Source organism: Diceros bicornis, unplaced genomic scaffold (genome assembly GCF_020826845.1).
Source record: "Diceros bicornis minor isolate mBicDic1 unplaced genomic scaffold, mDicBic1.mat.cur scaffold_77_ctg1, whole genome shotgun sequence".
NCBI classification, from domain to species: Eukaryota; Metazoa; Chordata; class Mammalia; order Perissodactyla; family Rhinocerotidae; genus Diceros; species Diceros bicornis.
In genome coordinates, this window is record NW_026691656.1 from 526,231 (window position 1) to 598,319 (window position 72,089).

Here is a 72,089-nt window from a genome sequence, read left to right on the forward strand (position 1 = left end):
CATCCCTGCATACCTGGAAGAAATCCCACTTCATGATGGTGTATAATCTTTTAACGTATTGTTGTACGCGATTTGCTAGTATTTTGTTGAGGATTTTTGCATCGATGTTCATCAGTGATATTGGCCTGTAATTTACTTTTTTTGTGTTGTCCTCATCTGGTTTTGGTATCAGGGTAATGTCGGCTTCGTAGAATAAGTTAGGGAGCTTCCCCCCTCCATCAAAGTTTTGGAAGAGTTTGAGAAGGATAGGTATTAAGTCTTCTTTAAATGTTTGGTAGAATTCACCAGGGAAACCATCTGGTCCTGGACTTTTATTTTTGGGGAGGTTTGTGATTACTGTTTCGATCTCCTTACTGGTGATAGGTCTATTCAAATTCTCTACTTCTTCTTGATTCAGTTTTGGAAGGTTGTATGATTCTAAGAATTTATCTATTTCTTCCAGATTGTCGAATTGGTTGGCATATAGCTTTTCATAGTATTCTCTTATAATCTTTGGTATTTCTGAGGTGTCTTTTGTAATTTCTCCTCTTTCATTTCTGATTTTACTTATTTGTGCCTTCTCTCCTTTTTTCTTGGTGAGTTTAGCTAAAGATTTGTCAATTTTGTTTATCTTTTCAAAGAACCAACTCTTGGTTTTATTAATTTTTTCTATTATTTTTATTTTTGGTCTCTACTTCATTTATTTCTGCTCTGATTTTTATTTCCTTTCTTCTACTGATTTTGGGCTGTGTTTGTTCTTCTTTTTCCAGTTCCTTTAGGTGCATTGTTAGATTGTTTATTTGAGATTTTTCTTGTTTGTTGAGATAGGCCTGTATTGCTATAAACATCCCTTTCAGAACCGCTTTTGCTGTATACCATAAATTCTGGTATGTCATATTTTGATTTTCATTTGTCTCCAGGTATTTTTTGATTTCTTTTTTGATTTCTTTGTTGACTCAGTCGTTGTTCAGTAGCATTTTGTTTAATCTCCACATATTTGTGGCTTTTCTGTGTTTCTTCCTATAGTTGATTTCTAGTTTCATACCGTTGTGGTCAGAAAAGATGCTTGGTATTATTTCAATCTTCTTAAATTTATGGAGACTTGTTTTGTGGCCTAATATGTGATCAATCCTGGAGAATGTTCCATGTGCCTTTGAAAAGAACGTGTATTCTTCTGTTTTTGGATGGAATGCTTTGTATATATATACTAGGTCCATCTGTTCTAGTGTATCATTAAGGCCAATGTTTCCTTACTGATCTTCTGTTTGGATGATCTATCCGTTGGTATAAGTGGAGTGTTAAAGTCCCCTACAAATATTGTGTTACTGTCTATTTCTCCCTTTATGTCTGTTAATAATTGCTTTATATATTTAGGTGTACCTACATTGGGAGCATAAATATTTACAATTGTTATATCCTCTTGTTGGATTGTTCCCTTGATCATTATGTAATGCCTTTCTTTGTCTCTTTTTACAGTTTTTGTTTTAAAGTCTATTTTGTGTGATATGAGTACTGCTACCCCAGCTTTCTTTTCATTGCCATTTGCATGGAATATCTTTTTCCATCCATTCACTTTCACTTTGTGAGTGTCTTTAGGTCTGAAGTGTGTCTCTTGTATGCAGCATATATATGGGTCTTGTTTTTTTATCCAGTCAGCCACCCTAAGCCTTTTAATTGGAGCATTTAGTCCATTGACGTTTAGAGTCGCTATTGATAAGTATGTACTTACTGCCATTTTTTAAATTTTTTTCTCAGTGTTTTAGTAGTCATTCTCTGTTCCTTTCTTCTTCTATACAGAATTGATAGTCTCTTTAGTTTGACCTCTGTCTGAAAGCTCTACTCTTTAACTTCCCTCCTCCCTCCTTTTATGTTTATGATATCATATCTAACCTCTTTTTCTGCATTTGTATCCATTACCCTCTTATGATGGAAATAAATAATTTTTCCTATTTGTTTTCTTCACTTTTCCCCTTAAATCAGTCCCTTTAACTTTTCATGTAGCACTGGTTTCTTGGTGATAAACTCCTTTAATTTTTGCTTGTCTGGGAAATTTTTTATCTCTCCTTCCATTTTGAATGATAACCTTGCTGGGTAGGGTATTCTTGGCTGTAAATTTTTTCATTTTTAGCACTTTAAATATCATACCATTCTCTTCTAGCCTGTAAGGTTTTTGCTGAGAATTCAGCTGATAGCCTTATGGAGTTTCCTTTGTATGTAAGTTATCTTTCTCTTGAAGCTTTTAGAATTCTCTCTTTATCTTTAATTCTGGACATTTTGATTATGATGTGTCTTGGTGTGGGCCTCTTTGGGTTTATCTTGTTTGGAGCTCTCTGTGCTTCCTGTACTTGGATGTCTGTTTTGTCCCTTAGGTTAGGGAAGTTTTCATCTATTATTTCTTGAAATAGATTCTCTGCCCCTTTTTCTCGCTCTTCTCCTTCCAAGATACCTATCACACAGATGTTGGTGTGCTTGATGTTATCCCAGTGGTCACTTAGACTGTGTTCACTCTTTTTAACTCTTTTCTTTTTTACCTGTTCAGATTCGGTAATGTCTTCTAGTCTTTCATCCATCTCACATATCCGTTCTTCTGTATTCTCTACTCTGCTTTTGAGTCCCTCTAGTGAATTTTTCATTTCCAGTATTGTATTCTTCATTTCTGATTGGTTCTTTTTATATCTTCCATTACTTAGTTGGAATTCTCACTGAGATCATCTATTCTCCCCGGATCTGTGAGCATCCTTAACACTCTTTGTTTGAACTCTCTGTCAGGTAGGTTGCTCATTTCCGTTTCACTTATTTCCTTTTCTGGGGTTTTGTCCTGTTCCCTTACTTGGAATGTATTCCTTTGCCTCCTCATTTTGCCTCTTTCCCTGTGCTTGTGTCTACATATTACGTAGGTCAACTACATCTTCTGCTCTTGGATAGGTGACCTTATGTAAGTGATGGCTTAGGAGGCCTGCAGTGTGCTTCCGTAAGTTCTCAATTTTCCAGTGGTGACCACTATGCGGGCTACGCGTGTCCTTCTGTTGTGGCCAGTTTGCTCTCCCTGTAGGCGCCCAGGGAGGCTGAGTTATGCTCCTGGCCAGCTGTTGTAATGCTCAGCTGCTTGTAGTTGTTGTGGGCCCTTCAGTCTATTTATCAGGTGTGGGGAGCCCCAGCACAGTTGGCTGCAAGTTCTAACACCACATTTGTGTTGCAGTATTTCTTTTAAGTGAGTAGGCGCCCAGCGTGGCAGGTTGTTAGGCTCAGGGCCTTACAATTGCTATAAGCCTACAGCCTTTAGGTCTCTTGTCAGCTCTCTGAGGATTGCAGCTGGGTGGGGCTGGCCTCAGGCATGGGAGCACCCAATTGTTTCAGGCTTTGGAAGGTGTGGCAAACACCATCTGTGGGTTTTTGAGAAGCACAAGTCTTCTGCAGCTGACAAGCCTTGCCGCCCACAGGTCCACACACACTGTCAACACAGTCCTGCCCCGTGTGCATGCCCCAACCTCCTGAAGTGGACCCAGTCTCTCCATGGCGGGAACCCCACACACTCCACCACCGCCCCACACACTCCACCTGCTCCTTGTGCACGCCCTGTCCCAATGAAGTTGTCTCAGTTGCCAGGCTGCAGAGAATACAGTCACCAATCTATGCAGGCCCACAAGTTGCCTGAGGGCTTGTTGTTGGGTGGGGCCAGTCTCTAGGATGGGCTGCCCACCCTGGCTGAGCTGGATTAAATTGGTGCTCTAGCGGGTGGGACAGACCCTGGGCTAGCAGACCTCAGGGAGAACTCCAATGGCGTCTATGTCAGCACACCCACACCAGGCCACAACAATATTCACCACCAATGTCCCAGTACCTGGAGAGGTCTCACCTCTCACCGAGATGCACACAAGGCCTATTAGGTGAGTCTCTTTTCACCAAAATACTGTATACCTTTCTTTTTGGTGATTTTAGGTTGCTTTCTGAAACGGGTGACTTTGTGCATGGGCCCTTTAAGAGCCGGTTTCTAATTTGTTTGTGAACCAGCTTTTCTGGTGGTACTCCCTAACGTTTTAGTAACAGGCAAAGTCAGTTATTCTGCCACTCATCTCGATTGTGATGGGTCCACAACATGCCCACAGCGGGAGTGCTTCCCGGCTCAGGGCCCCGCTGCTCCAGGGAGGGCTGCCTACCTTTGGGCGACTCCTGGGCGGCCGTGAGGCACTGCGGCTTGGGAAGGTGGCATTTTTCCTCTCCAGAAGGGAGTTTCTTCCTCTTCTACCTCAGTTAGGATTGTCCGTTGTTGCAGGAGTTCCTCTTATCCAGTTTTCAGTTCTGTCTCAGCGGTAATTTTTCCACGAGTAGTTGTAAATTGGCCGTGTCTGCGGGAGGAGGTGAGTTCAGAGTCTGCCTGTGCTGCCATCTTGACTTCCTCCTCCTGATGGTGTTTGAGGGAATTCTCACGTGAGTCTTGGCATAGAAAAGTTTAAAGAGTAAAGCAACATTGGTCAGATTAAAAGTGTTGGATGAACATAATTCTGAAGGAATAATGATGGAGACATAAAAACAAGAAGCCACTTGAATTGCATTGGACGGTATTAGAGACATCAAAGGACTATGAAAAACTCTAAGGTGAAAAGTAATATGAATTTACATGATAATTATAAACCACTAAACAACAATTCACAAGACAAGTAAACAACTAAAATAGAAACCAGAATAGGAAAAATAGAAGTTAAAGGAGAGATGGAGAGTGATGGTTGGGGTCAGAAAACATAGCTTAGTCATCCTTGAAGTCTCCTTCAGACTCTGATCATTCTTACTGCTCAGTAAACACTTTGAGCCCATCAGCCTGGGGAGGGGCAAAGTGAGAGGTGGTTGGAGGGGAGACAATGCAAGGATACCCTTGTGGAGGCACTGACATTGAAAATCAGTGACATTTTTGCAAAGGTGTTTACCATAATATATTAAGGATTATTCTGGAAATTTAAGGATTTTTCTGGAATGTACATTTTCATTTTATGGAAACTCCAACTAGCCCAGAGAATTATTTAGACATTTCAGCTTTAGAAATAAAGAGAGGGGCCACCCCTGTGGCACAACAGTTAAGTGCGCACGCTCCACTGCGGCAGCCCAGGGTTGACAGGTTTGGATCCTGGTGCGCACCGACATACCGTTTGTCAAACCATGCTGTGGTAGCATCCCATATAAAGTAGAGGAAGATGGGCACAGATGTTAATCCAAGGCCAATCTTCCTCAGCAAAAAGAAGAAGATTGGCATCAGAAGTTAGCTCAGGGCTGATCTTCCTCAAAAAAATAAAATAATAAAAAAAAATAAGTTGATGGTCCAGGAGTTTATTTGAGCTGTTTTAAGGTCTTGAGACTAGAGGCTTTGAAGGATACCGGTACATTTCCTAGGTGGAGAAAAACCTAGGGGGAATTTCCTAGGCCAAGGGACCTTAGGGGAAGCTTGGAGTAAACTGAGTTGGTTGTCCTTTTAATTTGGCTTTAAAATTGGAAAGAATTATGTTTATAAGGTATGAACAAAACTGCTTGATAAAGAAATGAGAGTCTGAACTTGTTCAACTATGAAGAAAAGAGACATGGCTCCTCCCGGCTGAAAAGGCGTTTTACAGGTGACGGAAAATCCTCTGTAGGAGTGTCAGAGGTGAACCTCACGACGTATAGCGGTCCTATAGGGCGTTCCATTATCATTCACATTAATTAATTATAGCTTCGTACGGGGACTGGCACGTGAGGGTTTGTCACCCGCACTCCGAACCCCCTCGGTGGTCCTAGACTGTTAGCGGGAGAAATCGAGACAGGTAAGAGAGTGGTTACAACATTCCTTTAGGGAATAACACTCAAAGCAGCACACTTGTGACCCACTACACAGTTCCTAGAAGGTGTTCAGTCTTTATAAAAAAACAAACAAAAAAACAGAACTAAAAATGGGAAACCATGCTGCAAAAGCCTGCTGGCTTCCAGATGGACAACCCCCCACGGGGACTCCTGCTGGTTTCACGTATACTGCATATGGAAACAATCTTTGCAAGTATTTAACTAAATGGGAAAGCTTAACTAAGGATGACTTAGGTCGTAAATGGCCAAATTTGGGAACGTTTGACTTCTGAAAACTACTGTATTTGCACACACAAGTTGAAAAAGCCTGCAATAAAACCAAAACAAAAGAAGAGGAAGCTTATTATGATTGGCATTTAGAGGCTTCAAAGAATAATAATGATAAAATGACTTCTTTACAGGAGACTAACCATAAACTGACTGAGACCATTTCTGAATTAAAGAGAGAGAAGTCACAAGCTGTCCACCCCCCTCACCTCCTCTACCTTCTCCACCGCCTCCGCTTTCAGCACCTCAGAGCTCATCTCCTTCTCCCTCAGCACCCGTGTATCTTTCCTTTCTGACCTTCCATGCCCTGACCTATCCACTTCACCTCCTCCTCCCTCACATCCTCCTCCCTCACCTCCTACTCCTCCCTCACCTCCTCCTCCTCCTTCACCTTCTCGTCCTCCTTAACATTGCCTCCTCCTCCACTCCTAGAGAAAACAAGGAGTAACTCTCAGGGAACAGATACTGAAAGTCCTAAAGTTGTAGTGGTTGCCTTTAAGCAGAAACCTGTTACTGGGTGAGGTGAGCCTGCTCTTGTGTATACTCCTTGGATTAGAAGTGAATATAAGATTTTGACGAAGGACTTCCCAGACCCTTTGCAAGATCCTTTAGGGTTTGCACAAGAATTTGATTTTATTGTTAGAACATATGCACAGGATATTCAGATTTATATCAGCTTGTGCATTTGCTGGTGTCTGAGAACAAAGCAAATGAATGGATAAAAGAGGCAGATTGGAGAAACCCCCTGGAAGATTTCCATAGGCATGAGCCTCATGACCTTAAATAGTGTAGGGATATAACTCAAAACCTACACAAAGCCATTCCAGTAGTTTTTCCCAGGAAGCTAGATTGGGCTAAAGTCCATCAATGTAAGCATAGACCCGAGGAATCTATCTTTGATTATTTTGAAAGGCTTGAGAGAACCTTCAAACAGCACTCTGGGCTGGCTCCTGAATGTTTTGAGGATCATTAAAATGATTCAAATTTCAATTCAATTTCCTTAGAAGGATTAGATGAGGAATTAGCAAAGTTAGTTAAGAGACATGAACTGGATTGGACTTTAATGCACACTAGTGCTCTTGTCACTATTACAGATAACCTATCTAAAACCTTCCAGAAAAAAAAAGGCCACTAAGGTTATGAGCATACAGCTACAACAGCTTCGTGGCCCAACAAGGGGTATCCTTGAGGGTATAATGCAAAGTGAAATAAGTCAGAGGGAGAAGGTCACATACCGTATGATTTCCTTCATTAAGTAGTAGATAATAACAACAATAAACAAACATATAGAGACAGAGATTGGATTGGTGGTTACCAGAGGGGAAGGTGGGAGGGAGGAGGGTGAAAGAGATAATTCGGTACATGTGTGTGGTGATGGGTTGTAATTAGTATTTTGGTGGTGAACATGATGGAATCTATGCAGAAATAGAAGTACAATGATGTACACCTGAAATTTTTACAATGTCATAAATCAATGTTACCGCAATAAACAAAAAATTAAAAAAAAAATCTAACCAGAAACGAAATCACCGTTTCTGTTACTATTGCAAAAAGCCTGGTCGTTTCAAACAAGACTGCCATAAACTCAAATGGGATTTAGGGGGTGACAACAATAAACAAGAATAGGGCTGCTCCGAAGATTATGAGAGGGCACTTCCCCTCCTCCTTACAAATGCCGTAGGGGAAATTGAGATAACTATTGGAGGGGAAACTTTAAAGGTCCTTGTAGATACCATGGCTACCTTATCTGTCCTCAACCCTACCCTTATTCATTGCCCTCTCCCTCGGAGTAAACAGACAGTTCAAATGGTAAGGGTTTCGAATTTTCCAATGCAGGTTTTTAAATCAGAACCAGTAATTTTTCAATTAAGAACCATCACAGGAAAAAATGTGTTCCTCCTGGTTAAATGTGCTCCAATTCATTTGATTGGACGAGATCTTCTAGAAGCATACAACGTCCTTTTCACAAAAGGGTGAAATGTTTCTAGATTCAGAAAATCGGGATGCTGACCAGACTGTAATTGCTGAAAGGTTGATGATTGTGAAATCAATGACTCAAATAGAAGAGAAAACTGATGACCTGTTATTACAAGTGCCTAGAGAATTATGGTCATCATCCTCTTCAGATATTGGGAAAATTAAATCAGCCACTCCTATTAAGGTGACTTTGACAACTCTAAGCCTCTATCTAACATTCGGCAACATCCACTTAGACCAGAGGTATTAAATGGGATAAGCCCTATCATTCAGGAATTTCTTGAAAAGAGACTTATAATTCCTTGTACTAGTCCCTGTAATACACCTATCTTGCCTGTAAAAAAGCCGAATGAGAAAGGCTGGAGATTTTTTCAAGATTCAAGACCTATAAAGAACATCGTGATTCCCCGACATCCTGTGGTTCCTAACCCACACACTTTGCTCTCGGCCATTCCAACTAAAAGCTGCTATTTCTCAGTCACTGATTTGGGTAGTGCCTTCTTCAGCATTCCCGAGGAAAAGAATAGTCAATATCTTTTTGCCTTGACGTGGGAAGATCGCCAGTATACCTGGACAGTGATGCGACAGGGCTATATTGAGACGCCCACATATTTTTCCCAGATACTCAAGGCTGACTTAGTGAATATAGAATTCCCTAATGACTGCACTTTAATTCAATATGTGGATGATTTCTCTTGCATTCAAACACTAAGTTGGATTCTCAGAAGGACACAATTTATCTGTTGCAACAGCTAGCATCTAAGGGGCATAAATTGTCCAAGGACAAATTACATTTTTGCCTGCCTGTTGTAAAATATCTAGGACACTTGATATCTAAGGATGGACTGTTGATTGATTCTGAAATGATTAAAGGAATCCTGGTTTTTTCTCTCCCTAAGACAAAGAAACAGTTAAGATGAATCCTAGGACTAACTGGATATTGCAGGAACTGGATACCTAACTTTTCACTTATTGCCCAGCCCTTATATACATTACTAAAGTCTGACCAGCCTGATTTCATTGTATGGACACCAGAAGGAGAGAAGGCAGCAACTACCTTAAAGTCTGTTTTGGCCCAAGCACAAGCCTTAGGACATCCTAATTACAGCTTGCCATTTTTCCTCTTCACACATGAAGATAAAGGAAATCCCTTAGGTATCTTAACTCAAAAACATGAAGGTCGACATCGACCTATAGGTTATTATAGTCAGCAGTTAGACTCAGTGGCAAAAGGGCTTCCACCTTGTATGAGACCCATTTCAGTAGCAGCGCTCTTATGCAAGACCAGTGAAGAAATGCTGATGGGGTCTCCTTTGACTATCTATGTTCCTGACTCAGTCAAATCTCTCTTAAATTCTCATCACACTCAGCATTACTCTGTCAGCCGACTAGGCTCCTATGAAGTTCTGTTGCTCTCTGCTCCTAATATTACCTTAGCCCTATGTAATAATCTTACCCCTGCAACTTTACTTCTAGCATCCCAAGAAGAAGATGGCCACGACTACATTTATTAACCAATTACCTACTTACTCCTAGGAATGATTTGCAAGAAACTCCCATTGATAATGCTGATCTAATTTGGTTTACAGGTGGATCTTACTCAAAGGATGAACAAGGATGTTATCAAGCTGGATATGCAGTAAGGTCCTCAGTAGATGTAATCGAGAGTTTTTACTTAGCAGAGATAAAGTCAGCACAGCAAGCCGAGTTAATTGCTTTAACTTGAGCTTGTCAATTGGCCAGAGATCAGGTAGCAAATATCGACACTGACGGTCGTTATCCTTTTGGAGCAACACATGACTTTGGAATGCTGTGGAAACAACGAGGGTTTTTAACATCTTCGGATCAGCCTATAAAGCAGGGGAAACAGGTTGCAGAATTATTATATTCTATAGAGCTACCGAGACAACTAGCGATTATTAAAATGCCAGGGCATCCAAAATTTGATACTTTGGAAGCTAAAGGAAACCAGCTTGCTGATGCAGCTGCTAAACAAGCAGCCTTGAAGGCTCGCCCTACCCAGCCTCGAGAATGCCTGCTGCTTCCTATTAACTCTGCTAACCCAGTAAAAGACTTTCTTCTACAAGCCCAAGAAGTGGCCATGGAAGAAGAAAAACACATATGGCAGTCAAAAGGGGGAATTTTTGACACCCTCTCACAGATGTAGTTTGGACCCCATAGGAAACCCATGATACTTGTTGGAGCGCAATTGCCCCTGCTCCAGCATATACACCAACTAACCCACTGGGCACCTGAAAAGGTTATTTTATGGGGAAAACAATACTATTGGAAACTTTTTCCCACAGTGGCCCATAAAACTTATACTCGTTGTGTTATATGCCCAAAGTATAATCCAGGGAAACCACTTCATGGGTCACAAGGCCACTTTCCCCTTCCTAAGGGACCCTTTGAGGGCAATTGAACTTTGTCTAAATGCCACCATCTCAAGGATATAAATATATCTTGGTAATAATCTGTGTGTTCTCACATTGGGTTGAGGCCCTTCCTTGCAGAAGAGCAACGGCTCTAACAGTAGGTAAATTACTATTAGAGAGAATAATTCCTGCTTGGGGAATTCCTACCGAGTTACATAGTGACCAGGAAACTCATTTCACCGGACAAATAATTAAATCCATTGGTAATATTTGGCCAATAATGCAGAATTTCCACTGCGCTTACCATCCCCAATCCTCAGGATCGGTGGAAAGAACTAATAGCTCGATCAAAATTCAGTTGGCAAAGCTTTCAGAAGCATTTAATCTCTCATGGCCAAAAGCTCTTCCACTAGTGCTCCTCAGTCTTAGATCTACATCCTTTGGTAATCATCGACTGTCTCCTTTTGATATAATAACTGGACGACCTATGCAATTAGATGAAGAAATGTAGGAACCAACTTTACTTATTGTCAAGGTCTCATTGAGGCTCTTAAGAGAAATGAGAAATTGGTAGCTAATTCTTTTCCCAGTAAGCTCCCAGGAGACGAAGACCTTAAGGATCATGGATTACAACCTGGAGATTTTGTTTATTGGAAAAGACACCTGATAAAGGGCTCTTTGCAACCCCATTGGAAAGGACCATATCAGGTGTTTTTAACCAATCTGTGTGCTGCAAAATTAAAAGGCGTAAACTCATGAATTCACATTTCTCATTTAAAAAAGCCTTCTCCACCTGAATGGACTTCAACTCCAGTCTCTGACACCCAACTTCGACAGACCAAGACGAATATCTCCAAATCAGGATGAGAAGAAGACGACATCTGTTGTAGGCATCTGTCCTGAGACTCTGGACCAGGCCTGTATTCCTAACCTTATATCACCTCATTTAAACCTTTGTAGTGTTTAAGCTTTATGTAATTGCTAAAATAATCAATTTCTAGATTGTCTTACAATTTTCCTACACCAATGCTTTACCCTTCAACTTTATAAGATAGATTAGAATCTAATTACAAAACCATTTGTTGATTACAAAATATAAATTCCATTTAAGGTTCCCCTAATGCTATGTTTGTTTTTCCAATCTACATCTGAATGGACCTCTGATGGCAATGTTTTTCTGCAATGGGCACATTCCTTTGCTACACATAAAAATCTGTCTACTTGTTGGCTATGTGGCCAACTTCCACTTTCTAAGACCCTTGGTGGGTCTTTCCCTTTCGAGGCACAGATTGGAAAGCTCTAAAGCAATTTAGTGTGATACAAAGATCTAGTTCTAATGTTCACAGTTCGTCTGATATTACTAATTATGATCCTGAAACATGGTCAATAGCCCATACTATTAGTAATACAGGACACGGTTATTCTTTTCTATTACTCAAACCATCCAATTATCCCAAGAAATTGCAGATAAACAAAAGAAATCAGACATTACAGTAAAAACCATGGAAGGTTTCACACAAATTTTGGATAGATATGTTTGGCTTACTCCTAGTCATGGATCTTTAAACATACCAGCACCTTTATGTTGGGAACAGAGAAATCATTCCAAACAAAATCTACCAAATTACACTCTAAAGATGGGCTGGATACCCACCGAGTCATGTCAGAATACTATTATACGTAAAAAAGTGATTGGTTTGGAACAGACTGGTCTCGAAGACCAGGTGTCTATTGGATGGCTCCTAATGGAACTCACTGGTTATGTCGAACAAACCTCTGGCCTTGGCTGTCACCAGGATGGCTATGGCGCTACACTCTGGGCTTCTCTTGCATACAGGGAAAGATTCGTCCAGAGCTAACATCTGTGGCCAATCTGCCTCTCCTTAAGGCCAGATGGGCTCATTCAGTGTTATACTTGTATGACCACCTAGTAGCTATATTTGCTCCTTCCTTGGGGCTGGAAGATGTCATATCACATATAGAGTCTCTGACAAAATTTACTCAACAAGCCCTTAACGATAGTCAGGAAAGAATAGCTTTTTTAAATACTGAAATATCTTTAATGAGAAAAGCTGTCCTTCAAAATAGAATGGCCTGAGATATTCTTACAGCAACCCAAGGTGGTACATGTGCGATCAAACTGAATGCTGTGTGTTTATACCTGACGAGTCTTCCAATGTGTCACCTCTACTAAAGCACATGGAAAAACAGGTGAATGCCTTAAGTGATCCTACACCCAGCCTTGATTTGTTTGGTTGGCTCCCTTCTGGTATTGGTTCCCTTTTTCGATCTGGATTGCAATTCCTATTTCTATTACTTTTTGGAATTCTTGTACTAATCATTATGTTCAAACTGTTGTTTTCTTTACCTAGTGTTGTAAGACTGGCATGCAAACTAGAGTAATGGTGGCTCGGTGATTTGAGATGGCTGATCAATCTTATAACCCTGGACAAATTTCCTTTTCTGATAAGGACTATGCCTAAAAACTCATTTTAAACTAATCTTTAAAAAAATGTTTAATTATTATCATTGTTACTGTACTTGTTTTACAATTGTGCACAATGTAGCATAAGGGGCTATATATATTAAAAAAAAGCACATATAAAATATTTGTGCAACAACCTAAAATTAATCCAAAATCCATGAAATGCTTCCTCCGTTTATATATATATACCTCTTTGCTTGTCCACAATATCCGACTAATTCCACCCAAAGTGAACAACTGAGCAAATAGATGAGATAAAAGCCTGGCACCGAGGGACATGATAGAATCAGGGCATGCAGCAACCACCCTGACTCTGAGGGAAAATATTTTGATCATCAATGTTTTCTATCAAAAGATTATACATCAAAAGGGGGAAAATGATAAATAAATGGTAAGCAATAGGATATATTGGAGCACATGAGGAAACCATTTGGTGTAAAACTAGTTGGGCTTGACCTAGATTTTTTTTTTCCAAAAGGGGCCTGTAGCCTCTGTTCATCCATTATATATCTATTTTAAGCAATTAACATGTCCCAAAGACAAGAACAATACCCTTAAGATGTAAATGCAACTTCCCCCACATTGGCATTTCCTTAAGGATAAGCATTTCTCCCTAAGCTAGGATTTGGTTGCTGTGCCCATCCTGTGACCACCCAACTCAAGACAGCAACCATGCCCATGGAAACAGCAGAACTGATACCCACTGTATCCAACAATTGACGTGCTGACAGGTCAATGTCGTGGCTATTGTAAAAAGGACATTGCAATCACATGTGGTACACGCTCTTTGATGATATATAACCACTCTGTACACCCCACATCTTTTTTTTTAATAATTTTATTTATTTACTTATTTTTCCCCCAAAGCCACAGTAGATAGTTGCATGTCATAGCTGCACATCCTTCCAGTTGCTGCATGTGGGACGTGGCCTCAGCATGGCCAGAGAAGCGGTGCGTCGGTGCACGCCCAGGATCCAAACCTGAGCATGTGCACTTAACCGCTAAGTCATGGGGCTGACCCTGTACACCTCACTTCTTTGGAGTGTTCCATTTCTTCATGAAAGGATTCTCTCGGGCTATATGGTCCTCAAAGGTTGATTCATAATAAACTCACCCCAATTTTGATTTATAGATTGGTTACGGATTATTTGCGTCGACATTCTATTTGTCCCTCCAGTATCTAAACACAGTACTTGACACCTTTGGTGCACTCAGAAAATGTTTGATGAGTGAATAAGTATGTGGGACACCACACTGACTGGAGCAGAAGGGGTTTTTCGGGGAGTGGTAGAAATTTCGCTGACATTCCTACCATTAGTAGTTGAAGCTCTGGGCTTTGGACCAGTTTGTCTGGGCACCAATCCCAGTTATTCCACTTTTAACTGGGGAATCTGTGCAAATTATTTACTCTCTGAGCCTTAGTTTCCACATCTATAAAATGGGGTTACTGAGAACTCCTGTCTCATAGGGTTTTAGTGAAATTTAAATGCATTAACTAATGTAAAGTGCTTAAAAGAGCTCCTGGCACATAGTAGGCACTAAAATGTTAGCTGTTATGTTATCATTATTGCTCTTATTTCTGAGCAATACTCTGGTTTTGAAAAGATGCTTTCATAATATAGTTGATCCTCATTATTTGTGGAGTCCGTGGTTGCACGCTTGCCTACTAGCTAAAATGTACTGGCAGCCCCCAAATCAACACTCTCAGGGCTTTCATGTCCATTTGAAGATATGCACAAAGTGGTGAGACATTTGATTCTCTTGACGTGCATGTTCCCAACTGAGGGGGAACCAGGTGACGCTCTGCCCTCTTGTTTCAGTCTATACTGTAAACAAGTGTCCTTCTTGCAGTCTATTTAGTGCCCCATTTCTCATCTTCTTGTGCCTTGTGTTGGTGACTTTGCTGTTTAATATGTCCCCCATGTGTAGTGTTGCAATGCTGCCTAATGTTCCTCAGGGCAAGAGTCTGTGACGTGCCTTTACAAAGAAAGTATGCATGTTCGACAAGCTTCTTTCAGACACGATTTACAGTGCTGTTGGTGTGAATTCAATGTTAATATATCAACAATATATAATAAATAAGGTGACTTTAAAGACAAACACAGAGAACAAGGTTATGTATTGATCAGTTGAAGAAAATGTGACTAAGGCTTGCAGGAACCTAACACTGCATTTCCCGTAGGAGCAGTGGGTCATATTCACTGATTCAGTGTTCACAGTGACTTTATAGACTGTCATACTGTGCATAATTAGAACTGCCTGTATCTTATGTAATCCTCACATACTCCTTTATAGTGGGTAGGGTAGGGAACAGGGTTCCATATTTTGCTATTAAAGTAAGGCTATTACAGACCTTATGAACCAAGTAGAGAATTTAAAATGTCTTGTGCTCAGCATAGGAGCCATGATTTTTTTTTTTTGTGAGGAAGATCAGAGCTGAACTAACATCTATGGCCAATCCCCCTCTTTTTGCTGAAGAAGACTGGCCCTGGGCTATCATCTGTGCCTATCTTCCTAAATTTTATATGGGACGCCACCACAGCATGGCCTGACAAGCGGTGCATCGGTGCGCGCCTGGGATCCGAACCTGGGCTACCAGCAGCAGAGCATGAGCGCTTAACTGGTACGCCACGGGGCTGGCCCGTAGCCATGAGTTTTTGAGCAAGGAAGATCTATGATGAACTCATGTTTAAGGAACAATTACCTGACAAGAGAATGCGGTATTGAGAGGAAGAGGGAGAACTGAGCCGGAAATGAGGACCAGCTGTGAAACTCTCCAAGAATTCTCATGGTTATGTGAGGAGATTCAAAGCTAAGGTGCTGATGTGATAAAGGAAAAGTAGCAGCCAACGGATGAAATAATGGGTTTTGTAATCATATATAGGGTATAAATCAGGCTGTGGTTCTCAAAGTGGGCTCCCTGAACCAGCAGCATCAGCAGCACCTGGGAACTGGGTTAGAAATACAAATTCTCTGGTGCTGCTGCAGACCTGCTGAACTGGAAACTCTGTGGTGGGGCCTGGCCATCTGGGTTTCAACAAGGCCCCCAGGTGCTTCTCGTGCTTCTGGTGCTCATCAAGTTTAAGACTAATGAATTAGAAAAATGATTCCAACCTGTCACCATGTCCAGGTAAGCTGCAAGGCAGGGAGGTGGTATTTGTTTGGAGGATATGATGCATTTTAAATTTTAGGAAAAAATAGTCAGCATCTGTTTACTCGTAAGGTTTCCAGAGATGCCATCTTAGCTGTCTACCTGTGAAGCTCTTTTTTCCACAAAATGTTCTCCTTTAGAGAGCCCTTGGTAAGTTATTTACCACTTACCACATGTTCTGAGAATCCCTTCTTCCTTGAAATCCCCTTTCAAACTTGAATACGTACTTTATTTTTGTGCACAATCTCCTCTATTTAAAATCTGGATTTCTCTTCCTATAGGATCATGTATGGCACATGCAAATTTACTGTCAATTTGGAATGCCATTGGTTTGTTCCAAACCCTTAGAAAGTTTTAGAATTTGGAACCTGATGAATAGAGAATGTATAAGCTTTTGTGTAGGACTCATATTTTTCATATGTCTAGAGATATTCCCAACTTGCCAGTAATGTGGCCTTAGATTTAGCAGAACTTGAAAATCTGAATATAGTAGAAAATGACTTATATAACTCATACTAACATTTACAAAATAAATGATCAGAATGTTAACTTACCAATAAGCACTTTCCATATTCTAGGCTCTGAAAGTATCTTACTTACATAATAAACATGATAAAGTTTCAAAGATGAGCCAATTAACTTTTGAGCAAAAGTTTGACTTGAGTGTATCTGGGCTTCCTTTTTGACAGTTGTAGCCTTAATGTTACATTAACCTTTTCCTTTTCTGGAAATCAGATGATCTTGTATTTGGTGAACATTTTAATTTTTAATGGCCACTTGTATTTTGTGATATGCACGTCTTCAAACAATCTATAAGAACTAACCATTACCACCCACATATAAGATTATACAGGAATGGAGGAATTTTGTCTGACTTGTATTTAATTGTTCAGCCAAAGCAGATGACAGACTCTACCACATCCAATGATTTAAGAGTTTGAAGCAGTATTTTTAAATACAAATAATCTCAAAATTGATAATATAGACAATATATTACTTACTGTGTTAACTAACCAAAACAGTTAAATTTGCTATCTTTCCTCCATTTTTTAAGGATGCACCCATTATATAGATTCTGTACAAAATTGCAAAGATCACTTTTTCCATTTTCAAAATTTATTTATTTTAATTTTTAATAGTGATAACCTTACTGTTGGGTAAATTGCTGCACAATTACTGGAAATGCTGAAAGTCTTTTGGAAAAGTGTAGAAGTCTAAAGATAATGAAAAGTACATTTTTCCAATGTCAAGTCCTTTGAGCTTCTCTCTAGTTGTACTCTGAAGAGATGGAAGATTAAGTACCAGCACAGGACACAAGGGAACAGGCTGCCAACTTGAGGGCTTCCCACAGACCACAGAGTGCCTGGCAGACACTTGGAGATTAAATCTGGGCTTTGTCCATGGGTGGGCCCTGAGAGGAGTATTTTGCTTAAATGACCAGAGAATAGACAACCTTTTTTCTTGATAATAAGCAATATTTATCATGTAAATTTCTTTATAAATCTCTGAATAAAATACAAAAAAGTAGCCCGTATAGCAATCAACTCTTACTGACAAGCCCCACAGCCTTCTCTAGAGAGCTCAACAGAAAATGTCTCCACTGACTGTGAATTGCTCTTCTCTGAAAGCCAGCCAGCCCTTCACTGATAGCCCTGGATAAGGAAGGTCAGATACAATTCTTTGAAGATGTTTAGCTGAATTCAGAACCAAAAATCCTACCTCCAGTTGTCTCCTTTGTGAGAATGGATGGCCGGCCTTATTTCATAGGCTGGGCAGTTGAGGTTTCAGATGAGCTTAATTGCTCTCTTCCCCAAGTATGGAAAAGGAGGCTTAGAGATGAGATTTTGCAGGTAAAGATAGGGTCATAGAGGGGAATAAATATTTCAGCAAATTGGTTTTTTGTTCTCTATAGTAGAAATAATTTAAGAAGCAGATAGTCTCTTTCTCCAACATCTCTTCCCTTTTCTCTATTTGTAATATCGCTGTAAAAATTCTCTCTATAAAAATTTCAGTATTTTTTCTTTGCAGTCTGTTTATTATCATCTTTATGAATTCTTTGACTTTACCACCTTCTTGGCACCACAACGCTAGCCACTGAGATATTATTATAGATTCAGTTTTGCAATTTCATCCTCTTATCTCTATTTCCTCTGCCATTTCTTAGTTTTAGTTCATTTTTTTTTAATTTTTTGTTTATTGCAGTAACATTGGTTTATAACATTCTATAAATTTCAGATGTACATCATTATACTTTTATTTCTGCGTAGATTGCATCATGTTCACCACCCAAATAGTAATTACAACCCATCACCACACACATGTGCCGAATTATCCCTTTCGCCCTCCTCTCCCCCCTTCCCAACTGTTAGTTTTAGTTCTTATTTTATCTTATGCTTCAAAACATTTGAAGTTTACAGAGTATATCAGTTCTTTATTTTCTCAACTTTTTATTATCTAAGTGTCCTCAACTATCACTTTTTTTAAAAAAGAAGTGAAATACATAACAGAACAATACACTGTAATAAATTGACCACTTATAAAATTAAGTTCAACCAGAAATCCCTCCCCACTTAACAGAGACAATTTTTTATAATTCACCATGATTTAGTTCAGGCAGGATCAGTTTATCAAAGATTTTTGGATGCATTAAACCACATGAGATAAGTACAGTGTAAAGTAAAATGGTTAATCTTGCAGAATTTGTAGAATTTCTTGATGGTTAAGGAAGTTGATGGTGGATAGCCTGAATCATATGAAAAGTAGTTGATTAATTAGCACCTGACAGAGTTTGTTAATTTGGTAAACACATATATGTTGAAAAGTTAAGCTTGCATATCAGAGTATTGTCAGATGCCACTGGGAAAATTCATAATGTTCTCAAATACTACAAAAAAATGACCATTTTTTCATAAAAGATGTCATACATAATGGCATCATATACCTCTGTCAGAAAATTTGCAAGAAGAAAATTAACACGAGGCATTTTAATTCTAACAATTTGTTTATGCTTACTATTAGGTTAAAAAAATTTTCTAGAAATAAAGTGATAAGTGATATACTTGCTTAATTTTTAATTTTTTTAGGAAAAAACATTTTCACATTTTAAAAAAATATTTATTTTTATTTATTTTATGCTGAATTTATTCCTGGGCCCAAAGACTTTTTTTAATTAACAAACACCAATTCTTTTTAAACGCTTTCCAAAAGTTGAAGAGGAGAGAATACTTCTAACGTCATCCTATGGGGTTAGCACTACCCTGATATCAAAGCCAAATCGATTAAAAGAAAAGAAAACCTGAGGTCAATATCTTTGATGAAGAGTGATACAAAAATCCTCAATAAAATAATAACAAACCAAATTAAGCAGCATATTAAAAGGATTACGCATCATTTTTCTAAAATAATTTTATTTATTTACTTAATTTTTCCACCCAAATCCCCAGTAGATAGTTGTATGTCATAGCTGCACATTCTTCTAGTTGCTGTATGTGAGACGTGGCCTCAGCATGGCCAGAGAAGCGGTGCGTCAGTGTGCGCCCGGTATCCAAACCCAGGCCGCCAGCACTGGAGCACGTGCACTTAACCGCTAAGCCATGGAGCCGGCCCATTTTAAGTGGGATTTATTCCTGGAATTCAACATGTTTCAATATATGAAAATGAATCAATGTAATAAACCACATTAACAGGATGAAGGAAAAAAACATGATCATCTCAATGGATGCAAAAAAGTGATTGACAAAAGTAAACATGCTTTAATGTTAAAAACACCAAAAAACCCTCATAGTAAAAGGAAACAACTTCAACATAATAAAAGTCATATATAGAAATCCACAGAGAACAATGTATTCAAGTGTGAAAGAGTGAAAGTATTTCCTCTAAGATCAGGAACAAAGCAAGAAGATCCACTTTCACCACTTCTATTCAACATGGTATTAGAAGATCTAGCCAAAGCAATTAGGCAAGAAAAAGAAAGAAATAGCATCCAAATTGGAAAGGAAGAAATAACATTGTATTTTTTCACAAATAATATCTTATATGTTGAAACCCTTAAAAATTCCACAAAGAAATTCTTAGAACTAATAAATTCTGCAGAGTAGTGGGACACAAAATAGATATGCAAAAATTAGTTGTTCTTCTATACATTAATAATAAGTAATCTGAAAAAGAAATTTAAAAACATTACATTTTTATTTACAGTAGCATCAAAAAGAGTAAAATACTTAAGAACAAACTTACTCAAGGAGCTAAAAATTCCAATGATGTTTTTTGCAAAAATAGAAAAATATATTCTAAAATTCATATGAACTCTCAAGGGACTCTGAATAGCCAAAACAATCTAGAAAAAGAAGAACAAAGCTAGAGAACTCACACTTTCTGATTTCAAAACATACTACAAAGTAAACAAAACAGTGTGGTACTGGCATAAATACACACAATATACTAATGAAATAGCATAGAAAGCCCTGAAATAAACCTTTGCATATATGGTCAAATGAATTCTGACAAGGGTGCAAAGACCATTCATTGAAGAATGGATAAGTTTTTCTAAATATGGTGCTGGGAAAACTGGATAACCACTTGCAAAAGAATGAGGTTGGACTCTTACATTACACCACATACAAAAATTAACTCAAAATGGATCAAAGATCTAAATGTTAGAGTTGAAGCTATAAAATCTTTAGAAGAAAACACAGGGTAAAAGCAGCATGTCATTGGGTCCAAAAGACATTGCCAACAATGATTTCTTTCATCTGACACCAAAGCCATAAGCAACAAGAACAACAAAATAATAAATTGGACTTCATTAAAATGCAAAAGTTTTCTGTATCACAAGATACTATCAACAGAGTAAAAAGGTCACCCACAGAACAGTTGAAAATATTTGCAAATCACATATCTGATAAGGGATTAATAGCTAGAATATATAAAGAACTCCTACAACACAACAATTAAAAAAACCACAATTTAAAAATGCAAAAAGGACTTGAATAGACATTTCTCCAAAGAAGATATAAAATGGCCAGTACACACATGAAAAGATGCTCAACATCACTAAGTATCAGGAAAATGCAAAATAAAACCACAATGAGATACCTCTTCACACCCATTAGGATAGTTACTATCACAAAATCAGAAAATAACAAGGATTGGCAAGGATGTTGAGAAACTGGAACCGTTGTGCTCTGATGGTGAGAACATAAAACCGTGGAAAACAGTATGACAGTTCCTTCAAAAATTAAAAATAGAATTACCATATGAGCTAGCAATTCCACTTATGGGTTCTGAAATAATAGAAAATATATTTATTGGTCTCTGCCTCCAATTCCTGGCACAGAGCTACTAAAACCCTTATACTTTCCTAAACAATAAGGACACTAGGAGCATCTCTTGTTCTAATATTTGTCTTTGACTCCATCCCTGACACAGAGCTCCTAAAACACTTGTAATTTCCTAAGTGATAAGAACACTAGGAGAATCATTTGTTCTATTGAGACAACTCTGTGTGGGCTCCTGGATGGCTCCTGGATGGGGGCTGGTAACTAGAAAGACCAAGCCCTGATTAAAAGGTTGAAATTTTTAGCCCTACCCCTTATCCATCACAGAGGAGAGAGGGGTTAGAAACTGAGTTAATAATTGATCATGCCTATATGAGGGAGCCTTCATAAAAATCCCAATAGAAGGAAGTTCATAGAGCTTCCAGGTTGGCCATGACAGGGAGTGCTTGGAGAGTGGTAAACCTGGAGATGGCATGAAAGTTCTGTGCCCCTTCTCACATATCTTTCCCTATGCACCACTTCCATCAGGCTGTTCTTGAGTTATATCCTTTTATAATAAACTGATGATCTAGTAAATGTTTCTCTGAGTTTTGTGGGCCACTCTAACAGATTAATCAAGCCCAAGGAGGAGGTTGTGGGAACCTCTGGTTTATAGGCAGTCAGTCAGAAGTACAGGTAACAACCTGGGCTTGTAACTGGCACCTGAAGTTGAGGTGAGGTTGGGGTGGGTGTGCAGTCTTATAGGACTTAGCTGTCAACTTGTGGAATCAGATGTATCTCTGGGTTGACAGCATCAAATTGAGTTGAATTATCTGATGATCAGCTGGCATTGCAAGTGTTGCTTGTTGGAGGTGTGAAGAACTCTCCCACATGTGAAAAAATGAATCTCAGAACACCATTTATGAGTATACACCTAAAAGAATTGAAGAGAGAGGTAGAAAGACATATGTACACTCGTGTTGTTAACAACATTATTCAAAATAACCAAAAGCTGGAAACAAGCCAGGTATCCATCAATAGATGAATTGACAAAAAAAAAATGTGGTGTATACAGACAGTGGAATACGATTCACCCTTAAAAAGGAAGGAATTCTGACACATGCTATGACATGCATGAACCTTGAGGACTTTATGTTAAGTGAAATAAAGCCAGCCACAAAAGGAAAAATATTGTGATTCCACTCATATAAGGTACTTAGAGTAGTCAAATTTATAGGAACAGAAAGGAGACTGGTGCAAGAAGGAGGGACAACAGGGAGTTGTTGCATAATGGGCACAGAGTTTCAGTGCAAGGTGAAAATAGTTCTGTGGATGGTTAGAGGTTATGGTTACACAATAATGTGAATGTACTGAATGTCACTGAACTACACACTTAAAAATGGTTAAAATGGTCAATTTTATGTTATGAATATTTTATGACCATTAAAACTATTATTTGCAACAAATGAACAAACACTAGCTACATGCAACAACATCGATGAATATCACAACGATAATGCTGCATAAAAAATTATATTCAAAAAGCTATATATTTTATAATTCCATTTGTATAAAATCCAAAAAAGAAACAAAACTGAGATCTGGCTTCCAGTAATGGTTGAGTAGCTTGTTGAACTAACACTCTCACAGATAACAATGATAAAATCTGCATAAAATATTATATATATTTATATAGAATCATGTATCTATATGTAATACAGGTACAATAAATGTGTATAAGTGTGTATGTATAAATCTCTTCCAAAAGCAAGCAGAACTGAGAGGGAGTCTTCCCTTGAATGATGAGAATTGCACCAGGAGATATTTGCAAGCCTGAGTCTTTTTCCTCAAAGCATTCCAAAATCTGTACTTGGCCCAGACAGTGGAAAAACTACAGTCTTACTTATAATGTTAGAGCATGTATTTTCGGGCTGGAAGAGTAGCTGGAAAGTTAGGGGAGAAATTTTGGAAGGGAGGGAACCATAAAGAGGAAACATCTCAAAATATGTGTGTAACTCTCCCTCACACAGACATCAAATTTGCAGATCTTTGAACAACACACATGCAGGGTAGGCCCCAGGGGGCCTAGTGTAAAAACAGAAGTTGGAAGATGAAAGAAGTGAATGAGTATGTCAGCTATGCCCACTGTAAAGGAGAGAAGATTGGAATTTCAGTCCAGCCAAGTTAACTCCCTGCTAGAAAAATAACAACACTCTTCAAAGGAATACAATAGAATACAGAGTCTCTATAACTATGACTCATGGTTTCCAGTACACAATTTAAAAAAACATGAGATTTGAAGAAATAGGAAAATTTAATCCATATGTGACCCAAAGCAAGCACTAGAAACTCTCCCAAACGTGTTGCAATTAACAGACATGGATAAGAAATCAGCGATTATAAAGATAATCATGGTGGTAAAGAAAAATATTCTCATAATGAATGAACAGATCTTGAAACTCAGCATAGAAATGGAAATTACAAGAAAGAACGAAATAGGAAGATGAAATAAAAAAATACTTTTGAGTTTACCAGTAGATTAGAAATAGTAGAAGAAACATGAAGATAGAGCAATAGAAATTATCCAACCTGAAGAAACGAATGTAAAAATTTTGAAGAAAAATGAAGAGTGCCTTACCTGTGAGATGATGGAGTCCCCAGCAGAGAGGGGAGAGACAGAAAAATTAAATGAGGCAGAAAGGCAAATCAACAAGTAATAGCATAAAACTTTCAAAATTTGGTGGAAAATCTAAAATTTTAGATCGAAGAAAGTCAGCAACCTCACAAAATAAAATACAAAATAAAACCATGCATAGGCACATGATAGTCAAGCTGCTAAAATCCAAAGGTAAAAAGAAGAACTTGAAAGCAGTCAAGGAAATACTGGGGAAGACATTACATACAGGGAGAAATAATGTGAATGATGAATGATATATTATCAAAAACAAAAGAGACAAAGCAACAACAAAATGACATCTTTCAAGTGCAGAAAGAAAACCCAAAAGTCAACACAGGATTCTATATTTAGCAGAACTCACTTTCAAAAAGGAAGCAGAAACCACAATAAGATACCGGGCACTTATTTATTGGCTAAAATAAAAAACAAAATTGCAAATGCCAATAAAATTGCAAATACCAAGTGCTGGTGAGGACTAGAAACAACTAGAACTGGGAATGTAACATGATAGTTGCATTCGGAAAACAGTTTAGCAGGTTCTTATAAAGTTAAACCTACACTTATTATGTGACTCAGATATCCCACTCCTAGGGATTTACTGAAGCAAATTGAAAACTAATGTTTAAACAAAAATCTTTGTGTGAATATTGATAGCCATTTTATTCATAATTGTCAAAAGCTGGAAATAAACTAAATGTCCTTCATCAGGTGAATGGAGAAAGAGACTGTGGTGCACTGGGACATTAGAATACTACTTGGCAGTAAAAAGGATAAACTTTTGATTCACACAACAAGATGGATGAATCTTGAATGCATTTCTCTAAGTGAAGGAGGCCAGATTCAAAAGGCTATGTACTATGATTCCATTTACATGACTTTCTAGAAAAGTCAGAATTAAAGGGATGGAAAATGATCAGTGGTTGCCAAGAGATGGACTGGGGGAAGGGGTTGACTATAAAGAGACAGTATGAAAGAATTTTGGGGGTGAAAAAAACAGCTCGGTATGGTACTGTGGAGGTGGATACACGACCATGAACTTGTCAAAACCTGTAAAACTGTACATAACAAAGGGTGAATTTTACTCTGCAAATTTTACAAATCAATCAGGATGCTGAGGAACTCAGATGGAATGCAGTGACAAATGAATCTCACTGTATTCCACGTATGTGACATAACCACGCTGAAGGGCTGAGGATGGAAGATCCTAACCTAAGTAACTTTGGAAGACAGTGTTTTGATGGGATACTGTAGAATTAAAGTACTGGACACAAACACTGTACTCTAGGTGGTAAATTTGTTTTCATAAGGGTATGGATTAGTAATTCTGAAACTAGTTGACACTTTAGTAAATATTGCAAATATCTGGAGTTAAGTTTCTCACTGTTGGTTAAAGAAGTGACGAATAAACAAAAGGAAAAGGCTAGAATAAATTCTGTGGTGCTGGATTGGGGTTGGATGTATCAGTATGAATCCATGTCTCTTTTAATATATCTATCCAAATAGAAAGATAGATTGCTAGATAGATTGAAAGATCTATAGATAGGTGTGTATACCTGATTTTATATTCATACATACATTTCCAAGCTCTGCTGAGAGAGTCTAGAAGCAATGACACTAGTATCAATGAGCATACCTAGCTCCCTGATCTTGGTTTCTAAATATCATTCTCCAATAAAAAGAACCAGGTTTTCTTGGAGAAATGGCTGATTCTAAGGCTGGAGATGGAAAATACAAGGTGAGCCTGGAGCATCTTGTAGTGCCAGAAAGTAAGAAAGTGCTTTAAAACAACAGAAAATGATGAGATGTGTCAAAGGAATCAATCTGAAAGACATCCCAGTGGCTCAAGCTAGAAAACTGTAAGCAACAAAATAAATAACAGTAGCATTGGATTATTACCCAGAGAAAAAAATAAATATCCATGAGTCTATACTGATATAAAAAAGATTAAATAAGAAAGGAAGAAAGAAAGAAAAAAAGGGGATAAAAAGATTGAGAGAAAGAGAGAAAGAAAGGAAGAATGAAGGGGGGGGAATCTTCCTCACAGAATTCCAAATAATAAATGTGGCTGGATAGCATGAAATAGAAAATCGCCACTAGAACGCTACAGTAATAATTACTGTGGGCAAGTCTGACTGATGAATGCAAAAACTGTGGGTGAAACTTAAAGAAGAAACAGTACCTTTGCATAGCTTCAAAGCATCTCCCTCCAAATAATTAACTTTTTTCTCTTAAATTCTTTAAAAGACTTATGACTATTTAAAGCAAAAATTATAACACTATATTGTGGGATTTATAACATGGGTAGACGTAAATTTTATGACAACAATAGCACAAAGGACAGACAGAGGTAAATGCAACTGTTCTATAACAAGACTTCCATATTTTACATTGAATAAACTGGTGCACTATTAAGTCCAGGTAGACTGTGATATGTTAAAGATGCATATTGTAATCTGGACCAACCACTAAAAACTGCAAATGTGTGTCACTTAAATGCTAATAAAGGAATTAAACAGAATACAAAAAGCGTTTATTCAAGAATTTTCGCAGGAGATGACCTGCACATCCCCAGGAGGAAGATGAGCCCACTGCGGGGCATCCGCAGAGCAGAATGCCCTCAGCTGTGCCGAGGAGCAAACGCTGACACACACATGTTGTGTGAGCCTCACCAACCTCGTGCCGAGGGAGGCAAGGTGGACAGAAAACAATACCCGTGGGATGATTTCAGCCAAGATGAACCTATGGTGAAAAAACCAGAACAGTGGTTGCTTCAGGGGTAGGAAAAAATTGCCTGGGAAGGAACAGGAAGGAGTTTTCTGGGGTTGATGGAAATATCCTATTCTTAAAGGGGTGAAGGTTATATGGGCATGTTTATTTGCCAAAACTATACTGTTCTTATTTCTGCCTTTCAGTGTGCATATATCTTACCCCACCCCCTCACACAAAAGACTAAAAGAATAATAAAGTGAGGTGGGAATGAGATGGAGTGTGGATGAAACAAAAATGGCAGATGATTAGTAGTTGTTGAAGCTGGGTGACGGGCCTACTATGCTATTTTGTTTATTTTGTATATTGTTTAAATTGTTCTGTAATAAAACACTTGTGTAAGAAGACAAACTTGATATACAATGTTCACTGGTAAGATACTGGTTATCATTGGGGAGGAAGGAGGGAGAAAGGGATTGTTGGGGCCTGAGTGAAGCTGGTGCTAGTTCTTAGTCACACAAGTGTGTTCACTTTTTAATAATTCTTTGAGGTTTACATAGATGACTTCTGCATATATTTCTGTACATGTTATACATCAATAAACATTTTAAATCCTGCATATATGCACAAAGATACTAACTCATTATCTCAGACTAACAGCAGTGTTTTGTTTTAAAGTGGAACACGTTTACTCATGACACCATTAGATGAATTATCATACTCCCAAGTATCTGATAATACCCTCACCCTTGTGCGGCACTGTGGATCTTTCCATTTTTGCCTCAATTTGGCAAGTGGCATGGCTTAGAGTTTTTATGATGCAATCATTCTCCAGCAAGGCCCACCCCCACGATGATACTCATCAAAACCTCAACACCTAGCACAGTGCCGTGTTCACAGCATGAACTCAAGACTTGTGGGACAGGGTTGAATGAGGAAGAAAACGAGGAGCAATGATGTTCATAACTTATGTCTAGGTGCCATAACGTGACTGAGGAAATTGGTAGGGTTTTTCAATAGATTTGTTATGACTTCTAATTTTTCCTATTTAAAACAATGGGAAATAGGATCTCAGAGTTCTTTCTCAGAGAAAGTCTGACATTTCAGGCACAGGTTACTGACAATTATTAATGGCATATGACTTTCCCACCTCATCTTAGTGTTAAGTTTTTAATTCCTTACCTTGGAAATGACCTAACTTTGCTTCTTCCAAATCTTGTAGTAATACTGATGCCCCAGAAAGTCTGGCCACGGATATTCTTCTGTTGTGCGTCCTCCCTGCAAAGAAGTGGAGCTGTGCATCCACCCGTCTGAGAAGCGTGTGGTGCTGTAGTATTTGGAGTCAATCAGAGAAGCTAAATGGAAAAATGACTTCAGAGAGTTATCACCATAACCCCCACAGCAAAAACTTATTTTGCTTCATTATTTTATGATTCTGAGGGTATATATAAAAGGGATATTAAAACTGGTTCCCAGGAGCCAGCCCTATAGTAGACCAGAAATTGCATATTACATTCCTCGACGAACTTGCCTAACATTGTGGGAAGGACGAACGCGAAGTTTCAGTGCTGTTGCCTGTGTCAATGAGGTCAAGAGGTCCAGACTGGGATAAGGAAGCCCAGTGAACAAGCCTGTGTGCAGCCTCAGAGAAGGGGCGTGTGTGTGGGCCCCTGAAGAGGCTTAGGGGTCATGCACGTGGTTTTCCTGTCTGTATAATGCAGGAATGGGGCTGCCCGCTGTGATGTTTTCTCCTTTTAATGACATGGCTCAGGGCAGTCCTTCTAAGACACCTTACCAAGGTATGGGGACTTCAGGTGGGCGGGGTCCAAAGGGAGGGTCTCTGCAGCGACCCTGACCATGGGGTCCAGAGGGAGGATCATGGCAGCCTAGAAGGATGGAGGGGATCGTAGGACAGATGGCCTTGAAAAGGCAAATTCTAGGATCCTAGGCACCTGGTATTTCCATTTGAGATATGGAAGCAGAAGGTCGGGACCCAGGGGCAGAGGGACAAGGCGGGAGTTGGGGCCCCTAGCTGTGCATGTTGGGAGCTTTTGTCTCTTAACCGCTCCCAGCCGGCAGCCTGCATGGCTGCAGGACTACAACTCAAAGGGTGCTCTGGGCACGGGATGATGCCTAGGCCTGGAGGGAGGAGAAGGGCTGTGTGAGCTTGGCTGAGGGCCAAACTGCCGTTGACTTAGGACTCTGGTCCTACACATGCTCTGTGTGGACTGAGTTCCAGAGGGATGTGATGGGACGAGAGGTACCACGGCATAACGAAGGTGTGGCGGCTGCATGGGCAGCTGCGGGCCTGCAGCGTGCAACTGCTTTTGTTCAAAATTGAAGCTGGACTCGTGCCTCTTCCCCACCGCCTCCCTCCATTGCTTGATTCCTCCTCCTACCTGCATGCCTGTGGGTCTTGCCACAGCCTCCTACCTAGTCCAGGGCCAGGTGCTTCTCTAAACTGCTTATGGGAACTGGTTTGACATCCCAGAAACTTTCCACTTTGCCTGCTGCCCTCTGCCTTCTCCAGCCAAAGTACCATCATTTCATCAGCTTTTGGGAGACATTCGCCCTTGTGGTCCCTCTTGCAAGCACAACTTAAGAGCTTTGCAGGGTGGTAACATTGGCTGTTGCTTGCCTTTTTTGCAGATGTGGAAGTTGAGGTATCTGTGAGGTTAATAATTGGTTTCCAGGGGATCCGCTAAGAGCGGAGGAGAAAAACCCAATTCCCAGGCAAGTATCTAGTAGGCCGTTTTCACCAACCCATTCCAGTGCAGAGGCCTCTGAAACAACAACCTTAAGATGAGAATAGCTTAAGCATTTTGCCCTTTAGGTTGATCACCTAATCTCAGCTCAGGCCTGAGTGGCCGACCAGTCTCTTAGGGACATGGGTGGCAACTCAGATCCCTCAGGAAGAGAACAGTGGTCCAGCTTTGGGAGAGGGATGTTCAAGGTAGAGAGCTCTTGGGCAGCATTTGAAACCCATCAGCTTTAACCTCTCTGCTTTGGATTCCGGCAAGGTTCCCAGATAAACATGCCTAGGGATAGTCAGATGTATGGTATTCTTTAAAAATTGATTAGAGTAGTGAAAAGAACAGAGCATAAAATATCCTGCTTATTTGCAAAAGATAAAATGCAAGCAAGACCTGCCTGTTAATTTTTTTCTGGTCATTCTCTTGCCTGTACCGTACACTTGAATGCAGAAACAAAAAACTTGAATTGCCAAATTCTCTTTTCCTGAGATTAGTAAATTAAGTTAAAAGTCTTATTGAAACCTGTGGAGGAATGGTTAGCAGCTTTCATGATTTATGTCATCCCTAAAAATCTTGGCTTCGATCTACATGAAGAAAAGTCCTTGTTTATATTACACATCCCGATAGGATATCTTTCCGATTCCTCAATGTGGGATATTATCAAAGCAAGTGAAAAACCTGGTAATGGAAACTGGACCCTGTCACTCTGTCAAGAATTAGCTTCTTTATGAATTAATGACACACGAATTCTTTAACATTTTTGTAGAGAAAGGATGAGAAACTGTAGTGTCTCTGAATGTGACAAGACAGGGAATTCTCCTTAGACCACATCCTTGGGTTCTTCTCTCGTGTTCAATAGGCCCAGGTGATAGTCCATGTAGTCAGGTGCAGCGCCGCCACCCCAGTCCACAGTGTTCCATACTACTCTGGCCTGTGCCATCTTCAGGATGTTCTGATGACACTCGTCCACAAAGGTTGGAAAAAGACATTGTAACACGACGATATTCATCATCTTGAAACCGGGATTAATGGAGAGGAAAGTCTCGGGGTCTGTGTGCTCCGATGCACTGCTGTTGGGGTGTGGCCGCAGTGACCACTGTGCTCCCAGCAGTCCCCACAATGGTTGCCTCAGAGTTTGATCTCCTGGCGCAACCACAGCAGCTGTTGACAGAGGTGGGCGCTTGTGCTTCAGTGTCTTCCGTCAGATTTTGTGGCTCTGACACTCTTCTCTTCGGCCCCTTCCCATTCCTATCTGTTGCATTGGTTGCTTTGTAGTTGTCTCCTAGGAGCCACTGTATGTAACTGTATTTCATTGTCTTTAGGGACCCATGATCTCTAAACGAGTCACTACACAACACCCACTTATCCTGGTGTAGCCCGTGTTCACCATTTCCAGGGGAGCTGTGAAGAGCCCTGCTTACTTGGAGCTTCTCTCATTCTCATGCTGCTGGGGCTGTTACGAAGCTGGGCCTCTTGTCTTTGGTCTCATTAACATTATTCTTTTCATCGATTATTTTGAAGTCGGATATGACTTTGTTAATAAGGTGGACACTAGCTGTCACAGGCACTTTTATGTATCTTCCCCAACAGCTCTGTGAAGTAGGCCTGTGATCCCCACTTTACAGATGGGGACACTGAGGCTCAGAGATGTCGAGTAACTTCGTTCACTTTACACAGTTTCTTGGTACATTCTGAGCCTCCACCTGGATCTCCGCCTCTCAGGTGTGTACACTTAGCTGGTATTCCACTTTGTCCCTCTCTGCCAGGATTCCCAAAGTCACACGCCCCATCCTGAGTCCATTGTCTGATTGTTGTCAGTCACCCTGCACAAACAGGCCCTGGGTGGGGAGTGGGCTAGCAGGGCGTGGTCATCCGGCCTACGCTGGGCAGGTTCTAGGTTCATGGCGAGTGCTGGAGCAGTGGAAGATACTGACTGTCACTCGCCAGGAAGGTTTCTTATGTAGAAATACTCCACTGACTTTTTGCAGGTGTCATGTCTTTTTGTCTTCATTGCTCCTCTGGGCTTTCTCCTACAGTCCATGCTGTGCAGTAACATACAGTACAGAGACTGGTGAACATAATACTGTTGCCCTGCACCAAACGGTCACATCACTCATCTTTCTAATTATGAAAGAATTACATACTTTGTAAAAAAAGTCAAATTATACAGATCTATGTAGAGTAAAGTGAAACCTTCCCCTTCCATCCCCTTCCCTGCCAACTCACTCCTCTACTCAGAAGGAACTGTTGTTAAGAGGTTGCAGCTTATTCTTCTGGACATTTCCAATGAATTTATAAATACACATAAAGTTTTTTTAACATAAATTACATAACTACATCGTTTTGCAATTTGCTGTTTCCCAAAACATATATCATAGACGTCTCTCCTTATCAGTGCACGTCACTCTAACTTAGCTTTTTAGAAGTTTTGGAGTTACTCCAAAGAACAGGCATACCATGATCTGTTTTGTTCTTCTTTGATAGAGATGGGGTTATTAACAGTTTCACTATTACACATAATGCTGCAGTAAGATCCTTGGATGGAATTTATTACACTGCTATTCAACTGCTCAATTTGCTTTGTTCCCTTTTAGTCAGAGACTATGATATATTTGTAACAATTTTGTGGGAATTAATTTATAGGGAAATTAATTTTATCTCAATAAATACATTTATGGGGAAACTGGACTTCAAGGTCAACCATCTCAGTATTCTGGAGAAAATTCATGAAACTTAGAAGGTATTATGCTTGCTACATCACATTCTAACAAGTCACGTTAACAATTTAAATTTGAATGTTTGGGTAGGCCCGGTGGCGCAAGCGGTTAATTACATGGGCTCTGCTGTGGCGGCCCGGGGTTCGCGGCGGCCTGAGGTTCGCAGGTTCGGATCCCGGGCACTCACCGATGCACAGCTTGCCAAGCCATGCTGTGGCAGCATCCCATATAAAGTGAAGGAAGATGGGCATGGATGTTAGCCCACGGCCAGTCTTCCTCAGCAAAAAGAGGAGGATTTTCATATGTTAGCTCAGGGAAGATCTTCCTCACAAAACAAAAATAAAAAGCAAAATAAATAAAGTTGAATGTTTGTATAGCCTCTACAGTCTTTGTTCAGAAGAAGGATGACTTTTTCTTGTCTTGAAAACTTCTAACTCCAGGGGCTCTCAGTTGGGCTTCAGAGAGGATAAGATGTTGGTGTTGTATCTGTTTCTCTTCAGCTGTAGGCTGCATCATCTAAAGATCATAGAATTGAACATGTTTCAATCGATATATACGATTTGGGTCAAAAACTCAAAGTAATGAACCCAAGATTGGAATCTGTAACTTTGGTTCTTAATGAAGAATTTCCTTTGATATCCTCAAGTCTCTGTGATTACTAGTAAAAACTCACATATGGATGAAGTGATGTGGTTCTGCTGGCAATGTCTGGCTTGAACATCCGTAGTTAAGGCTGCCACATCCCTAGGTAGATTAGACTTGACCTCTCTACGACCTCTGCCCTTGTTCTTTGACCTGGGAAAAATAAGAATTTAAAAAAACTGTTGTTACTAACTGTGAATGCTGGAAATGCCCATTAAAGCTTGAGTTTGATTTGGTAAACCAAAGGGAGTACATGCAGAACAAAGCCTTTAATATCTATGAAATATCAAAAAGTTCTAATTTTTTTAAATATAACTCTATTTTTGCAACAATGCAACATGTATATATACGAATGAAATATCCCTCTGTCCATTTCTTAAGTTGTTTCCATTGATTTGATGGATTTATCCTCTAATCAGAATTCCAAGTGTGAAAGAACATCTTGGTCTTTCAAAGAAAAGAAGCCAGTGATATTTGATTTTCTTTTAGCTCGGCATCCTACAGGTTTGAGGAATAAATTATCATGTAATGATAAAATGATTCTGAAATCTAATTGTTAATTAGAGGGGTGTAAGGGATGATTGAATGGTGGTTCGTCCTCATGGTCAGAGGTATTGTACACATGGACGTGTAAACACGATTCAGGAAGCTGCTTCAGCTCCGTGACATCCCTGAGAACCACAGTGCAGGAGGATATAGGGGCATAGCCATCTACCTCGATCTCCTGGGTTACATGTAGATCCAGAGGTCTTGACAGTGGCTTCAGAACAGCTAACTTTTGTCTATTTCTCCCCTTCCTTCTCTCCAGCTTATCTCAAACAGTCCTGACTATCATGTTTTAAAGTAAGACCAATTATAGTTATTTACATGAGCTTCTTGTTCATTATTGCAGATTAATAATCAGGGATACCATTAAATATCATTTAATCTACCTAATTAAATTTGTTGTACCTTTTAATTGATTAGAACACTAAAGTTAGTTCAGAGTTTGATATGCACCAAGTGTGTTAATCTGCTTACAACTGCCATGTGCCTCACTCCACTTATTAGTGTATCTTTGGCCCATCACAAGATTTTAATGACTCAAGTCATCATCAGCTAAGATAATGCACGGTCTTTTTGATGACCAGGAGGCACATGGGTCCATTTTGGAAATATGCCCATCTGTCTTTGCACCCCATGGGAAGTTTCTGGTCACTAGGTCTCCAGGTGGCTTGCACAAGCCCTAGGTCTGTAATAGCTTGGTGCCTCTCCTTCTACTTGGGGTAGCAATAAAAGAGATCAGAGAGACTTATTAAAGTTTTGGTTGCATGAAGTCTTCTATGAAGACCATCCATGCATATTGTTCTGGATAGCTCTCTGTTCCTAAGACTACTAGTTATTTTAAGGGCTTGTCAGGAACTGTGAAAGGTTTGATGTTTCACGTTACCTGCAAACCAATAAGTTAGCCTACAATGGTCTTGCAGATGCTGGCAAAAGTCACGAGTCCCATGCGTCAGAGACAAAGGACTTAATGACACAACAATAGCAGTGGCCAGAGTATCAGCATTTGCACCGGTTCACTAAATCTCACTTCCTACAGGGTGATACACAGTCGGCCAGGTGACATGCAGAGGGTTGCAAGATCTCAGAGCCTAAGGAACTCAAATCTTTGATAACGGGCAGGATGTCTACTAACTTTTGCCCTGGGGGGGTGTTATTTTTATTATACTGGGCAGTAAGGAAGCCTGCCCTTTGCTCCAGAGGAGGCCACTATTTCTATCTTCCAAGGCCGACAGCTCTAAACACATCCTTGAAAAGAGAGCCTGGTTTGACTGGCTTTCAAAGATAAGCTTGAATGAGACTTGATCGTCATTCTGTTCTTCTGTGTCCTTTATTGGGATTGTGCAAATATGCTCTTTTCTCTGTAAAGTTCACTAACTTTATTCATACATAAGAGATGCTTTTCTTTTTATTTATTAAGTTGAAATTTTCTTATCAGAGAAAATGATGAAACTATTATGGGTTCGATGTGAAAGTATGTTTTTCCAGGAAAAATGTGAAAATAGCTCGGTGCTCGCAGAAATTTGCCACAAGGAGCTGATAGCAACTTAAATGATTTTAATTTGAATACTGTTTTGTACAACTTTCTTCCATCTTACATCATCCTCTCTGCTTCCTGTAATTCCCATATGGGAATGGGGCAGTTTCAGGGATTCACTGAACTCATATACAGTATTCAAATGGTTTTGTCTGTTGTGTTTTTTTAATTGAGATAAAGTTGACATACAACATTAAATTAGTTTCAGCGGTATGACATAATGATTCAATGTTTGTATATATGTTGAAATGATCACCACAATAAGTACAGTTAACATCCGTCCCCATATAGAGTTACAAGTTTTTTCTCTTGTGATGAGGACATGGCATATTTGAAGGTGCAGAAGAATCAACGATGGTGTCATACATTTCCATATACAGCTTGATGAATTTGGACATAAGCATACAGCCTTGAGACTGTCACCACCATCAAGGCCACAAACATATCCATCATCTCCCAAAGTTTTCTCTCACCTCCTTTATTACTATTATTGTCTGGCAAGAACTCTTAATATCTACTCTATTAGCAAATGTAACGCAAGCAATACAGTCTTGTTAGCTGTAGGCACTATGCCCTATCCTGGATTTCCAGAACTTATTTATCTTGATAACTGAAACTTTGTATCTTTGAACATCAGCTCCCCATTTCTCCATCTCCCCAGCCCCTGGCAACCACCATTCTAACCTCTGCTTGTGTGAGTTTGACTATTCTAGATTCCACAAATAATGAAATATTTGCCTTTCTCTGTCTGCCTTATTTCACTTAGCACAATGTCTTCTAGGTGCATTCATGTTGTCAAAAATAGCAGCAAGTCCTTCTTTTTTCAATGTTGACGAATATTCCATTTCTTTATCCATTCATCCATCAGTGACGTTTAGGTTACTTCCACATCTTGGCTATTGTGAATTTGCTGCAATGAACATTAGAGGGCAGGTATCTCTTTGAGACCCTGATTTCAATTCCTGTGGGTGTATACCAGAAGTGGGATTGCTGGATCATAGGCTAGTTTTCATTTTTGGAGGAACCTCCATACTGTTTTCCATAATGGCTGTATCAGTTTACATACCCACGAGGTTTCCTTTTCTCCACATCCTCACCACTATTTGTCATCTTTAGTTTTTTTGATAATCCCCATCATAACAGGTGTGAAATGATAGCTCATTGTGGTTTTAATTTACATTCCCTGATTTGTGATGCTGAAGACATTTTCATACACCTGTTGGCCACCTGTATGTCTTCACTGGAAAAATTTTACTCTGATCCCTTGACCATTTTTTAAATTGATTTGTCTTTTTGTTTTTGAGCCAAACAAAAAAAGAGAACAAAATTTCCAGGCATTATGGGTGCTTCCCAGTTGATGCAGATGGCTTTGTAGTTACAGTGGTACAAAAAGATCATGTTTCATGCTTTTTCTTCAGCTTGTCATAAGACCAGCAGGAGCTGCGGCAGGGCAGATAATCGGGATCTTCTGGGTTGGGAGATTTACAAAATAAATGAGTAGTAAGGAATTTTTTATTTTTCCAAGGAAATTATTTTGATTATAGTCCATGGAATCCAGGATTGATAGGTGTAGGAGAAACTTAAGGTGAGTATGGTTGATCTGGCATTACTACTGATCTTGAGGGACAGGTATCTACTGTATGAATGTTTGAATAAAAATATTAGAGATCAGGAATTTGTGGTGAGTGAATATGTTTTCCGAATTACTTTTGAACATAACCATTTGGATTATGTGAACATCTGGGATATGGGAGTAAGTTGCTAACAGGGGGTGGTTGATAACGTCACTATTGATTTAATCTCTATGAACACCAAGTGGTCAATGGATTAAGCAAATGAGTAGACAGAAAACACAGAAATGGTAAGATTTGGGGTTTAGTAAATTACTGGGGACTGACTGTCCTGAGAGGGAGTGCCAGGACTTGTGCGGTTCAGAGTGACAAGGAAAAGAAGAGAATAGAATTACACTCAAAAAAGGAGGACGTGTTAACAGGATGGAGGGGGGAAACGATCTGGAGGAGCCTTGAGTTTGATCTTGAGCTTTCTGTTCTTGATGCAAATCTGCCTGATGACATCCCAGGAAACAGGTCAGATCTATCCCCAGATGATAGAGGGAGGGTGGAAGTACAAAACAGCCAGGATAATTCTCCTAAAAAGGCAGGCCTCCTTTATCATTTGACCCAGTTTCATGATTTGTTTTTATAGGGTAAGAGGAAAAGAAGAATGATAAGTCACGTCTTCACAGAAGAAGCAGTGTAACTGTGGGAACCAGTCCAAACCAAAGCCAGGTTTAAGCATTTCCATTCTTTTGAGGATGTCCAGTGACATATTCAAGAGGCCAGTTACTAGAATCCCATCCCATCCTGGCAATGACTGGTCTCTGAGAGGACAACTTGGACCAGCCCCACCAGATCTGCTGGCCCGAGAGACCGCAAGGACTCCAGGCCTGCAGCAGTGTAGGACAACTCGTAAGTCCTTTCAATCTTGCCAAAACGTTGCAAAAACTTGCATCTAGTCACACAGGTGAATCCCTGCCAGGTGTGCTCGCAGGTGGTCTGCATTCCAGGTCCCATGCTAACTCCTGCTGGACTTCAGATTTGGCAGAGATGATTCCAGGAACTGATCTGTGCATTCCACAGCTCCACTGTGGAGATATCAGGAAGGAGTAAAGAGCAGTGAAGAGCACAGGAGCGAGACTGGTGTTAGCACTGATGGCGGAAAGACTTGCTAGCGAGGCAGAGAAAGTGAGGGTCTAAGAAGGCCGTCCTGACAGCAGATGAAATGGAACAGGCACCTCAGTGAGGTCTCTTGGCTGCGTCCCTAATGTTTCCTTGCTTTGAGCTCTTGAAACTTTTAAATATATCGATATTTTCTTTTATTAAACTCTGCTTCGAGACAGAAAATATAGACAACAGTTTCTTTCTGAGGTGAGAGGTTGAGTTTCAGGTGAGGAGAGAAAGATCTTCCTTTTTCATGCTGTTCTCTCATTTTCCTTTACTATGTATATTATTTATTTGTACGTTAAAGTCAGCAGCGAATTATCAACGTCACGGGGTGATTCAGTTTTTCCCCTCACAGTCACAGTAAAACCTACCAAAAGTGGATTCTTCTTTTTGTATAATATTCCAATAGATTCCAAAATATTATTTCAAACGCACTTTTATGTCTATGTTCTCAAATTAGATATTTACTTCTAGGTCTCCATTTTTCAGTTCTCTGTTGCATGCTAATTCAGAGTTGCATCTAAGGAAATACCAGATTTCCCTCAGTTTTTTAGATCCATATGTGTTGGAAATTTGATTCATGGAAATGGACATGGCAGTTGGGGAATCGTGCTATTATCAAAAGTGATCTTTTCAGCATCAGTAATGCTGAAAGAACCCACTGCTTGTTGGGATTTAATTGTCTATTTGAGGGATCAAGTTTTCACTGTTGGTAGTTCTCTTTCTCCTTGGAGGGAAAGTACAACCTTCCCAGTCTTTCCATTATCAAATCACATTCCTGGGTGGCTGTGCCGTGTCAGGAATGGCTTGGGATGCCGGGAACCAGGACTCATTTTCAGCTTCTGGTTGTCCTGAGAAGGCATCCCTGGCAGAGTGCAGCCTGTGTGTCTGGGTGACACTTGCAGCCATCAGAAAGGAGGGGACAATTCACAAGTGTGAAGCGATTCATCTGGTCCTTGTCTTACAGGGTGTTCCCAAGGGATGAGGTTCAAAATGCCACTGGGTATCCCTTTGAAAGCTCCTAGTCATGGGGTGGGTTCTCAGTGCGAGCTCAGAGCAGTGTCTGTTCACCACCAGATAGGAAGCATTGCAGTATTTTAATTGGTAAGGCTGTGTTCATGCATCTCCATGGACCATCAGTTCAGCGGCATTCCCTGCTGGAGCCCCCCACACCCCTGTCATGCTTCATCTTTCAAAGCTTCAAACAGTGTTCACACCCCAACAGGTGGTGGTAATGTAACCACAGCACAGGACTGGGGACAAGAACACAACCACCGAGGGGCGACACAGTTTATGGGCTTGGGCCCAATTGCCACATTTGGACGAGTTGGTAATACCAACACTTAGTGTGTAAACTGGAGGATTGTCCAAGACCATGGACCTCAGAATGAAACGGGCTCAGAAGTCACCTTGGACAGCAAGGGACATGTGAGGTCACTCACTGGCCAGGATTATGGTCGCTTATACTGGCAAAGTAGAGCTCACCTGGGGTCCATCAGGACAAGCGAGGGAGGAGGCTTGTGGCCTTCTGGGGAATGTTTTCCCTAAAGGGAATTGCTTAAGGAAGGCAGGGGTGCTGAAAATCCTAGTTCACAGTGAGCAGTCTTGTTTATGGAACGAGGCCCAGCAGTAGCCTTAAAAGCTGGGTCACAAATCTTTCCGCCTGGATACAAAACAAGCAAGAAAAGGAATTCAGAGTCTTGGACAAGGATCACAGCAGGATTCAAATCCAGGTCAGGGGTGAACACGGAGCCCCTAGAGGGGCCTCAGGCGCTAGGTCCTGTCTGCCTTTAGTCCTTTTGCTAATGAGTTCCTTGGGCCTTGTCCTCTCCAAGTGCACTTTTTGATCTTTTTACATTGTTTTCCCCACTTAGAGCTGATGCAATTCCAGAGATTGAACTAGAAAACTACAAGTTCCTAAAATTTAGTCAAAAGAAATCTCAACAAGAAAAGCAGAAAACGTTCCCTGTTCCTCAAGAATGTAGAAAGGCAGCCCCTGCCTGTGGCACGACATGGTCCTGGGTAGTGCTGTTTTAAAGACACCCACATTTCAGTGGTTGTTGTTCTGCCTGTGAAAGTACTTTCAACATTTAAATCCCAAGAGAACGGGCGGGGGGCCATGTCTGCTCCTGGAGGAGCTGAATGATACTGAAATGAACTGGTCTTCGGAATTAGGGGGACTTGGGTGTGTTCCCACTAGCCAGCGAAGGGCTGGCCCTTCTCTCTTCTCCCACATACAATAAGCTGATGACCCAGAAGAGTTCGTGATTCAAGGAGAAATGTGAGATTCAGTGTCTCACTTACTTGCCTACAGAAAGCGAGAGAACCACACCACAACTCCCAGGCTGTAAAGGGAACAGGACTTTAATATAATATTCAAATATAGCATTTATTGTTTACAACAAATAACTACTATCCCTCCACAATGTGTGAATTGGTCCTGGGGTATAGATATCAGGGAGCTGGGGTGGGGTGGTCCCCTCTCTCTTGGGTTTAAGGGGACCTCGGGGATCAGCTTACAATGCTCCCCTTCCCGTCAGGAGGTAGGAGCTGGCCCAGTGCAGCCCAAGCCTCCCAGCAATGTCCCCGCTGCTGAGGATGGGGCTGTGATAGGCCACTGGTACGGGGGTTGGTGTTGGGGCCTGGGGACTGAGTAGAAGAGTCGGGTTATCCTGGGGGGCCTCCCTTAGAATCATGGCACCCACCTTGTCCCCACTGAACTGAGTGCTCCAGACTCTGTGCTCAGTGCTGTCAGCCACCAGTACCCCATTTGTCACTGCCACGCGAGCGATCATTTAGTATCACCTATTTCACAGAGGAGGAAACGGAGTCTCAGGAAGCTGAAGAGAGTCACTCCAGTCACAGGACTGCTCATTAGTGGAGCTGGGATCCCAGGGCCATTTGTCCGACTCCCTAAGGGCACGTTTAATCCGAAGTTTTATTGAACCAATAGGAGTCAGTCACCACAGCACAGACACTCACTCACCCCTGACCTTGATGATGGCGGGTTCTTCTTGGCCTTAAGTATTTTGCTGGCCAACTAGGTCTGGGTGTCCAGCTGGCAGGACAGGTTGTAGCTCCAGGACAGAGAGGCACCTGTGAGCTTAAGAGGAGCCACACCTCAGGTGTCCCCCCACTGCCTGCCCAGCAGCTGGAGTCTGGGTGTCCCAGAGGGTGCCATGCAATAAGGCTTGGGGCTGAGTGGGGGGCCACAGAGACAGGCTCTGTGGACTGGCCAACAGGGAGAGTCCACCCCTGCCCTCACCCAACTCCTGCCCGGCCTCACCTATCATTCTCGTTGAGCAGCTCCATGTCCTGGAACCAGGCCCCAAATCGCTCCTCGGGCTCTACGTTGTAATTCTTTGTGGCCACCTGGAGCAGCAGGATCTCCCTCATGACTGGGTATTCCTGGGACCAGAGGGAAAGAGAGGCTGCAGATAGGGACTGAGTGGGGGATGCTGCATGGACATTGTGGAGGGTTAGGAGTGGGGCAGGGGACCTGTCCTGGGAACTGTCCTTCCCTCCAGTTCCATCCAGGCTCTACCTGTTCTCAGAATGGGAATAATCAGCCTCTCCTCCAGGATATTTTCCTTGATGCCACCATCCTCTCAACCCACCGCCAATTGGATGGGTCTCCCACTTCTCTGTTATCAAACTCTTCCACTCAATGTAAGATACAGGGGGTGGAGCCAGGGACTGTTCTGCCCAGAGGGTCTCTGAATTCCTCCTCCTTCCCCTCCCCTAAAGGGGGTGTGGAAGCTGTTCACTTCAGTCCTCTTCTCAGGTTGATCTCATTCCCCTGGAAGGCACAGAGCCAGAGTCCATCAGACAGAGCCCCCTAGACTGACTAGCCCCCTAGGCCCACCCCTTCTCAAGTTGCACTACTGCCAGGTCCCCAGAGGGGGCCGGGCATGCAGAGAAAACAGGACTTGGACCTAGGCCTGGCTCTAGGCTCCAGAGAAGGAGGACATAGGGGAGAGGTTAAAGGACCTGGCAGCACAACGCTCTCTGATGACAGACTTGGAGGCTAAGGCCTCAGGCAGAGGGGACTTCTCAGCCACTTATGTGCTGCCTGACTTGGAGGGGCCCGAATCTTCTCTCCCTCCACGGGCAGCATGGGAGAGAGAGGCTGAGTCCAGCTCAGATAAAACCTCATGCAGCTGCGCCGTCAGGCAGCTCTGAGCTTCCCAAGCCTGGGGAATCGGAATGTGTGTCTCAGGTGGAACATCTGTTCTCTCATCCCTAAGATGTGCCTGATGTCCCAGCTACAAGGGGCAGCTGCGAGGCTCTCATGAGAGATGTACCAAGTGCTGAGAGTTCAGAGCTCACTTCGGGGGCTACCGCAGCCCAAGGCTCATGATCCGCCCTGCCTGGTCCTCAGGTGCACCCACCTCGATATTATCACCCATCAGCAGGTGCAGCATCAGCAGGTGACCAAGGAAAGTGACAATATAGGGGATGACCCTCTGTGACATCAGAGTGTGGGTGGGATGAGCCCTTGCTCTCAAGTTGGGCCCCTGCAAACACTCCCCTGAAAAGTCCTCACCCTCAGCCTCCTGGCCCACCCCAGGGTTCCCACGGGGAGCAGCCTAGGACCCTTAGCAGCCTCCCCTCAATTCCTCCTCCCTTCACACCCCAAGAACACCACACTCCTCCTCCTCACCTCTCAGGGCCGGCTTCTGACAAATCACAGGGTATGCGGCCCCTGGCCCTCCCCACAACAACCTATCCTGCACCAGCTCTTCTAGGCCCTCCTCCTGGTCACTTCTACTGGGCGATTCAGGTACTGTGGCAGCAAGAGGAAGGGCTGTCCTCTCTTGATTTGAGGCCTGCATCTGGGAAGGCAGAGCCCCTCCCCTCCAGGAACACTCACCTGCTGCTGCTGCTTCTCCTGAACTCTATGGGGGCTGATCTGCGGTGGCGCGGCAAACGTGAAGGGCCCCTCCTGCCAGGGTCGAGGAGAGTGTCAGTAAGGCCATAGTCCCCTCACCCCATTTCTCTCCAGCACCACTGGCCTCTGACCCTGGACATCTGACTCCAGCCAACTGGTACCAATAGTACTCCATCCTCCAAGACGTTATGATTCTAGAACAAGCCCAACTCCAACTCTGACACTGGGTGTGAGCTTGGGCTTTGGGCCAGGACTCCCTGAGCCTATTTCCTCATCTGGAATGTGTGAGAACTCCAGCTACCTCACAGGTTCTCCTGAGGACTCAGTGTCACATGACATTGTTCTCGCCCTCACCCTTCCAGGTGGAGCAGGCAGAAAGCTCCCACATTCCTTTCCTCCCTCTTACCTCATCACCACCCTGTGTGGCCTGCAACTGAGGCTCAACTGGGGGAGGACTGGCCCCGAAGTTCACTCTCACCTTTTTGGGTACAGTTTGGACTGAGAGCCTGAGTTTCTTTCTGTCTGTTGTCCTGGGCGATCTCGTGCTTCACTCTTCTCTAGGCGTCCACATTGGGCAGCCCTAAAACACTGGTATTTGATTCCTCAGTTACAGGGAATCGACAGAGTGAGAGAGAGAGATGGAACATGAAAGAGGGAGTAAGATGAAGTGGGAGACTTTTTTAGTTAAAATTTAGACAAGACATCCCATCACTTTTGCTGTTATTATGTTAAGAAGCCAGTTACTAACTACTTAGTGGTTCCACTGGGATGACTATACCATGGGTGGGTCTTACTGGGTACCACTGTGGAGGCTGCCCACCTCATAGGACAAGAAGAGACACTTGGGTCTCATTCTCCATTAAACAGGAAACAATTGAATGGTTTTATGCCGCAGGATGGCAGTATGTAAATTTCCATTAGTTTCAACCACCTCATGATGCTGACCTGAAAATGAGGCCAAGTTGGAAGCGACTGTTCCAATATCACATTGCTAGAACCCAGGCTTGTTTTGAGTGGTGTTCTGTGCTACCTGTCATCCCTTCTTGTTATTCTTCCATCTCTAAGATTGTGCCTTAGGTACATGTGACACCAGCCCACAGGGGTAATAGATATTATGTCATATACACCGGATGACATCCCTAAGAAGTAGATTCTAGCCTGATCCCCATGGTGCAGGTTTAGAGACTGGGGAGGACCTGAGAGGTACAGGGACATTCTCAGGATGAAGAACTGGTAAGAAAAAGGAAGTCTGCATTCATCTCTGTCTCCTCAAAGCTACGACCCGTCTTAGGTTTCCACGGAGCTGTGGCTAGGGCTGTGTAGGCTCCTTGTGTACAGTTCAGGGGATGACATAGGGGAGGAGGGTTAGCAGCCAGGGCACAGGGGGCAGCTCTGGACAAGTCTGATGGAGGGAAGGGGCCTAGGTAAAGGAATCTTGAAAAAAGACCTCACTTCCTTGGTCATAGACCTCAGAAGATCTTAGAACTCTGGTAACCAGGCACCCACAGCTCCCCATCCAGCTCACTTGACTGGAGACAGTCAACAGGAAAAAATATTTTGTTGTATCCCAACTTTTGGAGGATCTAGGCACAAAAAAACCCAGAAAGAGAAACTTTTTGGTCGTTGCCGACGTTGGCTCAGCCCTCATCCCCGACGCATCTGGGCGTCTGGCAGGAGGCAGTGAAGGGTAACACGGGGCAACCCAGGAAAGGCTAGTGTAGGCCAGGACACAACTGTGATCCCACCTGATCAGCCCCACACCCCTGTCCCTCATCTTGTGTGTGTGTGTGTCTGTGTGTGTTTGTGTGGAGAGAAGGCAGGGTATGAGGGGCAGGCCATTCCTGGGCACGAGCTGGTTGTTAGGTGTCGGAAGCATGGTGGGCCTGTCATGTTCATAGCCCAGGTCATGGCTGGCAGCATGGGAAGGTGATCTCCTCTACTCTTATGTTATTGAGCCATAGAGGTTTCATCTCTTTTCCTGCCTGACCACAGTTCTTTGCAGGGATGTCCCTCTGTGCCTGAACTTAGGAGCAGACTTTCTCTTGGAGGATGACCTCAGTGGCAGTGTGCAGGCAACCTCTGATTCCTTCAGGTCCAGCTCCAGAGCAGTCTTTGCAGAACTCCAGTAAGAAGGTCATCAAGGAGCTGCCCAGTGGTTTCAATTTCACCAACTCACTAGGCAAGGGGAAGGTGCCTGAGGCCACAAACACCACCCAGTGCTGCTCTGAGATGAGAACAGGAGCAGAGGGTCTCCACACTCAGGACCTTGAGATGACCAGGTTGGACCAGAACTAGGGAGTGACCAGACTGGGGCTGTCCCTTTTTCAAGCTAAAGGGGATGTACACGCAGGTAACCTTGCCTGTTTCGGAGTTGAGCTGCCATGACCCTCTTACCCTTGCCCAGTGTGAGCTTCTGGAGGCCACTGAGGCAGAGGCAGAGGGTAAGGGGGACTGCAGGCTGGATATTCCTGGAAGGGAAGTGGGATCTTTCCTGTGTTTAGAAGGACACATGGAAAGTCAGCTATGTGGAGCAAAGGGCAGGCTTGTTTACTGCCCAGTATAATAAAAATAACACCCCCCCCAGGGCAAAGTTTAGCAGACATCTTGCCCGTTATCAAAGATTTGAGTTCCTTAGGCTCTGAGATCTTGCAACCCTCTGCATGTCCCCTGACCCACTGTGTATCACCCTGTAGGAAGTGAGATTTAGTGAACCGGTGCAAATGCTGATACTCTGGCCACTGCTATTGTTGTGTCATTAAGTCCTTTGTCTCTGACCCATGGGTCTCGTGTCTTCTGCCAGTATCTGTAAAACATTTGTAGGCTAACTTATTAGCTTGCAGCAAAGGTAAAATATCAGACCTTTCACAGTTCCCGACAAGCCCTTAAAGTAACTAGTAGTCTTAGGAACCGAGAGCTATCCAGAACAATATGCATGGATGGTCTTCATAGAAGACTTCATGCAACAAAAACTTTAATAAGTCACTCTAATCTCCTTTATTTCTACCCCAATTAGGAGAGGCACCAAACTATTGCAGACCTAGGGCTTGTGGAAGCCACCTTTGCTCCAGAGGAGGCCACTATTTCTATCTTCCAAGGCTGACAGCTCTACACACATCTTTGAAAAGATAACCTAGTCTTACTGACTTTCAAAGATAAGCTTGAATGAGACTTGATCATCATTCAGTTCTTCTGTTTGCTTTAATGAGATTGTGCAAATATGCTCTTTTCTCTGTAAAGTTCACTAACTTTATTCATACATAAGGGATGCTTTTGGTTTTATTTATTAAGTTGAAATTGTCTTATTAGAGCAAATGATGAAACTGTTATGGGTTGGATCTGAAAGAATGATTTCCTGGAGACCTAGTGACCAGAAACTTCCCACGGGGAGCAAAGACTGATGGGCATATTTCCAAAATGGACCCATATGCCTCCCTATCATCCAAAAGAGAGTACATTATCTTAATTTATGATGATTTGAGTCATAAAATCTTGTGATGGGCCAAAGATACACTTCTAAGAGGAATGAGGCACATAGCAGTTGTAAGCAGATTAACACGCTTGGTGAATATCAAACGCCGAACTAAACGCAGTGTTCTAATCATTTATAAGGTACAACAAATTTAATAAGGTCAATTAAATGATATTTAATGGTATCCTTGATTATTACTCTGCAATAATGAACAAGAAACTCATGTAGATAACTACAATTGGTCTTACTTTAAAATATGGTAGTCAGGACTGTTCGAGATAAACTGGAGATAAGGAAGGGGAGAAATAGATAAAAGTTAGCTGCTCTGAAGCCACTGTCAAGACTCCTGGATCTACATGTAACCCAGGAGATCGAGGCAGACGGCTGTGTACCTAGATCCTCCTGCACTGTGGTTCTTAGGGATGACACGGAGCTGAAGCAGCTTCCTGAATCGTGTTTACACGTCCATGTGTACAATACCCCTGACCATGGGGATGAACCACCATTCAATCATCCCTTACAACCCCCCTAATTAACAATTACATTTCAAAATCATTGTATCATTACATAATTATTTATTCCTCAAACCTGTGGCATGCCGAGCTAAAAGAAAATTAAATTTCAATGGTTTCTTTTCTTTGAAGGACCAAGATGTTCTTTCACACTTGGAATCTGGGTTAGAAGGTAAATCCATCGAATCAATGGAAACAACTTAAGAAATGGACAGAGGGATACTTCATTCATATATACACAGTTTGTACTGTGGCAAAACTAGAGTTATATTTTTAAAAATTAGAATTTTTTGAAATTTTATAGATATTAAAGACTTTGTTCTGCTTATACTCCCTTTGGTTTACCAAACCAAACTCACTCTTTAATGGGCTTTTCTAGCATTGAGTGCTAATAACTGCAGCTTTTTTAAATTCTTATTTTTCTCAGCTCAAAGACCAAGGGCAGAGGTCATCAAGAGGTCAAGTCTAATCTACCTACAGATGTGGCAGGATCAACTATGGATGTTCAGCCAGACATTGCCAGCAGAACCGCATCTCTTCACCCATAAATGAGTTTTTACAAGTAATGACAGGGACTTAAGGATATCAAAGGAAATTCTTTATTAAGAACCAAAGTTATAGATTCCTATCTTGGGTTCATTACTTTGAATTTTTGAACCAAATCATGTATATCGGTTGGACCATGTTCAATTCTATGATCTTTAGAAGACGCAGCCTATAGCTGAAGAGAAATAGATACAACACCAATATTTTACACTCTCTGAAGCACAACTGAGAGCCCCTGGAGTCAGAAGTTTTCAAGACAAGAAAAAGTTATCCTTCATTTGAACAGAAAGAGTAGAGGCTATTCAAAGATTTAACTTTAAATTGTTAATAGGACTTGTTAGAATATGATGGAGCAAGCATAATACCTTCTAAGTTTCATGATTTTTCTCCAGAATACTGAGATGGATGACCTTGAAGTGCAGCTTCCCCATACATGTCGTTATTCAGTGATAAAATTAATTTCCCTATAAAATAATTACCATAAAATTGTTACAAATATATCATAGTCTCTGACTAAAAGGAAACAAAGCAAATCGAGCAGTTGAAAGCAGTGTAATAAATTCCACACAAGGATCTTATAGCAGCATTATGTATAATAGTGAAACTGGATGTAATCCCTTTGCTATCAAAGAAGATATAAACAGATCATGGTATACCTATTCTTTGGAAAACCTCTAAAAATTCTAAAAAGGTAAGTTAGAATGATGTGCACTGATAAGGAGAGAGGTCTATGATATATGGTTTGGGAAACAACAAATTGCAAAACGATGTAGTTATGTAATTTATGTTTAAAAAAAAACTTTGTATACTTACAAATTCATAGGAAATTTCCAGAAGAATAAGCCACAACCTCTTAACAATAGTTCTTTCTGAGTAGGAGAGTGAGTTTTCAGGGAAGGGGATGAAAGGGGAATGTTTCACTTTACTCTACATAGATCAGTGCAATTTGACTTTTTTACAGTGTGTATTTGTTTCATAATTAGATAAATGAGTGATGTGACCATTTGGTGCAGGGCAACAGTACTATGTTCACCAGTCTCGTCTCTGTATTCTATGTTACTGCACAGCACGGACTGTAGGAGAAAGCCCAGAGGAGCAATGAACACAAAGAAGACATGACACCTGCAAAAAGTCAGTGGAGTATTTCTACATAACAAACCTTCCAGGTGAGTGACAGTCAGTATCTTCCACTGCTCCAGCTCTCGCCATGAACCTAGTACCTGCCCAGAGTAAGCCGGAGGACCACGCCCTGCTAGTTCTAGCCCTGCCCGGAGCCTGTTTGTGCAGGGTGACTGCCATCAAGCAGACAATGGACTCAGGATCGGGCATGTGCCTTTGGGGAGACTGGCAGAGAGGCATAAAGTGGAACACCAGCTAAGTGCGCACACCTGAGAGGTGGAGCTACAGGTGGAGACACAAAATGTACCAAGAAACTGTGAAGTGAAGGAAGCTACTCCATCTCTCTGAGCTTCAGTGTCCCCCCTGTAATGTGTGGATCACAGGTCTACTTCACAGAGCTGTTGGGGAAGATACATAAAAGTTCCTGTGACAGCCAGTGTCACATTATTAACAAAGTCGTATCCGACTTCAAAATAATCGATGAAAAGAATAATGTTAATGAGACCAAAGACGGGATGCTCAACTTCGTAAGCAGCCCCAGCAGCATGAGAATGAGAGGAGCTCCGAGAAAGCAGGGTTCTTCACAGCTCCACTGGAGACGATGAACACGGGCTACACCAGCATAAGTCGCTGTTGTACAGTGACTCGTGTAATGAGGGTGGGTCACTAAAGACACTGTGAAATCCAGTTACACACAGTGACTCCTAAGAAACAACTACAAAGCAATCAACTCAGCAGATAGGAATGGGAAGGGGGCGAGCATAGGAGGGTCAGAGCCACAAAATCTGACGGAAGACACTGAACCACGAGCGCTCAGCTCTGTCAACAGCTTCTGTGGTTGCACCAGAAGATCAAACGTTGAGACAGCCATTGTGGGGACTGCTGGGAGCACAATGGTCACTGCAGCCACACCCTAACAGCAGTTGCATCAGAGCACACAGACCCTGAGACTTTCCTCTCCATTAATCCTTGTTTCAAGATGATGAATATCCTCATGTTACAATGTCTCCTTCCAACCCTTGTGGACGAGTGTCATCAGAACCCCCTGAAGAGGTCACAGGCCAGAGTAGGATGGAACACTGGGGGCTGGGGGAGCGGCGTTGCACCTGACAACACGGACTATCACCCGGGTCTATTGAACACGAGAGATGAACCCGAGGATGTGCTCCAATGAGAATTCCCTGTCTTGCCACATTCAGAGACACTGCAGAGTTTCTCGTCCGTTCTTTAAAAAAAAGTTAAAGAATTCATGTGTCATTAATTCATAACGAGGCAAATTCTTCACATAGTGACAGGGTCCAGTTTCCATGACCAACTTATTCAGTTGTTAGATAATATCCCACATTCAGGAATTGGAAATGTAACCTACTGGGATGTGTAATATAAACAAGGACTTTTTTTCATGGAGATCAACACCCAAAGTTTTAGGGAAGACAAATCGTGAAAGCTGCTAACCATTCCTCCACAGGTTTCAACAAGACTTTTAAGTTAATTTACCAATCGCAGGAAAAGATAACTTTTCAAATCAAATTTATTTTTCTGCATTCAAGCGTACAATACAGCCAAGAGAATGAGCATAAAAAAATTAACAAGAAGGTCTTGCTTGCATTTCATCTTTTGCAAATTATCAGGACATTTTATGCTCTGTCCCTTTCACTGCTGTAATCAATTTTTAAAGAATACGTTACATCTGACTATCCCTGGGCATGTTTATCCTGGAACCTTGCCGGAATCCAAAGCAGAGATGTTAAAGCGGACGGGTTTCAAATGCCGCCCAGGTGCTGTCTACCATGAACATCACTCTCCCAAAGCCGGACCACCGGTCTCTTCCTGAGGGATCAGAGTCATCACTTATGTCCCTGAGAGACTGGCCGCTCAGGCCTGAGCTGAGATTAGGTGATCAATCTGAAGGGCAAAATGCTTAAGCTATTCTCATCCTAATGATGCTGTTTTGGAGGCCTCTGCACTGGAATGGGTTGGTGAAAACAGCCTACTAGATACTTGCCTGGGAATTGTGTTGTTCTCCTTTGCCCTTAGCAGATCCTGGGAAACCAATGATTAACCTCACGGATGACTTAACTTCCACATCTGTGAAAAAGGCAAGCAACAGCTAATGTTACCACCTTGCAAAACTACAAAGTTGGGCTTCCAAGAGGGAGCACAAGGGCGAATGTCTCCCAAAAGCGGATGAAATGATGGCACTTTGGCTGGAGAAGGCAGAGGACAGCAGGCAAAGTGGAAAGTTTCTGGGATGTCTAACCAGTTCCCATAAGCAGTTTAGAGAAGCACCTGGCCCTGGATTAGGTAGGAGGCTGTGGAAGGACCCACAGGTACACAGTGGGGAGGAGGAATCAAGCAAAGGAGGGAGGCGGTGGGGAAGAGGCGCCAGTCTGGGCTTCAATTTTGGACAAAAGCAATTGCACGCTGCAGGCCCGCGACTTCCCATGCAGCTGCCACACCCTCCTAACTCCCTGGTCCCTTTCGTCCCGTCACATCCCTCTGGGAATCAGTCCACATGGAGTGGGTGCAAGACCTGAGTCCTGAGTCAATAGTTTGGCCCTCGGCCTAGCTCACACCGCCCTGCTCCTCCCTCCAGGGCCAGGCACCGCCCTGTGCCCAGAGCATCCTGGGCGTTCTAGTCCTGCAGCCCTACAGGTTGCCAGCTGGGAGCGGTTAAGAGAGAAAAGCTCCCAGCATGCACAGCTCGTGGCCCCAACTCTTGCCTTGTCCTTTGGCCCCTGGGCCCCACCCCTCAGCTTCTCCATCCCACCCTCTTGCCCACCTGTTCTCTATACCACGCCCAATCTCCATGCCCTGCCCACCCCCCAGAGTATGCGCAGTGTGGTTGGGCTGCGTCCCTTGAGGCCGGTACTCAGGTAGGGGTGGGGCTCACCAGCCTGGCTATTGCTGAGGTTGCTTGCAGCCCTGGTGGAAGCCCCCTGGCCAGTATTTGAAATGTAAATTCAATATCTAAAATGGAAATATCGGGTGCCTGGGATCCTGGAATTTGCCCTTTCAATGTAACCTGTCCTACCATCCCCCCTATCTCACCAGGCTGCCATGATCCTCCCTCTGGAACCCGTGGACAGGGTCGCTGCAGAGATCCTCCCTTTGGACCCAATCTGCCTGAAGGGCCCATACCTGATCAGGAGTCTTAGAAGGACTGCCCTGAGCCATGTCATAAAAAGGAGAAAACATCACATTGGACAGCCCCAATTCCTGCATTATATAGACAGGAAACTCAGGTGCACTGGTAAGTGACCCCTAAGCCGCTTCAGAGGAACACATGCATGCCCCTACTCCCAAGCTGCACACAGGCTGGTTCACTGGACTTCCTTATCCCAGTGTGGACCTCTTGGCCTCGTTACCATAGGCAACAACACTGAAACTTCCCATTGGTCCTTCCCACAGTGTTAGGCAAGTTTGTGCAGGAAGGTAATATGCAATTTCTTCTCTACTATAGGGCTGGCTCCTTGGGAACTAGTTTTAATATCCCTGTTTAAATATACCCTAAGAATCACAAAATAATTAAACAAAATAATTTGTTGCTGTGGAGGGTTATGGTGATAATTCTCTGAAGTCATTTTTCCACTTAGCTTTTCTGATTGACTCCAAATACTACAGCACCACACGCTTCTTAGACTGGTGGATGCACAGCTCCAATTCTTTCCAGGAAGAACGCACAACAGCAGAATATCCGTGGCCTTACTTTCTGGGGCATCAGTATTACTACAAGATTTGGAAGAAGCAAAGTTAGGTCATTTCCAAGGTAAGGAATTAAAAACTTAACACTAAGATGAGGTGGGAAAGTCATATGCCATTAATAATTGTCAGTAATCTGTGCCTGAAATGTCAGACTTTCTCTGAGAAAGAACTCTGAGACCCTATTTCCCATTGTTTTAAATAGGAAAATTTAGAAGGCATAGCAAATCTATCGAAAAACTCTACCAATTTCCTAAGTCACAATATGGCACCTAGACATAAGTTACGAGCATCGTGTGCTCCTCATTTTGTTCCTTCCAACCCAGTCCCACAGGTCTTAAGTGCAAGCTGTGAACACGGCACTGTGCTAGGTGTCGAGGCCTTGGTGAGCATCGTGGTGGGGGTGGACCTTGCTGGAGAAAGATGACATCATAAAATCTCAAATCCATGCCACTTACAAAACTGAGGCAAAAATGGAAAGACCCAGGGGATCATGCAAGGATGAGGGCATTAATAGTTACTTGGGAGTATTAAAGTCCATCTAATGGTGTAATGAGTGAATGTGTTCCACTTTAAAACAAAACACTGCTGTTATTCTGAGATATTGAGTTAGTATCTTTGTGCAAATATGCAGGATTTAAAATGTTTATTGATGTATAACATGCGTACAGAAATATATGCAGAAGTCATCCACGTAAATCACAAAGAATTATTACAAAGTGAACACACTTGTGTGACAAAGAACTAGCACCAGCTTTATTAAGGCCCCCGACAATCCCTTTCTCCCTATTTCCGCCCCAAAGGTAACTGATATCTTACCAGCAAACACTGTCTGTCAAGTTTGTTTTCTTATACAAGTGTTTTATTACAGAACAATTTAAACAATATACAAAATAGCACAGTAGGCCCATCACCCAGTTTCAACAACTACTAATCATCTGCCATTTTTGTTTCATCCACACTCCATCCCATTCCCACCTCACTTTATTATTCTTTTAAGCCTCTGTGCGTGTGTGGTGAGTAATTTGTATGCACCCTGAAAGGCACAACTCTCAACCGTACAGTTTTGGCAAATAAACATGCCCATATAACTTTCATCCCTTTAAGAATAGAATATTTCCATCACCCCCAGAAAACTCCTTCCTGTTCCTTCCCAGGCAATTTTTTCCTTCTCCCGATGCAACTCCTGTTCTGGTTTATTCAGCATAGGTTCATTTTGGCTGAAATCATCTCATGTGTGTTGTTTTCTGTCCAGCTTGCCTCCCTCATCACGAGGTTGATGAGTCTCTCTCAGCATGTGTGTGTCAGCGTTTGCTTCTCGGCACAGCTGAGGGCGTTCAGCTCTGTGGATGTCCCAAAGTGCGCTCATCTTCCTCCTGGGGACATGCAGGTCATCTCCTGCGAACAGTCTTGTAAAAACGTTTTTTGGCATGCTGTTTAATTCCTTTATTAGCATTTCAGTGACACACCCTTGCATTCTTACTGGGTGGTCCAGATTACAATATGCATCTTTAAGATATCACATCCTGCCTAGACTTAATAGTTCACCAGTTTAATCAATGTAAAATATGGAAGCCTTGTTACAGAACAGTTCCATTTACCTCTGTCTGTCCTTTGTGCTATTGCTGTCATAAATTTTACATCTACTCATGTTATAAATCCCACAATACAGTGTTATAATTTTTGCTTTAGATAGTCATAGGTATTTTAAAGAAATAAGAGGTTCCGGCCCCGTGGCTTAGCGGTTAACTGCATGCGCTCCACTGCTCGCGGCCTGGGTTCGGATCCCTGGCGCACACCGATGCACCACTTCTCCAGCCATGCTGAGGCAGTGTCCCACATACAGCAACTAGAAGGATATGCAGCTATGACATACAACTATCTACTGGGGCTTTGGGGGGAAAATAAATAAATAAATAAATAAAATCATAAAAAAAGAAATAAGAGAAATAAGTTAAGTGTTTGGAAAGGAAATACTTTGAGACTCTGCAAATGTACTGTTTCTTCTTTAAGTTTCATCCACAGTTTTTGCATTCATCAGTCATTCTTTCCAACAGTAATTATTACTGTAGTGTTAAAGTGGCAATTTTCTATTTCATGCTATCTAGCGCTTTTATTATTTGGAATTCTGTGAGCAAGATTTCTCCCCCCCTTCCTTCTTCCTTTCTTTCTCTCATTCTCTCATTCTTTTTTCCCCCTTTTTTCTTTCTTCCTTCCCTTCCTTTCTTATTTAATCTTTTTTATATCAGTATAGCCTCGTAGATATTTATTTTATTCTCTGAGTAATTATCCAATGCTACCATTATTTATTTTGTTGCTCACAGTTTTCCAGCTTGAGTCATTGGAACGTCTTTCAGATTGATTCCTTTTGACACGTCCCATCATTTTCTGTGTGTTTTTTTTTTTGAAAGTACTTTCCTATTTTCTGGCAATACAAGATGATCCAGGCTCATCTTGTATTTTCCATCTCCAGCCATAGAATTAGCCATTTCTCCAAGAAAATCTGTTTTATTTTATTGGAGAATGATATTTAGAAAACAAGATCTGGGAGCTAGGTGTGCTCATTAATACTAGAGTGTCACTGCTTATAGACCTTCTCAGCAGAGCTTGGAAATGTATGTATGAATATAAACTCAGGTAGACACATCTGTCTGTCGATCTATCCATCTATATATCAGTCTATCTATCTATTTGGATAGATATATTAAAAGAGACATGGATTCATACTGATACTTCGAACTCCAATCCAGCAGCACAGAGTTTATTGTAGCATTCTCCTTTTGTTTGTTTGTAACTTCTTTCACCAACAGTGAGAAACTTAACTCCAGTTAGCTACAATATATTTCCTAATGTGTCAACTAGTTTCAGAATTGCTAATCCATACCCTTATGAAAAACAAATTTGCCACCTAGAGTAGAGTGTTTGTGTCCAGTACTTTAGTTCTACAGTATCCCGTCAAATCATTGTCTTCCAAAGTAACTTAGGTCAAGACCTTTCATCCCCACCCCTTCTGTATGGTTAGGTCACATGTTTGTAATACAGTGAGATTCATTTGTCACTGCACTCCATCTGAGTTCCCCAGCATCCTGATTGATTTTTAAAATTTGCAGAGTAAAATTCACTCTTTGTGGTGTACAGTTCTATGGGTTTTGACTTTATGGTCATGCATCCATACACACAGTACCATACAGAGCTGTGTTTTTCACCCCCAAAGTTCTCTCATGCTATCCCTTTGTATTCAACCCCTTCCCCTACTCCATCCCTTGGGAACTACTGATCATTTTCCATCCCTGTAATTCTGCCTTTTCTAGAAAGTCATATAAATGGAATCATATACTATACAGCTTTTTGAATCTGACTTCCTTTACTTAGAGAAATGCATCCAAGATTCATCCATTTTGTTGTGTGAATCAAGAGTTTATCCTGGGCCCGGCCCCGTGGCCTAGCTGTTGAGTGCGTGCGCTCCCCTACTGGCTGCCCAGGTTCGGATACAGGGCACGCACTGACACACTGCTTCTCTGGCCATGCTGAGGCCGTGTCCCACATAAAGCAAGTAGAAGGGTGTGCAATTATGACATACAACTATCTATTGGGTCTTTGGGGGGAAAAAAGGAGGAGGATTGGCAATGGATGTTAGCTCAGGGCTTATTTTTCTCACACACACACAAAAAAAGAGTTTATCCTTTTGATTGCCAAGTAGTATTGTAATGTACTGATGCATCACAGTTTCTTTCTCCATTCACCTGAGGAAGGACATTTAGTTTATGTCCAGCTTTTGGCAATTATGAATAAAATGTCTATAAAGATTCCCACAAAGATTTTTGTTTAAACATTAGTTTTCAATTTTCTTCAGTAAATACCTAGGAGTGGGATATCTCAGTCATATAATAAGTGTACGTTTAGCTTTATAAGAACCTGCTCAACTGTTTTCCGAATGCAACTATCATGTTGCATTTCCAGTTCTAATTGCTCCTACTCCTCACCCCCCTCCTCATGTGGTATTTTCAATTTTATTTTTTATTTCAGGCACCTAATAGGGGTGCAGTATCTTATTGTGGCTTCTGCTTCATTTTTGAAAGTGAGTTCTGCTAAATATAGAATCTTGTGTTGACTTTGGGTTTTCTTTCTGCACTTGAAAGATGTCATTTTGTTGTTGAGTTGTCTCTTTTGTTTTTGATAATATATCATCCATCATTCACTTTATTTCTCCCTGTATGTAATGTCTTCCTCTGTATACATGTATTTCCCTGACTGCTTTCAAGAGTTTCTTTTTATCTTCGGATTTTAGTAGCTTGACTATCATGTACCTAAGTATGCTTTTATTTTATGTTTTATTTTGTGGGTTTGCTGACTTTCTTGGATCTAAAATTTTAGATTTTCCACCAAATTTTGTAAGTTTTATGCTATTACTTATTGATTTGCCTTTCTGCCTCATTTAATTTTTCTGTCCTTCTCCTCTCTGCTGGGGACTCAACCATCTCACAGGTCATAAGGCTCTCTTCATTTTTCTTCAAAATTTTTACTCTCTTTTCTTCAGACTGGATAATTTCTATTGCTGTATCTTCATGTTTTTTCTACTGTATCTAATCTACTGGTAAACTCAAAAGTATTTATATTATTTCATCTTTCTTTTTGGTTCTTTTGTGTAATTTCCACTTCTCTGCTGAGTTCCCACATCTCTTCATTCATTATGGGAATCTTTTTCTTTACCACCATGATCATCTTTATAATAACTTCTTTCATATTCTTGACTGTTAATTACAACACATTGGGGAGAGTTTCTACTGCCTGCTTTTGGTCACATATGGATTACATTTTCCTGTTTCTTCAAATCTCATGCTTCTTTTAAATTGTGTACTGGAAATCATGAAAGATAGGTATAGAGGCTCCGGATTCTATTGTATTTCTTTGAAGAGTGTTGTTAGTTTTCTAGCAGGGAATCAACTTGGCTGGACTGAAATTCCAATCCTAGCTCCTTTACAGTGGGCATAGCTGAAATCCTCAATCAGTTCTTTCATCTTCCAACTGCTGTTTTTACATTAGGCCTTCTGGGGCCTACCCTGTATGTGTGTTGTTCAAAGATCTGCCAATTTGGTGTGTGTGGGGGAGAGACTTACATATATATTTTGCGATTTTCCTCTTTGTGTCTCCCTCCCTTCCAGAATTTCTCCCCTAACTTTCCAGCTACTCTGCCAGCCCAAACATACATCCTCTAACTTTACAAGTAAGACTGTAGTTTTTCCCCTGTCTAGGCATGTACAGATTTTGGAATGCTTTGAGGCAACAGATTCAAGCTTGCAAATATCTCCTGGTGCAATTGCCATCATTTAAGGGAAGATTCCCTCTCAGTTCAGCTTGCTTGTGGAAGTGATTTAAACATACACACATATACACATTTATTATATGTGTTTTATATATAACTACACGAGTCTGTATAAATATATATAATATTTTGTGCAGATCTTATCATTGTTATCTGTGAGAGTGTTAGTTCAACAAGCTACTCCACCATTAGTAGAAACCAGACCTCGGTTTTGTTTCTTTCTTGGATTTTATATAAATGGAATTATAAAATATATAGCCTTTTGAATATAATTTCTTTTATGCAGCATTATGGTTATGATATTCATCCATGCTATTGCATGTAGCTAGTGTTTGTTCATTTGTTGAAAATAATTAATTTTTTAATGGTCATAAAATATGTTGAACATAAAATTGTAACCATTTTTAGGTGTACACTTCAGCGACATTCAACACCTTCACATAATTGTGTAACCATAACCTCCAACCATCCACAGAACTATTTTCACATTGCACTGAAACTTTGTGCCCGTTAAACAACTCCCTGTTATCCCTCCCTCTTGCCCCTGGGAACCACCATTCTCCTTTCTATTCCTATAAATTTGACTACTCTAATTACCTTATATGACTGGAATCATACAGTATTTTTTCTTTTGTGACTGGCTTTATTTCACTTAACATAAAGTCCGCAAGGTTCATCTATGTCATAACATGTGTCAGAATTCCTGCCTTTTTAAGGATGAATAGTATTCCACTATGTGTATACACCACATTATTTTGTTAATTCATCCACTGATGGACACATGGCTTGATGCCATCTTCCGGCTATTTTGAATAATGCTGTTAAGAACATGGGTGTACATATATGTCTTTATACCTCTGCGTTCTGTTCTTTTGGGTGTATACCCATAAACGGTGTTCTCAGATTCACTTTTTCACATATAACAGGGTTCCCCACACCTCCAAGAAGCAATTCTTGGAATGCCACCTGGTTGCCAGATAATTCAACTCAATTCGATGCTGACAACCCAGAGATACATCAGATTTTACAGGTTGATGGCTCCGTCCTATAATTCTGCACACCCACCCAACCTCACCTTTACTTCAGATGCCAGTTACAAGCCCAAGTTGTTACCTGTACTTTTGACTTACTGGCTATAAATCAAAGGTTCCCACAACCTCCTCCTTGGGTTTGATTAATTTGCTAGAGTGACTCACAAAACTCAGAGAAACATTTACTAGATCACCAGTTTATTATAAAAGGTTATAATTCAAGAAGTGCCTGTTGGAGGTTGTGCATAGCGGAACGTATGGAGAGAGTACACAAAGCTTTCATGCCATCTCCAGGTGCACCACTCTCCAAGCAGTCCTTGTCATTGCCAACCTGGAAGCTGTCTGAACCGCCTTCTATTGGGATTTTTATGGAGGCTCTCTCACATAGGCATGATCAATTATTAACTCAGTTTACAGCCCCTCTCCTTTCTCTGAAGGATAAGGGGTAGGGCTAAAAATTCGAAGCTTCTAATCAGGGCTTGGTCTTTCTGGTGACCAACCCCCATCCAAGAGCCATCCTGGAGCCCACCCAGAGTTGCCTCAATAGAACAAATGATTCTCTTAGTGTTCTTATCACTGGGGAAATTACAAAGACTTTAGGAGCTCTGTGCCAAGAACTGGACGCAGAGACCGATAAATATGTATTTTATTATTTCAGAACCCATAAGTGGAATTTTTAGATCATATAGTAATTCTATTTTTAATTTTTGAAGGAACTGCCATACTGTTTTCCACAGTTTTATAATCTCGCACTCAGAGCACAAGGGTTCCAATTTCTCAACATCCTTGCCAACACTTATGTTCTGATTTTGTTATAGTAACTATCCTAATGGGTGTGAAAAGGTAGCTCATTGTGCTTTTATTTCACATTTTCCTGATACTTAGTGATGTTGAGCATCTTTCCTTGTGTTTCCTGTTCGTTTTATATTTTCTTTGGAGAAATTTCTATTCAAGTATTTTGTGCATTTTTAAATTGAGTTTTTTTTATTGTTGAGTAGTAGATGTTCTTTATTTATTCTAGATATTAATCCCTTATCAGATTTGTAATTTGCAAATATTTTCAACCATTCCATGGTTTGCCTTTTTACTCTGTTGATAGTATCTTGTGATACAGAAAACTTTTTCGTTTTCATGAAGTCCAATTTGTTACTTTTTTGTTACTTATGTCTTTGGTGTCATATTAAAGAAATCCTTTTTGCAATGGCATTTGGACCCAATGACATACAGCTTTTATCATGTGTTTTCTTCTAAGGATTTTATAGCTTCAACTCTAACATTTATATCTTTGATTCATTTTTAGTTAATTTTTGTATATGGTGTAAAGTAAGGGTCCAACCTCATTCTTTTGCATGTGGGTATCCAGTTTTCCCAACAACATATGTTGAAAAACTTATCTTTTCTCCAATGAATGATCTTTGTACCTTTGTCAAAAATCATTGGACCATATATGCAAAGTTTTATTTCTGGGGTCTCTGTGCTATTTCATTAGTATAGTGTGTGTATTTATGCCAGTACCACACTGTTTTAATTACTTTATAGTAAGTTTTGAAATCAGGAAGTGTGAGGTCTCTAACTTTGTTCTTCTTTTTCTAGACTGTTTTGGCTATTCAGTGTCCCTTGAGAGTCTATATGAATTTTAGGATAGATTTTTCTATTTTTGCAAAAGCATCATTGGAATTTTTACCTCTTTGAGTAAGTTGATTCTTAAGTATTTTACTCTTTTTGTTGCTATTGTAAATAAAAATGTAAAGTTTTTAAATTTCTTTTTCAGATTACTTATTATTAATGTATAGAAGAACAACTAGTTTTTTCATGTTGATTTTGTGTCCCTCTACTCTGCAGAAATTACTAGTTCTAACAATTTTTTGGTGGAAGTTTTAGGGGTTTCAACATATAAGAGACTATTTGTAAACAATATAATATTACTTCTTCTTTTCCAATTTGGATGCTATTTCTTTCTTTTTCTTGCCTAATTGCTTTGGCTAGAACTTCTAATACCATGTTGAATAGAAGTGGTGAAAATGGGCATCCTTGTCTTGTCCCTGATCTTAGAGAAAAAGGTTTCAGTCTTTCACCCTTGAAAATGATGTTGTCTTTGGATTTCTATATATGGCTTTTATTATGTTGAAGTAGTTTCCTTTTACTCTGAGTGTTTTTTTAGTGGTTTTAGCATGAAAGCATGTTGAGTTTTGTTAAATGTTTTTTCTGCATCCATTGAGATGATCATGTGTTTTCTTCCTTCATTCTGTTAATGTGGTTTATTACATTAATTCATTTTCATATAATGAAACATCCTTGTATTCCAGGAATAAATCCCACTTAAAAATGCTGTATAATCCTTTTAATATGTTGATGAATTTAGTTTATTACTATTTTATGGAGGATTTTTATATCAATATTCATCAAAGATATTGACCTATAGTTTTCTTTTGTCTTAGTGTCTTTGGCTTTGATATCAGGGTAGTGCTAATCCCATAGGATGACTTTAGAGGTATTTTCTCCTCTTCAACTTTTTGAAAGAGCTTGAAAATTATTGGTGTTAGTTAATTAAAAAAAAGTCTTTGGGCCCAGGAATAAATTCAGCATAAAATAAATATAAATAAATATTTTTTAAAAATATGAAAAAGTTTTTTACTAAAAAAATTTAAAAATTTAGCAAGTACATCACTTATCACTTTGTTTCTAAAAAGTTTTTTAACCTACTAGTAAGCATGAACAAATTGTTAGAATTAAAATGACTCAAGTGTTAATTTTCTTCATTGCAAGTTTTCTGACAGAAGTATATGATGCCATCATATATGACATCTTTTATGAAAAAATGGTCATTTTTTGTAGTATTTGAGAATATTATGAATTTTCCCAGTGGCCTCTGACAATACTCTGATATGCAAAGTTATCTTTTCAACATGTATGTCTCATCATCATCCTTACCAAATTAACAAACTCAGGTGCTAATTAATCAACTACTTTTCATATGATTCAGGTTCTCCACCACCAACTCCCCTAAGCATCAGGAAATTCTACAACTTCTGCAAGATTAACGATTTTACCTTACACTGTATATATCTCATGTGGTTTAAAACATCCAAAAATCGTTGATAAACTGACCCTTCCCACATTAAAGCATTGTGAATTATAAAAGATGGTCTCTGTTAAGTGGGAAGGGATTTCAGGTTGAACTTAATTTTATAAGTGGTCAATTTATTACAGTGTACTGTTCTGTTATGTATTTCATTCTTTTCTAAAAAAACTGATAGTTGAGGGGACTTAGATAATAAAAATTTGAGAAAATAAGGAACTGATACACACTGTAAGCTTCAAATGTTTTCAAGCATAAGATACAATAAGAACTAAAACTACGAAATGATGACGGAAATAGAGATAAGGGGATGAAGTTGCAAAACTGAATCTATAACAATATCTCAATGGCTAGCTTTGTGGTGCCAAGAAGGTGGTGAAGTCAAAGAATTCATAAAGATGATAATAAACACACTACAAAGAAAAAAGACTGAAATTTTCATAGAGAGAATTTTTACAGTGATATGACAGATAGAGAACAGGGAAGAGAAGTTTGAGTGAGAGACTATCTGCTTCTTAAATTATTTCCACTGTAGAGAACAACAAACCAATTTGCTGAAATCTTTATTCTCCTCTATGACCCTATCTTTACCTGCAAAATCTCAGCCCTGAATTGATGTCACAGTCCAGCTTTTCCATCCCTGGAGAACAGAGCAATTTATCTCATATGAAACCTCAAGAGCTCAGGCTGTGAAACAAGGCCGGCCATCCATTCTCACAGAGGAGCCAACTGGAGGTAGGATTTTTGGTTCTGAATTCAGCTAAATATCTTCAAAGAATTGTATCTGGCCTTCCTTATTCAGGGCTATCAGTGAAGTGCTGGCTGGTTTTCAGAGAAGAGCAATTCACAGTCAATGGAGACATTTTCTGTTGAGCTCTCTAGAGAAGGCTGTGGGGCTTGTTAGTAAGAGTTGGTTTCTATGAGGATTATACTTTTTTATTTTATTCAGAGATTTATAAAGAAATTTACATGGTAAGAATTATTATCAACAAAATACGTTGTCTATTCTCTGGTCATTTAAGCAAAATCTTTCTCTCAGGGCCAACCCATGGACAAAACCCAGATTTAATCTCTAAGAGTCTGCTAGGCACTCTGTGGTCCATGGGAAGCCCTCAAGTTGGCAGCCTGTTTCCTTGTGTGCTGTCCTGGTGTTCAATCTTCCATCTCTTCCCGGTACAACTAGACAGATGCCTATGAGATCATCAAGGGACTTGACATTGGAGAAATGTACTTTTCATTATCTTTAGACTTCTACACTTTTCAAAAAAACTCTCAGCATTTCCAGTAATTGTGCAGCAGTTTACCCAACACTAATGTTCTCACTATTATAAGTTAAAACAAATAAATTTTGAAAAGGAAAAAGTGATCTTTGCAATTTTGTACAGAATCTATATAATGGGTGCATCCTTATAAATGGAGGTGATGGTGCTCAGGGCAAGCTACGCCATTGGGCACCACCTTGGTGTGTGTATTGTTTCGAGCTGAAGACAATAAGGACTCAGAGAACTCAGGAAGAATATTTGAATTTCCCCTCCCAAACTGACTAAAGAATTTAAAACAAAAAATCTGTTTCAGGAAGGAGTTATTATCATGATGGTTGTAAAGATAACATGGGATAGAGGTTACAATAGGGAAGGCACCAAGCCCCTTTTATCAAAAACTCTATCTCTCCCTGACCACATTACCTATAGACGACCCTGAGAAGAGTTGTCAGGCAAACATTTGCATTTCTATCTCCATGTGAGTTGTCTTCTTGCCCTCTGTGGTCCTAGACCACTACCCACCCCCAACACCTTCCTTCTCTTTAGCTACAATATTTAAGCGGGCAGCTTAGACAGAGGGACGAGTTGTTCATTTCTGAGTTTCTCCCATGTATACATGTTATTAAACTTGGTATTATTTTCTCCTGCTAACCTGTCTTGTTAATTATTTGGCCATCCATGAGAAACTTAAGAAAAAGGAAGAGGAAGATTCTCTCACTCCCTCAACTGTTTTTGCGCCCAATGTGGGGCTACACTGGCTGACAAGTTGCATTCTCTGGCTGGAAGAAATGCCTTCTCCCTGGATTACTGCAGGGGATGAAATACGGGGACCCCTGAGGAAAGCCGGCAAAATGTAAGACTTCTTACCATGTCTGCCTCCCGGAATCTCTACCTGTGGAGTCCGGTGGAAGGAAGTGGTGAGAAATTTATTCTCTTTCGAAATTTAGATTGGCAGGAGAAAATATTTGGGAAACTAGTTTCTTGTGCTTTATTGACGCTGGTAAATTTGGTAGAGTACTCTTGGTTTTGATCTTGATCCATTTTCCTCCCAGAGATAGTCTCTGTTTTTCTCTTTTGTCTCTGTCTTTTGTATCATGTGTCATAAGAAGGAAATACCTTAGGGTAGGACGTAGGCATAGGTCCTATGAGCCTACTGTCCGGGCCGGCCCCACAGAATGGTGAGTTTGTGGGTCTCACAAGACTGGAGTCTATTTAGACAAACTTTGCTGTGGGTTAATATGCACATGAAGTGAAGGCCATTGCCAAGAGCATCTGGAAAGCCAAAAAGGCCGCAAATTTGGTGGGCACGGGTCGAGCAGTTAAGAGCCATTAGGGCTCTCGCCACTTTCAGAAGACTCCCGTGACAGGATAAATTGAGTCACGGAACGGGGTAGATGACACAGGTCCCCCGTGACTGCAAGAAAATGTCCATGCAACGACGAGGTACTCTGTAAAGCACACAATCCCCAACCCCGTGGCACCTCCCCCCCCAGGTATTATTCTGACTCCAAGATTCCTAAGACGTGGTTAAAGCTGTCATTGTGCACATAAGAAAAAAACCAGATGAGGTTTTTCCTTCTGTCTTGTTCTGTGTCCTGAGAAAACTTGGCTTTGTGACCAGTGAGAATATTCTCCTTGGTCTCCACCATACGGAAGGTGCATTTAGCGAGGTGCCCCTTGGTGGCCAGTTGAGTAGACTGGGGTTCTGAACTGTCTCTTTGTCTGGCTGTGCCAAGCTTTCAGGGGAGTTTGTCATAAAGGGCCCAGTCCATAAGGACTTTTGTTGTCTTAACCTTCGTTGCTTGTTAGTGCTGGAAAAATCCCATTCCAGTATTGCCTGCCCGGTGTCACAGATTAGCGGGTCTGTGACTGGAAGCGTCCCACACTATTGTGGGAGACCGGAGACACCGTTTTCACTACACCATCCTTACCGCCTGTGCAACGAAGGTCTTTACTTTCTCTGAATATCTTTGGGAGTGAATTCTGTGGATCATGGGGGCTACATCATCTGCGCCCTCACCAGGGACGCCTCTTGCGTCCATGGTAAAGATTTATTCTAAGCATGGGAAAGTTACCACCGGGTCTTTCCTTAAAAAGGCTTATTGGATCGAGTCACTATTGGAATAAATACACAAATGAAGATCCTACTCGTCAATGGCCCGACGACAGATCCTTTGAATTGGAAAACTTCTAAATTGGGGGAAAAAATATGTTTTGAGAGCTCTCAGGCAATTGTTTAATTGGTACCTTAAAAAAGGCCAGAAAAAGGAAGGGAAAAATTTAAATAGCCTTAAGACCTTGACTCAGGTTAGAATTGAATTGAGAACATGTAAAAGGGTAAGTGTTGATAAGATTACAAAGGTTAGAATGTTTGAGCTAATTTTATATAAAGAGGTTACATCAACTTTGCCTGTGTATGTTTTAAAATGTCTGACTGGGAATGCTTCCCTTGTCCAAAATTAGAAGACCATCACCTATTGATAAAAATCTTAATGATAACTATGTTTAAAGGTATAAGAGGTGATGAAATTTACATAAAATTTTGTACAAAAAACTGATGTTATTTCTATTACAGAACTGGTTACCAAAAATAGTAATTTAAATGATGGCTAATTTTATCTAATGTCTTATGAAGTCTTATAAGCAATCTAAATAATTATTGGGAACAAGTAACTAAATAGTTGTGAAAAAGATGAATGTTGGGTGAACTTTAAATAATAATTATGTGTTATGGTGGTTACAGCTTCCAAAATCTTTTTGATGACTTAAAACTTTAGAGCTTTGCTAAATTTTGTGATAAAATTTCACTGAGTATCATCATTTCCAAATAAGATAAGATATTAGACATTGATTACTAAACTTACGTTTGTTACGTTTGCCTTTTCATTACAGGAAAACTAAAAGGTGTTTTGGGTCTATTGGTAAACATGCGTTTTATTAAAAGATTGTACTATAAAGTAACATATTTCTAGAGGTTATGAAGTGTTTATAAATTTTCCAAGCCACAATATACTAATGTAAAGAAAGTTTATGAAGGTTTACTTAGTTTTTACTTACAAATTGGGGTTTCTAAGAGTTAAAATTTCTAATTAGTATATGTGATTGAAGCTACTAAATATTAAGAAAAAATATGTCTGTGTACAAGGAAAGTAAGATGTATAAAGAAGGAACTAAGAATGGAAATATTTTATTTGATTGATTAAGAAAGATAAATTTGTCTTCAAGTACTAGGAGGGAAAAGAAAGACATGGGACAAATTCTGGTTTGTGGAAGAGGAATTCTGGAAAAGGAGTTTTTGTATGGTCAACTTGGCTAAGATTGAAATGAATTTAATAAATTAAATGAATTTTAATATCAGAAGGAAGCTGGTACAAAATTATAATTTGGTCTTCTTTATCTTAAAAGGATAATTTTCTTGAACTTGATAAAGAGGTTATAAAAGATGTTTCTTTACCTTTGGGTAAGTCTACCTAAAAGACAGGAAAAAAAAAACTGTTAAAATTATTTCCTGTGTTCAAAAGACTGAGGTCTCTCTATTAAGGTTTTTGGACTGTTAATGCTCTCTTTGCTTTAAACTTTTCTATTTTTGACAAGCTCCCCAAAATTCATATCTTAAATAAAGTCATTTTTTACTTTTTGTCTTTGAGAATTTTCAAAGGGCCCTGGAACTTCTCAAAGAATTTTGCTCTCTTCCTATAAGGGGAAAGATACTAAATTTACTAGGCTTATTCAGTATGTTAAATTACATGGAAAGCATTGTCAGACAAATGATGATAAGTCTGCTTAGGTGCTATTATGTGGGCAAATGTTATTACATAGGTGTTTTAAAATTGTATAACATTACTGAAATTCTGATCTGTCCTGATTATCAGTCATAATTCTGGTTATTATTATTTTAAAGTGTTGTATGTCACAAAATTAACCAAATTTCTCTGTCAATTGCCATTTTGAGGTCTTGTTGTTTACAGACTTATTTCTTTGCTCTAATGCTTTTGCAAAATATTTCAACTTCAGAAAAATTCATGGAAAGGACTCTGACATTTACACTGGAGTACAGGTTTCTGACAAACTTTCTGATCATAAAACTGAACTTGGTAAGAAATTACAGAAATCTGATGGAAAGACTGATAACTTCCTGAAGCTGCTAACAGAAAGACTGGGATCAAGAATGGATTACACAGGACTGAATGAACTGATAAGGATAATTATAATTTTTATGATTTTTTATTTGAAGTATTGCTGAATTTTTAATGTTTTGTTTTTTTCAGAGTTAAGGAAAACTTTTTCTCTTTTCTCCTGAGCTAGCTATGACTTATAACAATGTGGTAAATGATATTTTTGTAAGTAAAATTGAAATATTTATCTTTTTCTCTCTATCTGATCCCTCGAATTTGGAAACCCTTAGTAAGTGAGTATTGTTGTTTTCATGGCAATATAGTTATTTGCATAAGTTCAATAAGAATCTGTTCTCCTTATAACAGAACACAATTGGAAACACTGGTTATATTACCAAAGCTTTGACTGGAACATCATATTTGTGATATAACCATACAGCTTTTGAGGAATGAAGATTGGACTTTATGGAATAAAGCCACGTGGAAACACTGGCCTGGTACCTTATGTTCCAAGCAGCACTTACCAGGATAAGTAAAGAATGTCACTTATCTGGCAAACACAAGGAACCTCGAAATATTTTGGGGGAACCTAGGAAGAAAGGAATTCACCCAAATCTGTAGGTATTACAGGCAAAGTCTGATGACAAAATCCTTGGCTTGGCTTTTCTGGCCTGGAGAGGCCTTTAAAGTTCAATCTGAGAGTCCTTATAAAAAGTTCCAGCAAGTCAAATTTAAAAGAGCCTATGTGATCAATTGCTATTCTTGCTGTACTTATGTAAATAATTAGGCCAACACTATTGGAACTAGGCTTATTTTGTAAACTAGTTTTAATTTGTCTATCTTTGATAAAAATGAGGGTGATCTTAGAAAGAAACATTATATTTCAGTAAAAACTATAGTGTACATTTGCGGATATTAGATCCTAGTTTTGTTAATTGTCTGCTAAGGTTTTTGTTTTATATATGTTGACTGGACTGGATCCTGATTTCTTCTAGTCTCCTAAAATATCTGGCTACAGATGTCCAAACTAAGGTTTTTCATTTTTTCCATCATTTTCATTTGGAATCACTAAAAACTGAACCTGCCCTTTTTCCTGAAGCCTTACAAACTAAAGCTGATGGACTTGATATAAACTTAAGAGATTACCCGGTGATATCATCAGAGACATTTTAAACTGCAAAAGATGCTTTGATGCTGACATCTAAAAATCTTCTTAACTAGCTGTCCCCTATACTCAGAAACTGCTTTACAACTTGCTCTAACCATTAACCTTGTTTTTCTTTCGTTTACATAGAAATGCTTCCATTAAATACTTGATTGCTTGCTTCCACAATATAGGTGTAACCTTGAGAGCCCACCTACATCACCACTGTCAGGGGAAGAGGGAGAATCTCCCTCTGCCCTTTTCCTTAAGGTTCTTATGACTGGCCAAATAATTAACAAGACAGGGTAGCAAGAGAAAATAATACCAAGTTTAATAACATGTATACATGGGAGAAAGCAGGGACACTGCGTTTCTCAACACAATAGCAGATTCTCGTCTTAAATACCATGTCCAACCAAAGACAAGGAGGATGTTGGGCGTGGGAGTGTTAGTTACAGGAGATTATCACTAAAGCACTGTAAACAAGAGTAAGATTTATTATACAGTTTTAAGGCCTCACCTTCTACATTGATAAGTCTCTAGAAATGAGGTCGTCCCTCCTCTTCCCAATACAGAGAGGGAGATACCTTTACAAATGGAGACTTCCCTTGTAAATGATTGTCTGGTAACTCCTTGCAGGGCCATCCAGAGCCTGTGGCCAGAGAGACAGATCTTCCGATAAGATGGGCTTGTTGGTGCCTTTTCTATTGTAACCTCTATCCTACATTATCTGTATAGCCATCATGATAATAACTCCTTCCTGAAACAGATATTTTGTTTTAAATTCTTTAGGCAGTTTGGGAGGGGAAACTCAAATATTCTTCCTGAGTTCTCTGAGTCCTTATTGTCTTCAGCTGGAAATAATCCGCATACCAGAGTGGTGCTTCCTGGGGTAGCTTGCCCTGAGCACCATCAGTTCCCTCCTCTGAAACTTCCTTAGAAGTTTCACATGTTTAAAGCTGAGCTGGTAACTGTGGAGAAAGAAATCGTGTTAGTATCCGAGTGATAAGAAGTCTGCAAAGAGAGAAAAGAACGCAGATTAGAATGAGGATGAACAAGCAGAAAAGAACAAATCGGAGCACATTTCCCCACACTCCATTAAACCAGTCCGCCAATCCTGGAAATAAGACAGTCCAATAAAATGTGTGAGCTTCGTTTATCTGATGAAAAATGTCAATCTTCTCTTTTAATAGATTTAAGTTAGATATTACTTGACGTGTTTGATTCCCATAAAAGCAACATTTTTCTCCAATGATTGCACATGCTCCTCCTTGCTGGGCAGTGAGTACATCCAGAGCACGTCAATTTTGGAGCACCACAGATGCTAGGCTGTTAATCTCTGACTGGAGTATGTTCAAGGTTTGCATGGTGGTGTTGAACTCTTGCCCCATTACCATAGAGAGATTTAAGATTGCCCTTTCCAACTCATAATCTCCAAAGCTGGGGAATAGGACTCTCAAGGCTGAAAAGAACTTGGAGTTGTGATATACAAGTGGATTTTCCACGATTTCTCAACTGACACGTTTATGTGGCACAACCTTATGAACAAACTAACCCAAGTTTGTAATTTGGCTGGCATTTCAGGTGGAGTGTTTGGTGACAGAAGGAGCCAGGTATCCAAGTCTGCATCGTCCTGACCAATTAGGTGGGAATCCTTTATACACTTTGTTGCCGCATAAAATGAAAAGACCGGTGTAGTTTAAAGACAAGGTTAGAATTGAGTCTGTAGTTTCCAGGATCTGGACTATTTCATGATCTGTGCCACTTGCACTGTTACTACCTAAACATCTCCATTTCCCATGAGCTCCTGTCAGTCTGCGAGAACAGAACAGATTGCAGAATAGCTGGTACAGGAGGCCTGTAGTCTGATTTTGGCAGCTATAAAGCCTGGTCTTGTCACCTGACCAGGTGAGTCCAGATTTTTGATCCACCCATGTATAGTCTGTGGCATTGGGCAGCTTAAACATGCGGATAGCTGCGATACCCCAAGTTGCACACGGGTGGCTCGTAAGCCATCCAGAGCACTTGGTGATTTGGCAAATGTCTGTGCCAGAGGGAGTAGTGATAGAGTCACTTACAATTCCCTTGAGAGTTCTGAAGATGCCACCTGCGGAATCAAACCACAGAGTTTGACTGCAATATTGTCTCGGTATGTCACCCAGGAAAGGTCCAGCGCCATGTTTACTTTCAATCCAGAGGGAAAAACTTTCACTTATTGCTTGTACTTGGGAAAGGGACAGTCCTTGACCTTCTAAGTAGTCTTTCTGGGGCCCAAGTGACTCACCAGGAGACGAAGCAGAGTGAAGTTTCCCTTGTTGCAGATACCATATTCTGTTATTCATCCATCTTCCGTACTTAGTCCACCAGGTGTTCATATCAGCAGGAACAAAGACTAGTTCAGGTTCTTTTGCACTATCTAGCTGTTGACATAACCAACAGTAAGATTGATTAGTTAGCGTGGCTAGGGCTTGGTAAACTGGCATAAGGGGGTGTTTGGTCTGTGCCCGACCTGTTGAAAAGGAGAGGGTTAGTAAAAGCAAGACACGGATCGGAAACGAGCCCATAGCGGAGACTTAGAGAGGGGAAGAGGGACAGATAGAGACGAGCACTCTCCAGTCAGCTTTCTAATAAATGATAAAAAAAAATATATATATATATATCTCCACTAATAGTTTGTGTGTGTGAGTGTGTATATATATCCTGAGTTTTAAAGCAGGGGGTCCTCCCCCTTGGGTCAAAGTAGGTTTTCTTGATCCGTGATCTTGGGAAAAGCTGTCTACTTCGTGATGTCGGCTGCTTCTGGGGCCTGGGTTTTGGCCCTCGAAATCCTTAGTTTAAGGTCACCTGTGGCGATTATCTCTCAGTTGTCTTGAGAGCGATGTTCTGGGTCTATTTTGGTGTGGCTTGCATGGATCCAGGAAGATTTTTTTTTTATTTTGATGGCAGTGCAGGTCGTCGGTAAGACTTCATAAGGTCCTTCCCAGCGAGGTGACAGTGCGTGTTTTCTTCTAAAGACCTTGATGTACACCCAGTCTCCTGGTCAAAAGGGATGGCAAGGCTTGTCAGAAGGTGGGGGTCACGCCTCTTTTACCTGTTGACGATATGCTTCAAGTATACTAGTTAATTTTTGTATATAACTACTCATAGCATCAAATTGTTCACTTAAGTTCCCATAATATTCATTTAATCCAGGAATTGAAGGTTTAGAGACGCCAGTAGGCATCGGACGTCCAAAAACTATTTCAAAAGGAGTCAGTCCATGCCTTTTATTTGGAGTATTCTGAATCTTCATAAGGGCCAAGGGCAGAGCTTCTGGCCATTTAAGTCCAGTTTCTTGACAGACTTTTCCTAGAGTTCTTTTTATATCTAGATTTTTATGTTCCACTTGCCCTGATGACTGAGGGTGATATGGGGTATGAAATTTTAATGAATACCCCAGAGTTTTTGCAAGCAAGTGGTTTATCTCTGCTGTAAAATGAGTTCCTTGGTCTGATTCAATCTATAAAGGAATGCCAAAGCGAGGAATAACTTCAGTTATTAATTTCTTTACCACTGTTGTGGCATCTGCATGTCTGGTCGGATAGCATTCAGTCCACCTACTAAACATGCAGACAATAACCAAACAGTGAGAGTAACCTAAAGCTGAGGGCAAGTCCATAAAATCCATTTGGAGTGCTGCAAAAGGCAGCGTGGGCCTGGGAGGACTTCCTGGATCACACCGATTTCTCCCAGAAACTTGGTAAGATTTGCAAGTTGTGCACTGGGAGGTGATTTCGTCAGAAATTTTATGGCTGCCAGGGCAAAACCAATTGTTTTTTAGTTCTTTAGCTATCCCCCGTTTGCACATATGTCCCATTTGGTGGGAGATAAGTGCAAGCCAAAAAGTCAAAAGAAAAGGAGCTACTGGAAGTCCATTTGGTCCAATGTATAATCCATCTGATAATTGTTTGGCACCCTTTTGTATCCAATTGTCTTTTTCAGATGGTGGGGCATTTGTCTGATAGTTAATAACATCAGTCAGGGATAAAGGCAGGTTTAAAAATTGGGTGGAAAACGGATAAGGGGGTCCCTAGTGAGCTGCATGTTTAGCAGCTCTGTCAGCCCTGTCATTCCCTAAAGATATGACATCAGTCTCCTTAGTATGGGATGAACAATGAACAATGGCAATTTTTGAAGGAAAGTGAATAGCTTGTAATAAGGCTGTAATTAAGTGTCCATTAGCAATGGGAGTTCTTGCAGAGGTTAAGAATCTACGGGATTTCCAAATTGTGCCAACAACATGG